At 42.6% G+C, this 72,089-nt stretch overlaps 2 protein-coding genes across 8 annotated transcripts; one reads left to right on the top strand and one right to left on the bottom strand.

Annotated features, from left to right (window-relative positions):
- The first annotated feature begins 17,320 nt into the window (after positions 1-17,320).
- LOC120409696 (GSK-3-binding protein-like) lies at positions 17,321-18,876 on the top strand. The gene has a single exon (XM_039549122.1). The coding sequence runs from the start codon at positions 17,435-17,437 to the stop codon at positions 18,044-18,046; it is 612 nt and encodes a 203-aa protein (XP_039405056.1). The 5' UTR covers positions 17,321-17,434; the 3' UTR covers positions 18,047-18,876.
- A 13,782-nt stretch (positions 18,877-32,658) lies between these two features.
- Positions 32,659-69,967, bottom strand: ESRP1 (epithelial splicing regulatory protein 1). Of its 7 annotated transcripts, none has more exons than XM_019289292.3 (15): positions 69,527-69,967; positions 69,192-69,320; positions 68,228-68,341; positions 65,698-65,812; positions 58,314-58,412; positions 58,160-58,214; positions 56,188-56,298; positions 55,969-56,101; positions 55,840-55,882; positions 54,247-54,548; positions 52,506-52,724; positions 50,335-50,533; positions 48,326-48,494; positions 34,140-34,229; positions 32,659-33,520 (listed from the first exon to the last, which is right to left on the bottom strand). In XM_019289292.3, exons 1-14 carry the CDS (start codon positions 69,656-69,658, stop codon positions 34,145-34,147), a joined length of 1,905 nt encoding a protein of 634 aa, XP_019144837.1. In that variant the 5' UTR covers positions 69,659-69,967; the 3' UTR covers positions 32,659-33,520; positions 34,140-34,144. The 7 variants fall into 7 exon arrangements, with proteins under 7 accessions (XP_019144837.1, XP_019144836.1, XP_019144834.1 ...); XM_019289291.3 differs by lacking the exon at positions 32,659-33,520 and adding an exon at positions 39,237-39,342 and having other exon boundaries at positions 34,143-34,229; XM_019289289.3 differs by lacking the exons at positions 32,659-33,520; positions 34,140-34,229 and adding exons at positions 34,695-38,076; positions 39,237-39,342.
- Positions 69,968-72,089: the final 2,122 nt, after the last annotated feature.

Genomic DNA, 72,089 nt, shown 5'->3' with positions numbered 1-72,089 from the left:
CCCATCACTGTAGCATAATAACAAGCCTTGAAATCTGTCTTTCCTATATCCCCAAATCACTCAATGGAAATGATTTTTATATGCTGACTGTTGGTGTGCATATTAAAGCCATTTCTAGGGAAAAGCTGTAAAACATACACCCGTACGCTGCTCTCTGCACACATGACTGCACAACCAGATTAGGCCACATGGCAGTAAAAGTGCCCCTGCCTGGTGGAACAAGAGCTCCTGCAATTCTTACCACAAGTGCAGCCATGCTGGTACTGGGGCAAGGGTGGGAACAGCTCGAGTGCAGATAAGCCTTTACAGTAAATCAGCTATAACATGGTTTGGCTCCAGGCCCAAGTAATAACTAACCGGTTTTATGTTAATTATTTGCTATCCTTCTACATATAGCAATAGTTACAAGCTTTACTAAGCATAAATGACTGCAGTGCGTAGTTGCCTTTCATAAAGTCTCTACTTTTTTGACATACTGCATCACTTTCTAACTGACAGTTGTGAATTATTCCAGCTTTTCCTTTTGCTCTGGCTTCTTTCTTGCAGCCTCTCATGAAGAATTATTTTAGAGTGTGTTTGTAAGGATGAACAGAGGCAGTCATACATTTGGATATTTCACTTTGTAGTTCCTGTGCATGTTATATGGTAACTCACTCTTACACACTGACTGCAAAACACTCATTCTCTCTTGAGCACCCCAATAAATCTGCTTCAGTCAGAATATGTTCCCATATCTGGAACATAACCATCAAGAAGATGGGTTGAAAAACCACAGAGCCCTCTCTATCCTCCTCTATCCATCTTGACCACAAGTCTTCAGTCCCCAAATCACAATGCAACACTCCATCGGGGAAGCTAACCCAGCTCTTTGTGGGAATGATTGAAAAACTGGTCCAGCTTTGAAAAGTCAGCACATTATTTTCCCACAGGGTTATTTTTTTAAGCTGGTACAGCGAGGGGCCAGCCTGCAGCAGCACTGGCAGGGGCAGAGAGAAATGTCAGAGAAGCAAATACCTGCAGTTATTAGTGCCTTGATGATTCCCTTAGTGGAGTTGTGGTCTGAGACCCATTTCCATCACAAAAAGATCGCAGTAGGAACCCACTGGCTATGATGTATGGTCACTGCCACACAATTCCACCATGGGACTCTCTGTCCCCTTCAAAATCTCAACCACAAAAGCCCTTTACAGAGACCTAAGCGTATAAACTTCTCTGAAGTGCTTGTGGCAGTGTTGCTCTAGGTCTTACCAGCTTGGTCTCCACCGGTAAGAATTTTGATTCTCCATTGCAACTTGTCCATTCCGTCAGGGCTGGTGTACGTCTGGAAGGGTCGCCAGCACGGTTCTACACTACAGGTACGCCAGTCACCCCTGCAAGTGGGACACATCAAGAGACAGCTTTGGCCAGAAGTACAGTATTGCTGGCATGACTTTGGGGTCACTGTAGGTTTTTGTGGATGAAGGCAAAATGCTACTGAACCCCAAACACATACTCCTCCTAAAAGTGGATATACACCTTGCACAAGGATGAACAGCTGACAAGAAACCAAGATAGAAGAGAATTAGGCCCAGGGACATAAGTTTTATTGAATCTGCAGCCTCCCCTGGGAGGTAATTTGTGCAGCCATTAAATAAAGCAAACACTATTGGAATTTCACAAATAAATGATAGGAGGAACCATTTGCCCTTACCTGAGTGGAACACACATTCCTTCAATGATACTGCTACAGTGCAGGGAGATTGAAAAAAAATCTAGTTTTAATTAAAATAAAATTTTATAAATGGAAGGCAAAGGTATCACAAAGTTTCTTCCAGATTACTCCAGAAAGTGCTGCTCTTGATAATGATGGGCAGAGCTCATTGTGGAAAAGTGGAGTTGGGCAATTCAGAGGACATAAAGATAAAAATTGAATGGAAAAGGCTTTAAGTCAGGCTAATAGCTTGGTTAATAAAGTTATGTGCTAACAAATATTAGCATATATGTGGGCCTACAGGGGTGTTGAAGAGTTTGGATAGTGGAGTGATGGTTGACAGCTTTGCTGCTGCCACAATGTACCTGGTTCCCTGCGAGCCTGGGCTCCCCATTAACAGCAGACACTGCTGTAGTATTAGAACATCAGCAAAACAGGAACGGAACAGGACTTTGGAGAAATTATTCCACAATAAACTTTGATTGTTTATCTTTGGAGAAACATGGAGCAGTGGTGAATACTCTGAGTTCTTACAAGTTTCAATGACAGAGCACCTCTCAGGCTATGAAAATAAAACCCCTGGTGCACAAATGGCAGATGACCACTGAGGCACACCAAATACACTTGAAAAATTGCTGTGTCCTGATCCCACCAGCCACTTTGTCATGAGTTTAAAAACTACATACCGGAGCCTTTTGGCAAACTACATCACAAGAAGAAATAGGACAGAGAATCAAGCACATGTTGTGCTGTGGAAAGGGCAGTGCCAAGATCTAGAACTTATATTACCCTACAAATGAAACAAAGACTTTGTAAAAAAAAATATGAAGAGCATTTGGAAAGAGCCCAGTTCTTGCAGCCCTCATTTTTCTGAATGTTTTCATTTGCTTTATTCTATTTGCAGCCTCTAGTTCTCAAGTGTGTCCAATAATGTTTTACCTTAGAGCTTCCCAGCTCTCAAATGCTGGAGCCAGGCACTGGCTACTGCCCAGCTGGCCTCTGCCCTAGTTACACTCAGTAACGCAGCGAGGGCTGTAGTATCAGTCCTATTCAGGGCTAAACTGTGCCACGGACTTTTGATCATTAAAGGAAATGAACTTGGGATGACATTAAAAAAAGTAAATAAGACTTGTGTACAATGACATTAAGATTACAAAGCAGCAGTCTCAAAGGTTGGAAGATGCAGAGTGCAGAGCCGCTGATTCAGTGATGTTCTTTGTCAGGAGTTTAAACGACAGCAAGAGGTGTGAGGCAATGAAGAATAAAATCCTGAGTATTTGGCTTTCAAGGAAATTTGCAAAAAGCACTGTCTCAACAGCCAAGATTTACACGTGTCTTCTGAGAAAGAATGACTTTTGTATGAGAAAGTAATTGTCCCCTGCACTGCTGAGCTAATGATATATAAAATAAGTCTGACAAGTCTAAGTCCCACAGTGACACTAGACAACAGACAAGAAAAAAGGGAATCCAAACAAACCACTGGTGGCCAGAAAACAACTCGAAGCAGATCACTAGCAATAAATCGTAGCATGACATTGAAGCTGGGCTCATCTTACAAAGAGCAAAGAGTAGAGAGAGAATTGCTAAGGGCAGATGGCAGTGCCTTTCCTGGTGATATAAACACAGATGAATGCATATCATTTCAGAGTACTGTATGTGGCTCTGCCTATCTCAACAACATAAATAACTGGAAAGAACTTAAACACATATCTAGAGATTGAGTTCTAATTGTTCTCTGGTTTACAACCGTTGGTTGCATCTAATTGTATTTAATATGGCTATGGCTTCAAATATTCCACATTAAAGAAATTATGAAGTTCAACTGGAAGTGTTTTACCTGCCAAGATCTGAATTTCATGTTATCCTGCAGTAGCTGGTGGCAAAACAAACCTACTGCAGCGTAACAGGAGGTTACGTCCTTTACACGGTTATATTTAATCTCTCCTGATGCTTATCTGAGTTGTAGCCGAGTACAAGGGAAAACAGATTCTACATTCAAATTCTTGTAAGTACAAAGTGTAATGGCAACAGCCATAAGCATAGTGCATAACTCTTGCCTCTGCCTGTCCAAGGAACCAAGGATTTTTTTATATTTTTCATGTAGTCCATCCTTTGTTCAAATATTTTCCACAAAAGTTGTGTGGAAAAATCCATGAAAATCAGGAAGTCTGCCTCTATATAAGAAGTACTAGAAGAAATGTGAGCTTGATCATACTGAACATATGATCACATGCATAAAATTAACAAGCTAAAAACTACAATATATATATTCTTTCTCTTATATAATTTCTGTACAATTCCTTTCGGGATATCTGTAGCAATAAGATCTAAAAAAATTCCAGACAGTAGAGTGACTTGCCAGAAAGGTATGTCCACACCATTATGCATGAATAAAACTTTCATTTCTCTATACTATTTATGGCTACATTTGTTTGTAAACCTTTTAAAATGTTCTTTCCACTTCTTGAGATTTACTTACATCATTTCATACTTCTGTTGCACAAAGCTAACATCTCCAGATGGCAAATATAAACATCAAAGATGGACTGCCACTCAAAGACACGTGGGAAACATTTGCCAAAGCTAAATATGGTCTTAAAAGAATTTCAATATTAGTGTAAGAGTTCTTCTGAATATGCCATTAATAGTTGTGCAATAGATCTAGCTGACACATTGGATGTGGTGAGCTGCACTCAAATACTTTGCTACCCACAAAATGGCACTTACTTCAGGATTGTTCCATACTCAGGAAATAATACAGTAAATCAAAGTAACAAATTACACAAACTATGCTATAAAAAGCAGTACACTTTAAATAACATATAAGAAACATGCACATGTGCACGGTGAAGGAAGAGTCTACAGGATTCAGCTTTTTTGCTGAATAAATATTTGAGAGTTTTACAATTCTTCAGCATTTTTTTTTATGTAATCAGATAACTGCAACTACAAATTTAACCTAATTGTTCTGTGGTTTACAACCATTGGTTGCATCTAATTGTATTTAACATGGCTATGACTTCAAATATTCCACACTACAGAAATTATGAAGTTCAACTGGAGGACTGACATTTTTACATTACAATGGCATCTTTGCTGCTGCAAACAGTAATATATATACAACAAATCTGTTCAGAGGGAAAATGCTTTCCATCATATTTGGCTTTGCCTTATTATCAGAATGAGAAACTATGTGCATGAAGTTCTTAATAATTTTTTTACAAGCAGTATTAGCCTCCTTTGCATACTGGCAGGGGCAGGAGGGGATCTGCTAAAATCCATTACACATTTTGTCTTGGCAGTAATAAGAGAAGGTGTCCCTTGTGAGCTGGGCAATTTAAAAAGCCAAGGATGAAAGAACGAGTTCACTCAAAATAGTGGACAATCAGGTCGAACTTTGACACACTTTCCAAGAAGAAAATGTATTATAAGTAAAATATTTTACAATGTTTTCTCAGACAGGGAAGTCCAAAAAGTTTACTCATCCCTTACACCAGCCACAACAGAGATAGCTCTTTATGGTGACCTTGCCTCTGACACCACTTCTGCAAGTCATATGGTTGCATATAGAATCACACTTTTTTTGGAGACTTGACTGCATGGAAACTCCCAGGGGAACACATAGACTGCCCATGAAGACCACGCCTTCAGGCACTTTGGTTCAAGTCTAAATACAGGCACTCTTAAGGTGTTTTTTATCCCCACCATAACCTATGGTTTGTTGCCAGCATGGAAGAAATTGGATTTATTTTTATTCCTAAGTCATGGTAAAAGCAATGGATTTTGAAGGTCTGTAACATGAGCTAATGATTCTATATTGAACAGATCTGCATGGCTCCATTCTGCAAAGGAGATCTGAGGCACCAGTAAACCTCAGTAACTGCACTGCTGTTGTAGTAGTGTCCTCTCTGCCATGCCTCTCTACGCTGCAAGAATTATGTATAACTATCATGTCATATCCAAGCCCACAATGCCACACCATAATTGCTATGTGTTAATTTGTACCCCCAGCAGATCGCTTTCTGTGCAAAACACTGAATCCACTACTGTAGCTGCCACACAGAGCATCTTCTTTAATTAAAAAGCTCAGAGGAATTGCAGGTGCTGTTAAACTCAAGGAATGTGATCCACTGAGACCACTCCAACTGTAGTTTCATGAGACACTGGCTCCAGCAACCACATGGGTAAAGTTCCTGCTGTATGCCTCCTGCTACTCACTCCTGGTGTTACACCACAGCACACCACCCCTGCTGTTGCGTCAGAAGTTATGTGCCTTGAGCCACAGCCCAGTTTATAGTGTAGCTCGACAGAGATTGATTTCACAGACCCACCTGAGGAGGTGATGAATTTCAGCACAGAGGCAGGAGCAGTCAGCCAGGCCTGGAGCATGGCAGGCACTGTTGGGAAGAGCTTCACTGCCAAAGTCAGTGTACTGGGGAGACTTCACCTGCAAGTTTGTGATTCAGTTATACCAGACTTAATAGCTGAAAGAAGAAGTTCCACTCCCTCTCCTGCCTGCCAGCCATTCTTTCTGCAAGCTCTTTGCTAGGGATGTACGTAAAACCATAAATAATCCAGCGCAGAATGCTAAACTGATACACAAATCAATGCTTCTTTGCAGGCCTAGTTTTCTGCTGTCTGGACCCTCTGATCTGACTGCCTGTGGCTCCAAAGAGCACCAGGGACAGCACAAAGGATGTGTTAGAAACACAGAAAGGGGAAGGGCTTTCAGAGGCAGCTTGGCATTAGGTTGGCTTAGTCAGGTTTGGTCATTATCAAATGCCATCTCCACAATGAGGTGCCATCCAGACTACCCACAAGTTACACAAGTCACCTTACAACACCCCTGTGAAAGCCAGGATACCTCAGCACAGGAAACATTCATGTGGTCACTCCCTTCTGCTTGTCATTTTCGAGGGGTTTCTTATTGAGCAATGCAACCAACTTCTTCTTTTGGTATCTTAGAGGAGTTTTCTTTTGAGATTTTGGGACTGCACCATTCTTTCAGAATTATTTTGTGACGGAAGAGGAATTTAGATTCACATTCTTTTTAAGAAATTATTTCAGTTTAATATCCTACCTACTTCAGTTGCAGAACCTTCAATGAATACAGCACAGAGAGTGAATGATGGCAGCAGTGATAATGAGTGCATATGGGAATCCCAGGAAAACTTCAATCATCATCATTAACGTTTTATTTTCTGCGGTGCAACTCCTACTCTGATGTACCACAATTTGCTGTAGCAGACTGCAATGCCCAGTGCTGATAAGAATCTGCATAAATGTGAAGAGTAGGAAAGCTATGAGGAAGAAAACAATCACTAAGCTGGAACTGCCACGGGTGTTTTCTGTTTTGATATTTTTTAATTATTTTTTTTCTGCTGTGCGGGTGTCTTTCAGATCAGGTGTGATTTTAAAGTAGAAGAAAGGTAGACTCAAGCATGTAGACAGATGGTATCTAGTTTCCCTGGTTCCTGGATTTGTTGCTCATTTATAAGTTTGTGTCTTCATAAACCATGTTGCAACTTCTGGTTTTAGTACTGTTTTGCCCAATTTACTATCTTATTCAAATGAACGTTAAAGGAAAGTAATAAAACCCACCAGGCTGCAACACCAACGAATTTTGGTAAATGCGGTGAAGAGTATTCTTACTGCAGCTTGACATTCAGTAAGAAACACAAACTTAAAGCAGGGACCATTTGGAAATGGATCATGAAGGTAAATTTGTGAAACGTAAGGGAGGGAACTTCTAAAATACATGAACTCATAATGTCAATGGTACATAATCTAAGTGATGACTTCCTAGCTGGAGATGTATTTTATAGGAAAGTTATAGTGAAAGTTAATAATATGAAGTTCTTTATAAAGTGGTTCATTAACTGAAAAGAGGCTTCTTTCTTGGACAAATTGCCTTAGAAATGTTGACCTTTGGGATTTTGTCTTCCTTGCTAAAATAGAATAGTGCAAAGAGAACTACTTTATGCAGTTTAAAATCAATTTTGCAATCAAGGATTCTGTTTATAAGCTCTTTGGGCTCAATTTCACTGCAAAGTTACCTGAGTTGTAAGTTATTCCAGGCATAACTGGAATCCTTTCTACACAGAAAGATATGAAACCCAAGCCTGTGGTTGTTTTTGATTTGAGGCAGCCAGTTTAACAGGAGGATAAAGGCCAATATTGAAGTGTCTGTCTCGTCAGCTACTTTGTACTATGAGGACATTTTTGCACTATTTGAATGATATTACTCTTCCAATGCCTTCCCATTCCTCCTTCCTTATTGACAGAGGGCTCCTGCTCATGCCTGCAACAGAATGAATAGCACCGCCAGCTTGGGGTACTGCTAAGAACCTTTAAGGCTGGCAGAAATCCTGGGGCATGGTTTTATGGTGCGAAGTTTTTTATGGGTAAAAACTACTTTTAGTGTTCCCATTTCAACATCCTTCCTCAGTCCTGCCCTCCTCTGCCCTTGTATTGCTCATTTCTGCTGATCCAATATTTTCAGAGTCCTAAAAAAGATACATTTCCAAAGAACAGCTCAGTGGCTCCTGGTGTGGCACAGCACACCTCTCCTAGCACAGCAATGAGGGCTCCCACATGGGCATGGCAGTGGGCATGCAGGGTCAGAAAACTTAAAGCAATATTGTTACTAAACATGTGGCATCGTGAAGCTGTGACTACTGCAGGAGGCACAAGGGAAGGTATAAAGACACGCTCCAGGGGGCAGAGGCCTCAAATTCCCCTTCATAAACTAGCAAGAGGCTTCAGGCAGCTACTGCAAGAGCACATAGAACACTTCTAAATCCCCAAAAAATGCAGTCAGTGCCCAGGGAGTATTGGGGAGGGCTAGTCATAATTTTCCTGACAAAAAAACCTACTTGAATCCCCACAAACTCGCTCCTTTGAAGTACAGTCACATCTTTCAGCCAAAAGGATGCAATGCAGGAATCAAAATGTCCAGTGGCAATGATAGTTGTCTTGTAGCAGGTGGTGTGGGGAAGAGGAAACACAGAGTGAGACAGGAAAGTTATTGCTATTTGGCTCTAAAGTGTAGAAAAACTTTCTTCATAATTGGCAGGAATTTTGGTTTGCTGCTCTTAGTTTAAGAGATACTATACAGAAGAAAGAGAGGGAATTATTCCAAAGTGTTGAATGTTTTCAAAGGTAGAAGAGCACATCCACTTAAAACAACAGTGGGAGTCCAATAAGAACAAATCAGATCATGCAAAAAAGAAGTGTCTCCCCTAAGGCTTTACCTGTAAATCTTCATCCTACAGGTCTCCACTCAATCTGAGCACAACCCTCCAACCCCAAGCATGAAGGCAAAGCTCTGACTGAGATGGGTGAAAGAGCTTCTCCCCACCACTTCTGCACTACCCAGTTCTCCTGCTTCAGGGGCAACTCAGTCTGCTCCTCTGCAGCTACAGAACTGCCACAAATCAAAGTCTTGCTATAAAGGAAAATTAAAATTTGGCTTAACTGCATGCTTCTGAGTCTGCTCAAAACTACAAAAAACAGTTACTCAGGTACATAAACAACTACCAGAAAGAGAAAGAAAATACTGTCCTACGGATAAGAGAAGTAAATTTGTCACTGACAATGATGAAAAGGCAGAGGTAAACACTTCCTTCACCTCTGTCTGCACCAGCACTGCTGGGCCCCCAGACATGGGGACAAAAATCCAGGCTGATGCATCCACAAATGCATCACCAGCAGAGATCCGGAACTCATTATCCCACTCTGCTCAGTGCTCATCAGGCCACGCTGGAATACTGTGTTCAGTTTTGGTTCCTGCTGTGCAGAAAAGATGTGGACAGGCTGGAGAAGGTCCAGAGAAGAGCCACAAAGATGATCAAAGGACTGTGAAGCCTGCCCCAGGGGCAAAGGCTGAGAGAACTGGGTTTGTTCAACCTTGAGAAGAAGGCTTAGGGGAGACCTCATCACCATGCTCCACTATTTGATGGGTGGCTACAGAGAAGAAGGAGACTCCCTTTTTACAAGGAGTCACATGAAAAAGACAAGGGATAATGGGTACAGGTTACTCCTGGGGAAGTTCCAAGTGCTCACACAAGGAAATTTTTCACAATGAGAACAATCAGCCATTGGAACAATCTCCCCAGGGAAGTTGTGGATTCCCCAATACTCTACACTCCTGCGATTTGGCTGCCAGTGTGCTGGGCCATCTTGTCTAGACTGTGCTTTTACCAAGAAAGGTTGGATGAAATGTTCCTTGAAGTCAGTTCTTTCAAACCTGTGTTCTATGATTCTATAATTTAAAATCATGGCCAGTTTATGTGTGTGCCCTTGGCTGTGAACTGTGGTGGTTCAGCAAGACCCTGGAGAGATGAAAATTGAATAAGGGAGGAACATTCTCCATGTATTGTATCTCCATGTATGTTATTGTGAGCCAAAGACTTTTTTTATACAAAAGTCTTGAGAGACCTACACCAGAAGGAGGTAAGTGACATGACCTGTGATACCTACTCTAAATTATGCATGTATAATAGCACCCAAGGATATAATGAAATCTATTATGATGAACATTATGTGCTGAAAGGTTTGCAACATAAAGGGCTGTTTTTCACTATCCACTGAGGGTGAATTTAGCCCTAAACAAAATATACAGGAAAACACAGTTGCTAATGTGATGGGAATTATTACTGTGTAATAATTTATGGGTGTTGTTTGCTATTGGAAATTCACTGTCTAAATATATAGACTTGATTTTAAAAAGGGAAAATCAGTCTAACCTAATAGATGGTTGGAAGATAAAATAGGCAGATAGAGTAACAAAAAACCACAAGCCCCTCAAAATAAGCCTCTTCTTCACACTCTGACCAGCAGGTCAAGGAAAGTGACTTTGCCCCTCTACTCCACTCCTGTGAGACCCCACCTTGAGTACGGCATCCAGCTCTGGGTCCCCCAACACAAGAAGGATGTAGACCTGTTGAAGCAAGTCCAGAGGAGGGTCACAAAGATGACTGGAGGGCTGGAGTACCTGTCTTGTGAGGACAGGCTAAGAGAGTTGCCTTCCAGTACCCCAAAGGGGCCTACAAGAAGGCAGTGACAGAACAAGGGGGAATGGCTTTAAACTGAAAGAGCATAGGTTTAGATTAGATACTAGGAAGAAATTCTTTACTGCGAGGGTGGTGAGGCACTGGAACAGGTTGCCCAGAGATGTTGTGGATGCCCCATCCCTGGAAGTGTTCAAGGCCAGGATGGATGGAACTCTGAGCAACCAGGTCTAGTGGGAGGTGTTCCTGCCCACAGCAGAGGGTTTGGAATTCAATGATCTTTAAGGTCCGTTCCAACTCACACCATTACATGATTCTATGAAATGTGTTTGGCGATTTAGAAGTTACTGAAGAAAAAAAAGGAAAAGTACTGCAACCACATCAAAAGGACTATTTTAGATGAAAAGGAAAGGGGCATGTGTAGTGGAATCAGGATGTCATGGACATAATTTTTTTTAAAGAGAAGAAGGAAAGGTGTTTCAAGAAGCTAGATCTACCTGTCTTGTTCTGAGGGGCTAATAAGACTTGAGAAAAATGGATATGAAGTTTGTTGGTTTTAAAATCTTTTACTAATCTCTCTCACAGAGAAAAATGGCAGAGATTAAATATCATACTGAGTACCACAAGTGCACACCACAGTGCTCTGCAGGATTAGATTAAGAAGAAAAACTGAGGCATTCATGATGAGATGAGTAACACCACCAAAAGAAAAAAAAAGGTGAGCTGTGGTCAGGGAGCAAAAGAAGGAAATGTGACCACATCTATAAACACAGCAGCTGCTCCAAGAGGTTTCTTACCTGAAGGTTGATCATGCTTCTGTGAGGAGCAAATCCAAGGCCTAAATTGCACAAACAGCACAGTTCAGACTTAAAACAAGAAGGAGTTGTCAGATCTCAGGTGGTGCCTGGTTTTCATTTTTCTTTTTAAGTAACAGTCATCTTTTTCTAATGGTTTAATGTCAAAAGTAAGTTTGAGGGAGGAATTTCAATGAGGAAAGCTGGCAGTCCTGCCCAGGTTCCATTGATTCAGTGGAACTGGCTGCAGTCCTTGTGGGACAAGTGCTCCCTTAATTTTAGACAAGTCTACTTCAAATACAATTAGACAGGAGGCCTTTTTTCGTTTTTGCCCTACATGCTGAGTGAGACACATTACTTGTAATCATTATATATTAGTTTATTGATCATGGCTTTTCAGTATTCACTGTAGATAGGCTTGTTTTAACAGAACTGTCAAGAGATGTCTGGTTAACAATTACCAATTGAAGGTATAGCAACAAGCACAGGGATTTTGTCAGGACATACAGAAATGTGCAGGGTATTTTGACAAAAGGTGAAAGGGCTTTTCTCTTGAATCTGATATTTTTAAGAGATGTTCCTAAAGTCCATTTAATGACATTTTAGGAGTGGTTCAAGATATTGTTTTCATCTCTGCTTCCTATATTTCAATATTTGAAAAGATTGAGCAAATGGAAACTATTCTCAGGAATTGCATATATGGAAAACCTATAAGAGCCCACACGACAGATTACACTGGCTCACTACTTACAATACAGGTTACCATTAAAATGCATTCCAGTTATTAGGAAAGCTGGAAGTGAGTCAATTATTTGAATAAACAAACAAAGACTTGGTTGCCCCGTAGTTTAGTGCATCCCTGAGACGTCTGTAGGCTCCTTTCCCACGCCTCCTGTCTCATTCCTAAACTAGCAGAGGCTGTTGTGCAAGGCAACCTGGCAGCTCCTAATGACCAGGTAGCTCAATGCACTCCCTGGAAGCAATTCCTGCCCACTGTCCACTTCTGCACATTTGTGGCAGGCACAGGGCTTCGACTGCACCTTGTGTGTATCAGAGGAGGAAGAAGAGGTTTTGCAGCTTAGCGAAAGAGAAGGATCAGCTTATCAGGCCAAAGGAATGTTACTGTGGCCCCTCCAAAGGGGCCATGTGTTCTGATTGCTTGGACAAGCTGAAATACAGCAGTTTGGTGTGTCAGACACTAGAAGAAGGTGAGAAGACAGAAGAAGGTGCCAGCCTTTTGCTTTCCCCAAAAGACTGGAGAGGGTTTTTTGTGTCTAAAAGATATAAGAAACAGTGACAACTTCAGCAAAAAGAAGTAATTCAGTCTCACGACTTACAATGTAGTTCCCAGACTTGTTAGGAAGCAGTATCCCTACCTGCAAATTCTTAGGTAATTGAATGAGGACAAACAGAAACAATACATGAAAGAAACAAATCCCAAATATCCATTGGGACAAAGTATGCATATTTCAATTCCTTAAGGGTGAAAGTCTTTATTTTCTAAAACAACTAATGTTTCCTGTTTCCATTAAGGTCTCAGACTGGGCATCCAAAACCGTGTAAAGCTGTTGGCCAACAGGTTTATATTTACCCTGGGAGTCAAGGTAAGATTCATGACACTGCTGCTTATTAAATCTCTTGTTTAAATGTGCTTGGCATTTGCAAGTTATGACACAGTAAATACATTTGTGTCACTTAGCAACCTCAGCTGTTTCTAGAGGAATGTCTTTTGTTCTTGGAAATTTATTATAAATGCAGATTACAAAACAATTATTGGGGAATCTAAACTTGTCTTATTTGGATGGTGTTCTGGCCTTTCCCCATTCTGCATTTGAAGTGTGCACAGGAAATTAATTTACTTTGCACAAGCATCCTTCATTGACACTACTGTTATGAAGAGAAGCTCTGCATATTTAACAAATATGACAGAAGTTTCTGTAGAAAATAAAGGACGTGAGAAACGCCTGGAGGAGAACTGGAAAGGACCTCCTAGTCACTAGGTTCACCCAGTTCAAAGCCATCTTACTGTTTTGTAAACAACACTATAAATACTTTAACATTGTGATGCAATACTACATAGTCTCTATCACAAATTTATCAACCTGATTCATTTCTACACATGCCAAAGCCTGAGATCACAGATCATGCAGCTCCAGCAAAAGGGTTTGAAATGTAAATACCTGCACAAATTAAGTATTATTTATAATTTTCACATTGACTGGGTTACAGGGTCTCCATAACACACTAGAACATGTGCATGATTCTGAACACATACATGTAGTCAAAGGATTGAGATAACACTGGATTGCAGACTTCAAAGGATTTAAGGGTTTTCTTTCTTTGTCTTTAATAGGTTTAAAGCTCAGAATTCACACCCAGTTGTCCATATTGTCAGGATCAGTACAAAAGGTAAGATATACAAACTGACCTTTATATTCTGAAATTAAAATGTATCCTCAGGAAGCACAATAAAATTATGTCAAAATTTTATAGATGGACATATAATTAATATAATTAGTACTTGTTTATGAAACTCAGATTTTGTCCTCTGCTAGGAATACCTGAAAGACAAGTTTTACTAAAAATATATTAAAGACTGTTTTCTAAACATTTGAATGGATAAAGTGAGAATGCAAGTGAACAATAATCACAAAAAAGGACCAATCACTGTTCTCAGCTGTAATGTCTTGCTAATAGAATGACTTAGACATCAAGTTGCCATGAGAATTTTGTCACTCAGAAGGGAAACAGACCATACACAGAAATGCATCCAGAAAAAAAAAAAAAAACAAAACAGCAACGGTCATTGTCAAATTTCTGCTCAGCAAAATACGGTCAAAGGTCAGAAAAACTTTGTCAACAGTTTTGCAACTCCTTTTACTTTTATTTTAAAAAGAACCTCCCCCAATCGTTAATGTTCTGGGCTTTGGGGTTTTGGGGATTTTTTTTAATTGCACTTACTGTGGTAAACTGCTAAAGTAAAAGCAGTACTGCAGAACTCGTCACCAGTGGTAGAAGACCAAGTGTGATAACCAGGCTGTATTCTCCCAATTTAAATGAGAATACAGTGAGTAAGTTTTAGCTTACTTGGGACTTGGGCAAATGACCTGATGGTTACAACCGACGAGGCCCCAGCTTCTTTGGGGCTGACCTGGCAGCCAACTCAGTCACTTATGCTCACAAACTCTGCATCAGGGCACCTATGACAGCCCCTTTATTGCAAAACCCACTGTTGAAGTTGTTCTCATTTCTAAGGAGAGGCACTAGCAAACACCTCTTCATGAACTGCTGTAGTATTTCTGCCAGGAACATCCGATAATGGCTCCAGACATCTTAGACCTGCCCCTGGCATGGACTGGGGTTTAATCCCAGAAAGGTCTCTGGGTGCTGACATACTGAGATCCACTCCGCAGATATAACTATGATGTAAATTCATATTGAGCCCTCTTTGGTACAGTTTTCCCACATAAACAAATCTTTGAGAGAGAACTTCAAATATAGGATACACTGTCTTCTCCAGCATTTTAGTTTTTCTCTCATCATCCAGTGAAAAGAGCAGATAGTACCAAAGTAATGGCTGAGGTTCCTAATTTGTCTAGGAGAACATAATCTGAAACACCCTTCTCCTGAAGGCCCACAAATCTCACTTTGTTCAGCTGGTAAACCTATTAATCCTGATCAGTAGTATTCAGTGTAAACATTTTCAGTGTATTTAGTCCTAAAATCCGCAGCAGATACTCAGTCCATTGTCAACCAGTCATCACTAAAATTTGGCATTTAAAAAGATCTGAGGACATCAGGATTCTGCTAATGACTGCGCTGTGAGCTCCCTATCTGTGGCACTGATCTGCACTATCCTGCAAGCTTTTCCCAGCGCTGCCGTTGGTTAGGGATGCAATGAAGCACGATTTGCGATTATCATTGCTGGGCTCATGAAAGCCCCAGGTGTAGATATAATCACAAGCAGCACTGAGCTTTTGCTGGTATAGCTTATTTTGCTTTTGTGGGAGAAGAAAAGGCTGGAATAAGCTGTACTGGTTTATTGCAGTTTTGCTTGTATAGAATACCAGATTACCTACTCAGAAGTGATCTGAATATAGATCTCCCTTGGAGCTGAAGTAGATCCATCCACTGCATCTATGTAGGCCTGCTTCTATTTATTTTGAATAGATACTGCATAAATAAGGAATAAAGGTGGAAGTGTTGCCTTAAAAATATGGGGGGTGGGGGTGTGCAACAAAATATCACTTTTTCATCATCTGTAGAACAATGCGATCTGAGTTTTAATTGCCAGTTACCAAGAAGGTGTTGAAAATAAGAAAGTATCAGTACCTTCAGTATGCACATGAATAAATAAAAAGCAATTAGGTGGCATGATTTATGTCCAGCTCATATAAATCCAGGCAGGGGATGTAGTAATGTGCTTGGACACATAGGCTGGAGTGACCATTAACATGTGCAGATAGCAGGCATGTTCACAAACACGTGCACTTATGCACAGGGTCTCTTGCTTTATATAGCAAGTGGAAGTAACTCAGGAGAACATGGACAAACAGACCAAAAGACATGCCCTCTCCTTTGCCAACCGCTTACTGATTAATCAAGGGCACAGTGGTGATAGCAGTTATGTGTATGAGCAACTCACACTTTACAGGCTGTTCCCAGCAGAGCCGGCCGCATGCCCTGTCACGTGAATGAACGTGTTCTGGACTATGTCCCCAGAGTTCCTACACCCAGAAAGCCTTATTTAAGGCTCACCATAGAAACTTCAACACCTCCTTAAATGATGCAGTGACGGAAACAAGGGAAGGAACAGGACTGGAACATGAAGAGATAGGGCAGAGCCTTGGTGCAGGTCATGAAGTAAGCTGCAGGCTGAGAGAAACCCCGGCAGAACACCTGCACAGAGTTGCTTCACGTCTGCTAATTCTAGTGATGACAAAAAAGACTCCAAAGGCATTTGTATGTCAAGGAATTAAGCCCCAAACCAACGCGCTGCCGGGTGCGGGCACACAGCAGGCATAGCAATCAGGGCAGAGACGACCGCCGAGGGCGAACCAAGCGGTCAGACCGGGCGCTGCGGTACGAGCGCGCCGCGATCCCAACACGGAACCTTGCGGGCGACTACACTGGCTAATGGGGATCGCAACGCCGCGGCCGCTCCCGAAGAGGCCGGTGCGGGCCGGTCGCGCTCCGCTGGGAAGCGCCAGCTCTCGCTTCCAGGCGCGCGGGGCCGCGGGAGAGCCGCACGCGCGCAACCGCCTGGCGCTCACGGGGGCACCGGCGCGCGCTCGCACCGGCGCCCCGCGGGCCGTTAACGGCGGGGCGGGGGCGGCACCGGCCGGGCGGTCACCGGGCGGTCACGGGGCGGTCACCGGGCGCCGCTCGCCCTCCCCGCGGTCCCCCGTGACCCCTCCAAGTGATCGTCCCGAGGCGACGGGGCGGTGCGGGACCTTCCGCCGCGCCGCGCCGCCCGCCCCGCCCCCTCCTGCCAATCACTGCGGCCCCGCCCCCGAGACCCGAGGTGCGGGGTTTGAAAGCGGGCCGGTCCACGCGGCGCGCAGACGGGGGGGAAGAAGACTGAACAGGGAGCGTCGCGCTCGGTGGTCGCGGGGCGGCCTCGCCCGGCCGGCGGCGCCCGGCGGCGGGAGCCGCCCCCGCGCTATTGGCCGAGCCCTCTCTGCACGGGGCGCCGGCCCCGGGAGCGGCCGGCGAGCGGTTGGTCCGGAGGGCCGTCCCTCCCTCCCCCCCCGGCCGGCGCAGTGGGAGGCGCCCGGGCGCGCGCGTCACCCATTGTTTACAAACCAACGCCAGCGGGCCGAGCTCCAGCCGCGACCGCAGCGCCGGAGCCGCGTGTGCTCGCGCGCGCGCGGGGCGGCGGGCGGGCGGCGGCCCCGGTCCCGCTGCGGCGGCTGCGGCACGGCAGGGACCCGGCAGAGATGCCGTGCCGCCCGGGCGAGCGCTTCCTGCTGCTGGAGCGCCCGGTCGCCGTGGGACAGGCGGGCTCCAAGGAGGTGGACGCGCTGGTGGCCAAGCTGGGCGAGGTGCTGCAGTTGAGCGCCCAGCGGGCGCCGCCGCCGCCCCGCGCCCCCAAGCACCTGGGGCCGGGCAGCGCCCGCGACCGCGCCGCCCCCTACTCGCCGCGGTGCTGCAGCGGCGGCGGGGCCGGCGCCGGGCTGCTGGCGCCGCGGGGACCGGCCCCGCAGCAAGATCACTCGCAGCACGTCGAGCCCCCGCGGCCGGACCGGAGCGGCCAGCAGCGGGTGACCAAGCAGCTGTGCGGACGGGGCTGGCTGCGGAGCGCCGCCCGTCGGAGGAAGCAGCCTCCGCCGGGGCCGGGCGACGGGCCGGCGGAGGAGGAGGACCCACACCGGCTCCTGCAGCAGCTCATCCTTTCCGGCAACCTCATCAAAGAAGCCGTCCGGCGGCTGCAGCTGGCGGCGGCGGCGGCAGCAGCGGCGGCATCCGCGGCCTCCAGCGGCAGCGCCTCGGCGGGGAGCGGCGGCGCGGACGGCGAGGCGGCGGCGGCGGCGGTGCAGCCCCTGCAGTAGCCGGCGGGGACGAGCGGCGGCGGTGACCGGAGCGAAGGAGCGCGGCCGCTGGCGGCGGCGGCGGAGCGGAGCCCCCGCCGGGCGGGCTGCGGCAGCGCGGTGCGGGCTCCGCCAGGATGTAAGTGTGTCCCGGCGGCGGGGCCCCCCTGGCCGGGGCCGGTTGGGGCGGGGAGGGTGCCTGAACCCCTCCGCTCCAAGGTCACCCGCGGCGCGGACCCCGCCGAGCCCCAGCCGGTGAGGCCGCGCACGCCGCCCGCCCCGAGTTGTTGTTGTGTCCCCCCCCCGCCTTCCCCGGGAGCTCCTCCTTCTCCTCCCCCCGCCGGGGCAGCCCGGCCGGGGCCGCGGACCCCCCCGCCGCCGGTCCCCCGCTGCCGCGGGGCTCCTCCGTCTCCCAGGAGCCATTTGCAATAATCCTCGCTGACCCCGGCGGGAGGTGTTTCCTTTCCCCTCCCGGGCTGGTTTGGTTTTTTGTTGGGGGTTTATTTGTTATTATTTTAACGTTTATTGTTATTATTTCTCGTTGTGACTGTATGAAGCAGTTTTTAAAAATGTGAATATCAAAGCTGGAAGGCAGCTGGACTTAAGAAATGAGTGAATGGAGCCTGAGATGCATTGTTCACGCAAGGTAGCCGAAACAAGTTTTTTTCTACCAAAAAGAAAAACCCTGAATCCACCCTTCCCCGACAAACTCAATGGCTCAAGTACAAGATGCAGCTGTTGATTTTAAATATATGCACTTCGTACCGGAGCGTTTGAAATGTGTTCCTGATTTACAGGACTTACTGTCTTAATTAACCTGTCTGTATTGAATAAACGTGGTCTTGTTTTTATTTTTGGGTCTGTGTCTCATTGTTAAGGGGAAATGAATTCTGATTCATGAGAACAAAACTGTGTGGATGATGCCCCGGGAGGCACGTACCCCCTTGATCTTCTTTCAGTTTTAAGATCTCCATTTTACAAGCAAAAAAAAAATTCCCCACAACAATCCGCATAGTCTGATGCAGTGGGACACCGGTTATTAATGCACGGAGATGCAACTGAGCCCCTTTGTTTGCCAGCAGCGTTCATTTGTAAGCCGTGAGACGCCCCTTCGAGCAGCCGAGAATGTGGCTGTTGGAATTTATAAGTCAAATCGTACTGAAACGAAAATTAGGTATTTTGTACTGGGGAAGGAACAGGGCTTGTGTTGGTCACTTGTTTGGGTTGTTTTCGGTTTTTTTTTTTTCTCTCTCTGAGTGTAGAGGGGAAAGAAAGACTCTAGAAAGGAGACAAGACATCTGGGCAGCAATCAAAAAAAAAAATTTTAATTCTGTAAACCCAAACTAGATATTTCAATGGTCGTTAAGTTCCAATACCTATTTTGAATAGTTTCCTTTGTAAAATCCTGTGTTGGGTTTTTAGGAGTCATTGAGCTTCAAGATCAGAACTGAACACATCACACAGACTGGAGCTTAACAATCTCCCAACCCCCACTCAATTTGAGGTAAAAGCTTCTCCTTTGAAGAAGGTAGCAATCCCACATGAAAGAAAATGGAAGATGTTTGCCTTTGTGCAAGAGAGCAATTTGAGTAGCTACGTTTACTTGTGTGATTAGTTCTTTCATGAATACATTAAATCCACAAAATATTTTAGATTTCTTTCTCTGCCACAGCTACTACTAGAAACTGATGCTGAAGGTTTTTATGATGTCTCACTGAATTCCTCATGCACTAGGACCAGTATGTGATGTTATTAGCTTTATCTTGACTATAAGTAGAATGCAGTTTTTCCATATCAAAGCATGTAAAACACAAAAAACGAAGTTCAGCGCATTTTAGAACCTCCTTAATTACTAACATCTGAAGTCCTTTTTCTCATAACTTGGGCTGCTTTTGTGGCATTTTGCACAACTTGGAAAAGATTCGAATCTGCCATTAGTTCCTAACCTCTAGTACAATGACGTAGTGTGTAGGTTATCCTTCAAATGAATTTTTATTTGCAATTTTCTTGTTTCTTTCTTTCTCCAGGAAAAAAAGTTCAATAGTAGATACAAAGAATATAACCACTAGCCACAACTGAAAACCTCGTTATTCTTGTATTTGTCCTTTAGATGCCCAGGGAGGTAGGTATGTACTGTGCAGACACTGAATTTGAACCCTGGGATGGGTAGTTTAATTACTTAAAAAACTGGAGGAAACAAGCTAAAATCTGGACATAGCCAATGGAGCCTGAATGGTTAACTCTAGTTAAAAGTATATGGGTGGGGGTCAGCTGGAATTCTGAAAGCTGTCGAGTTTGACTTGAACTTTTTGCCATTGATAATTATGCATTGATTTTGCATCTCCTTTCCTTCCCCCCGCCCCTCCTCCTCCCCAAATCCTAGCCCCTGTATACTAATGAGAACAGCTAACTTTACAAGTGTCCTTTGTAGTCACTGAAAGCCTCAAGACATTCCTTTTAAGGATTTTACTAGAATAACACTTTTCAATAAAGTGGCAGTTGAAGTGAGGCGTAGAAAAGATGCTAATAAATTTCACTGTGACTGGCTGTTTTTTAAGCTTCCTAAATTACTTCTAAAATAGCTTTTACCTTCTCCTTTGTGCAAGGCTGAGAGATGTATATATGAAAAGGGTTATAGTGAGCTAAGCGTTATGCAGAGTGTGATGATTTGGTAAAAGGAATTTTGGCACTTGTTTCAGATAACTTGCATAACTCACTGACACATCTTCCTCATTATAATGTGAACATCCTAAGCTCATGCCAGCAGCCTTTCTTGTCTCATCTTCCATATAAGTCTTTGTCTTCTTCAAAATATAGAACATGTCACTTCTTCATAAGGGAACAGATCAAACATGGCTCATTTGGTTTTGGAAGACAAATTTTAAAAAATGTTGGACCAATTGAAGTATTGCCAGAAGGTTTCTGTTGATTCGTTGCAAATTCTCCTTTTCTTTGCCTTGTGCTACGCTATGCAAGCATACAAACTGTGATATAAAGTCATCATTTACTTTGTTTCCCAAACAAGATAAAAAGTGTTGACCTGGGAAATAACAATTTTCCTAAGTTTTCTGTGTCTGTGTTTCAGAGGTGGGGTTTCTTTAGTATGTATATTAAGTCTGTGCCAGACTTCAAGTACCAGTTGTTGGTTTCTAGAGAATCAAAACAGAAATACATTTGGCCTTCACAGTATGCTTAAACTTTCTTCATTCATAAGTGAAAATATAGTTTACTTACAGTTTTAAATTTGGACTAAAGTTGTGTTTTCATTATAGGCTTTTAGCTAGGTTTTAGCTCCTTTTTTTTTCCATATTGTGAAGAAAAAAAATTGTTCAAAACACACATTTTACAGTGGATGACATGAGCTGTAGAACCAAAAGTAAACCATTTAGATCTTTGTAACAAATGACATTCCAGTGCATTGGGGAAGAAATTTAATTTCATTATATCTAAAGGGGGTTATATTTTGCGAGTAAACTTGATTTTAAGTAATATTGTAAACAAATACACTGAAGACTCACAGCCTCATCTTTCAGTGTTCCTTTCTGGTGTTGCACTAGCATGGCACTGGGCTGCCACAGTTTTTTCATTTGTAGTCTACATCGCTGCTTAACTCCTCCTGAGTTTTCTCTAGGTGATTGGACAACTGTTTTCCTGACTCTTTGCCCAAAATTCAGCTTTGCATCCTAGTTATATCTTGCTCTCTGTACTCCCATCTTCCCTGAGCTCTTGAAAGTAACTCAATTTAGCCAGAAGTCTGGCAGGTAGAGTGATTTTTGTCTGCTATTTCCCTTGTGTGACCTGTCTCCCTTGTAGCTCACTGTTGTGTATTGTACCAGCACTTAGAATCTGCTATAAAAATTATGTTGGCATGGTACTTGGCATGATAAACATGGTGGGAAAGTAGGGATTCCACCCTAAGTCCTTAAAATGGGGTTTAAAAGAAGCCTTTTAAGCAAATAGCAAGCACATCTCATGGAAGGCATAAGGGAGAAGAAGGATGTGTGCTGGTTAATGCACAATTTAAGTTCTGGTCACCTGGGGCCAGTTCCAGTGTTGGTGACTTCTCCTACATCTCCATCTAAAAAAACATTTCTCATTCCCTCCTAGTCCCTGGCCCCATGATTTTCCTCTCTTCACTGTGCATTCCCTCCCTTGCCAGGCCATTTTTTTCAGCTTGTGGTTGAAGTATTTCACTTTTACATCTTTTGTCCATGTCATATTACTCTTCCCAAGTATTAAGTAGCTTTTTTCTCTTCAGTTGCTTTTTGATGGGTACTTTTGATGTGCTCGTTCACTTGACTTGCAAATATTGTAGCTCAGTCAATTCTTGGTTGCCACGATCTGGTTAACTCCTTATAAACCTTGCAGTGTGAGTTGGAGGGCAAGTTATTAGTGTCCTTCATCTTAGTTTGTACAACATAGGGCAAAAATTGGAGGGGAAATCCTAGCTGCAATGAAATGAACAGATGAAGTTAACATCAAAATTATTTTCAACTTTTGTGGGAATTTTCTCCTGGTTTGGTTTCTTTTCGTTTTGGTTTTTTGTTTGTTTGTTTTGGGGTGTTTGTTTGTTTTGTTTTGTTTTATTATTGTTGTTTGGTTATATTTCTTGTTTTGGTTTTTTTAGAAGTAGCTGGGAAATACCACTTAAAGTGGTACAATGACTACATAAATGCCTTTGGGGGAACACAAAAATTACATCAGCAAACTCATTTCTTGAGTCAATGAGTTTGGTTCACTTTTTCTCTTCCAAAAATTATGTTTTAGCTGTGTGCCTAACCTCAGTCACCTTTGTCAAAGCTGCAGAACTGCCATTATGCAATTTCCTTGGCAAAAGGCAGCTGCTGGAAAAGAACTGGTGCCCATAGAGGAAGGCTGCAGTGTGCCCAAGCTGCATTAGTAAACACTGTAAACTCCACAACAGAGGAAGCTACAGGAAATCAAGCACCATAAATTCAGAGGCGTGCAGCATTAGCTGTTCCTTATGCAATATCCTGTATCTGAATTGTATTATTTTTGCTTCCCATTATATAATATAGTGGTGTCTGGTAGAGTAATACAGCCAGCTAAGGGTGCTCTTCATCACTGCAGGCATTAGGCAGGACATGAGCAATCAAAAGAAATTGTAAAAAACATCTTGTCTCTATGTCCTCCTTGTAATTACTAACTTGGCAGGACTTCATTCATGAAGAGGTTCTAAGGATAGGCTCTAAGATCCTGAGCTATATGAAGAAGTTTAATATGTGCAGTTCCAGCCCCAAGTACATATTTTATAGCAGCAACAATTTCAAAGCTAGGGGGAAAAAAATCTTGCTGGAACTTTGAGCTTGGAAGCCAAGTGGTAAAATCGAGAATAAATGGACCTGCTCTCATTTTCCTCCCATGTAGGTACTTCAGTCCTCATCCAAGGAACTTCACTGCTCCCTGGCACACTATGGGGCTTGTATCACCAGCTGCCCCTCAGGAGGTGATGTCTGATTGATTTTACAGCCCAGAGAAGTTGTAGTCTTCCAGCTCTATGGGATCACTTTCAGGAGCAGCACTGACTTAAATACATTTTTCATTTGGTGGTAAAGGATGAAACAGCACCAGGATGAAAATGTTTTAATTAGAGGAAATGGATCCTGGCTGGCTTAATAGTAAATATTTACTGCTATAAGCATTTTACCATAGGAGACTGGGGCTTATTCTACCCACATCACAACAATTGTCCTAGTTTCAAGGCTTAAATCTACAGAAGCATGGGCTCGCAGTTAAAGTGCAAATTTAGGTTATTAGTGTTCTTAAATCCACATTGCAATGCCTTTTCTTGTTTACAAGACTAACTTAGTGTTCCAGAGGAAACCACACAGGGCTGAAGCAGATGACTGAACGCATGTATGTACATCCCCAGCTTCTCCTGAGAAATGGAAGATGAGTGGGATACGTAATCCTCTCCTGTTGGTATCAGGCAGCACTGGCAGTTGCTGTTCTGGCAATACCTATCTATCAGTGCACGGGTATGCCCCACTGGTGTGATATCTCAGCTCTACGTTGTTTTGGAAGGTAAAAAACCAGACATTTATGTTTTCCATCTTGCTGTTCTGCTCTGTTGTTAGCTTTCACCAGGCTGCTTTGACAGCTGCTTTCCTCCAAAGCCTCCAATGCAAACTCCCTCAGCTGCTGTCAGCTCTGACCTGAACTGTGGCTGGATTCTGAATCACAGGACACAGAAAACTTATTCCCATAAAAAAGGGGTAAGTCAGCCTGGAGTGTGCCAGACTGGTAGCAGGATGGAAATAAGAGACATAAGTTTCCACATCTGCATCTGTATAGATCTCTTCTTCTGTTCTTCTCCCACCTTTTTAATTTTTTCCTTTTAAGAGAGGCCACAGACGTCAAGAACCTCTGGAAATCAAACAGCTTACCTCAGTAGGGGTTTAGAAGTGACTCACAGCCTTGATGTTCACTTTTCCCCTTGTTTTCCTGGAAAGCCTTTATGGCACATTTGGTTCATGGTGATCCTGTTCTCCAATCTGCAGTGAAACAGATGCTTTGGGGCTAAAGAGCAAACATGCTCAGCCTGGGTGCTGTGCATGTGCACACACAAGCATGGATCGGATGTGACTTGCTGAAACAGTACTTGTGTTCAGGGTCAGATGTGCAGATGTTTTATTGACACGAAGAATAAATATAGACTTATAAAATGACGTGCTATTAATTAGATTTAAAATTAAATTTTCAGAAAAAAATAGAGTAAGTACCATGTAAGAATATAGTTTTGCTTTTTGTCTTGTTGTAAAAGTTAAGGCAAATGTGTCTTTAGTGCAATACTGCCTATGTCTTGTGTGTGCATTGCCTTGATAGCTGCTCCTGAACAGGTCTTATCTTAGAAAAAGCAGATCAGACCCTGCCAGAACTACCAAATTATTGTAAGAAATAGAATTTCAAATGGGTTTTGGTTTACCTTCTTCTTCCTGAACAAAACAAAAATCCTTATTGTAAGGTGTATATATCAATGCTGAATAACTCTGAAGGATGTCTTCGTGCAGGAGTGACTTGAAGTTTGCAGCCAGCATAATACAGATCTGCCTTATTATTGCAATGGCTTTAGCTTATCTGTTATTAAAAGTATCAATTATTTTGGCTTCAGTAGTTTTAAACGCGGTTGCAGACACATAGAAGTTGAAATTGTGTTATCCAGGAGGCCCTACTTTTAAGTTCATAAACTTTAGAAAGTTTTAAACTGGGGAGGTGAGGAACCAACACAAGAATGGGAACAACTCTGGGGAAAAATGGTTTTAGACACTCTAGATCAAGGGATCTACACTGAAACCCAAAAGGGTACATAAGCCTCAATTCCCCTTACTAACTCCTAGAGAAAGTGGTTACTAGAACTTTGAGAGCATATTATGGAGCCCCATCATGACAGGAAAGATTCTTAGAGACCCAGCTGGAGAACAAACTTCCTGATGGAAGTAGCCTGGCAAACAGTAGCATGGCAGAGAAAACTAAGACAGGCTTGAGTAGGGTGTGGAAATGTGGACACTGACTGTGGGCAGCACTGACTGTTCCTTCTGTTCTGGCGTGCTGTTGGCCTGGGTCTTGCTAGGGTTTTACCCTTTTGCTGTCACTGATTGACTCTGGGTTTGCGGGTTTGCAGGATAGATGGCAGGACAGACATAGTTTGGGGGCTTGCTCTGCATCAGTAGTACTCAACACCCCAGCACTTGAGATCTGAACCTTTTGTCTATTGCTCCACTTAGAAGCCTCGGCCTCTATGCGGAAGTGGGAGAAGTACAGCACTGCCCAAATCTGATTTCCATAGTTGTGGCTATAAAACAGAACCCGCGTGGTTATTGACTCCTTGGTTGTTGCAAAGTGTTTTTGAAAGCACTGGAGGTGTAGCAGTTACACCTTCCTCTTCAAGTTGCCTTTTTCTTCTTTTCTTTAAGTTCGTTAGTTACTACTGCACCCCAACCCGTATCACAGTGAACGAAATTAAGTATAAGTAGCATCTATTGGCTTGCTGCTCTTTTGACTGTACATTCAACAACGGTGACAAAACTGTCAGTACCAAAGACTTCAGCACTTATGTTGTCATTTATAGCTCACAGCTGAAATTCATGGCCCTGGGTGTTCCTGGAATCAACCTCTTCCCTTGAATAACTGCTGTTACTCAGTTGTTAACACTCACACTGTATTTGGTAATGTCTCTGAGGCACAGCAAAGCTGATTATTTAATTTACCACATCCTTATGTCCTGGATATAAGGATAAACCTCTTCCCCATGAAGACAGCCAGATATTGGAACAGGTTGCTGAGAGGTTGTGGTCTCTATCCTTGGTGGGTTTGATCAGACTGGGTAAAACACTGAGTAACATGGTCTGATTTCAGAGCTGTCCCTGCTTCAGACAAGTTTTTGGGCTGGAGATTTCTTGAGAGAGCCTTCTGACCTGCATTATCCTGTGATCCCACAAAGTTGGCACATTTGCTTGCAGCAAAATATTCCCTTCTAATGCAGTGCATGGAATTCACCCAGTGTTTCCCTAAATCTCAACTAGGAATAAGGAATCCAGGCTATGTGAATGTAGTCCTTAGCAAGCATGTCATTTCAAGGCTTTTCCCTGCCATTCATTCACCCTGATTCACCTTGAGTACTACTCTCATTTAGGGTCCTCTTGTTGAAAAGACCATTTTCCTCAGTTTCTTCTATGTCTAGATTCTGGTATTTCTCACTGAAATCTGTGAGGCTTCAAAAGCAATAACATCCTTCCCCCAGGCACCGATTGCTCATCTGTGACAAGGAGGACATCCACTGTTCAGCTGATACTGCTCAGGCAGAGACACACACTTTCTTCTCCAGAAGTAGAAAAGACAGATGAGAAGGACAGAAAGGATGGTAGAGGTCATCTTTGTGGTTTGGGCATTCTTGTCTTACTTTCCTCCATGGCTCACATCTGGATCATTTGGATCATACCTTGGGACTCAAGAGGAAACGAAACAGTGCAATGTTCATGTGTGCCCAAGGGCAAGGGTTATTCCTAAGAGGCCAAGAAAAAAGACCTTTCCTGGATTTGAAGGACCCCAATCCCCTGTGCTCTTAGGATTGTGTTCATAGATGCAGCTCTTGTCTCAATAAAACCCAGTGCCTTGGGACTTGACAAGAGCTGACAACACCTTCTCTATCAGGAAGCAGTTTCCTGTGAACCAGTGATTTCTCAGAAATTGTATGGGTGCCTGTGTGGGTGTTTCTGATCACTGTGCCTGCACAACAAAACCTCTCCAGTTTTGGTTGTTCAAGATAAAAATTGAATGTGAGGTCAAGTTTCTGTTTGGTACATAGTTAAATTCACATCCTTTACTTCAGATAAGCCATGAGCCTGAGACCACCTCTCAGACATACCTCTGTGTCCTGTACATCTCTGCTCCCCAGTATATACCTCCTATTCTTCTTTTGGCAAGGGCATTAGGAAGTTCAGAAGAAAGCTCACATGTATGATCTTAACAGGGCATGGCCAGCCCAGGCAGTTCAGCTGTCCAGATCTCCTGAAGCTCTCACTTTTGTCTCCAGCAGCATGGCCAAGTTGTTCAGGTTTTCTGAATGGGAGCATCTCTGAACCTCACCTGGAATATTGGTTGGCTAGGTTCAACAGGGATGGCTTCTTAGGAGTAACACCATACTCCCCCAAGGTTTAAGTCAGCTAAGGTCAAATATTAAGGAAAAAAAAAGGGAGGGGGGTGTGTGTGTAGTTTTCTATAGGGGCAGAACATGGTGATATTTTTTAGCAGAGTCAAACATTTGTAACAGATGCACGTACACTCCCAGAGCAGAGTGTATATGGCCAACACATCTCCAAGAGCCAGCTCTGAGGAACTAACCATTCTTTCCCAGTTAAATATCAAAAATGGGGAATGATGGATGATTTAATCAGACTCCTTTGCATAATTTACTCTGGAGTAGATGGTTCACGTTTTTTTCCAAATGTGTCTCAGCATAAGGGCTTTTCTTGATCCTTAATTCTTCTCTGTCTTATCTGAAATGCCATTATTCTCTGTTGCTGTCTGTGGGAGGCGTGACCAGAGTCTCACATGGCAGTGCAGGCAGGAGTACTGCTGCCTGCTCTGAACCACTACAGTCCTCTCCCTTGTCTTCATGCCTGCCTTTCAGAAACTAGAAGAGCTTGTTTGGTTTTTTAAACAAAACTGCTGAACTGTCTCCTGTAATACCCTATTATCCTATCCGGCTGCAGTGTACTGCTTTTGATTTTTGCTTGGCTGGTTTGCTAGCAAACCCCTTTTGCATGTATATGTACTGCACTGCCGTGCCAAGAGGCGAGCAGAGATATGTCTATTCTGCTACGTGTTTGGCAAAAACAAACCAATCCTTTTATCACCAAATGAGATGTCATTATAGCCACCCTCTGGCCTCTCCCTCAGCAAAATGAGGCTATTAAAAAAGGCAGGTCTCTAGCCCGTCCTATTAGAGTTAATGAGGAAAAGTCAGTGAAAGTCAGCGGTGCAGGAGGCTTTCCGCTCCCGAGCTGGCGGCACCGAGCGGGGCTGCTGCGGTGAGTCAGCGCCGGGAGAGCCGCGCCGCCGGCTGCGAGCGCTCCGCGGCTTGGCAGCGCACCGGCTGCGCTGTGCCGCCGCTCGGCGGGGATTCACACCTCGCCCAGGCTGGGGACTTCCTTGCGCGGTTATCCTCGCACCTCCCTCAAGTGCGAAGTAGAGGGAGAGCGCTTACAAACTCCGTCTTTGAGTGTGGGGATTCAGGATCTGCGCCAGCAGCTCGTGTCGGCTTTGAGCCTCCGCTTTCCTGTGTCGTGGGGCTCTGACAGGGCAGATGAGTGCTTCCCATTAGATACTCACAGACGCCAAAAATAGACGCTCCATTACTGCAGCATGCTAGCTGACAGTAATGATAGGGCTCTGCTTACTAGTTCGGTTACATACTGGCAATCTGGCCTCTTTGCATGCTTTATTTATCAGGTATTAATTGCAACTTCCACTTATCACCCCCAACCTAAATCACTGCATTGTCTGTTGCAGTGGTCAGACATTTACTTATTTTTGCTTTTATTATTAGCATGAGAAAACTCAATTACAGGCGAGCAGGCGTGCATACACAGACACACAGTAGTAGGTCTGTGCTGATGTTCTTAAAGATACACATCTGCTGATACTAAAAATAGGTCCTTGTCAGCAGCTTGGTAATTTTAGGCTCAATGAGAATTCATCCCCATGGTAACTGTACAGTTGTTGAATCATTTATTATTTGAGCTTCAAAATCACAACAGTGCTGGCAATTTTCATCCTCTGAACATTTTTAAGGACCTTTTGCAGTGTTGCGATACTCCTTGCTCCACACCATCAATATTTATCAAGCAAACAGCTCCAGCCCTTGAACTGACTACCTGCTTCTCCTTGGATATAGCAGGGCTGGAATACTTGATAGCAGGATGACTGTTTAAACAGGTTTCACTTTTGTGATAACAGCAGCCCCTCGATGTGGCTGTTTGGCCAGGGATGGTACACACAAAGCCCTGCAAACTCCCGATTGGCAAAATGAAAGTTTAAAGTGTCGACCTGAGCCTCGGCCTTTGTCTTGAAAGCCAGAAAACAAGATATCTCAGGTCTCCGTGTTGCAATAGGTTTTGTAGATAAGAGGCTGGTAGTTTTTAACCTCTCAGACAGATGCTGTTGACCCCAAGGCAGTGGGGGGACACACTGCCTGGCTTTGTGGAGATAAAAGCTGTTTGCACTTTCCCTCACTTACAGATAATGCTCATTAGCCATCTTGTGCTAAACCCAAGAGAAAGACCACTAGGCTAGCAAAGAGTAAGGTGAAACTCAGGTTCCCTGAGACCAGGGGTTGCTCAGACTCTGCTGTCATGGAGTCTCCAGAGAGTGGGACCAGGGTAAGCTCTGCAGCCTGGGGTGGGGGGAACAGAGTGAGCGCTGTCAGCTTTGAAACAACAGAAATCAATCAGCAGCAGAAACACTTCCATAGCACACAAATTGTAGTGAAATGGGGTGCCAGAGACTGATTTCAGGGTGGACTAAATCACAGATGCCAGTTCTCTCACCAGCTGCACCCGTGACTTTTGTTGCACTGCTGCTGGCCATTAGATTTACTGAAGTGCACAGTACAGAGAGAGCTGTTACGTTTTAGGTAGAAGAGGTTCAGTCCCTTTTAGTCTGACAAACTGAGATCTGAAAGTCTGACCCAGAAACACAGATGCTATTCCCAGGTGCCAGCAGTTGTAAAGTGATATACTTAACAGAGCTGATTCTCCTGGGTTAAAACATTATAGCTATTATACAACTGCTGCCATATTTTTAGATCAAATGCACTTTAATTGTGTGAGCTTTTAAGAAGCTCTTGGACAAGGCAATCTACAAGGTGCTTTGAAATTGCCTTTCGTCTTATTAGTTCAGTTGAGCTGAACACAACAAAATAAGTATGTGCAGGCACCTTTTACAGCTGCTGTGTAGCTGCCTTCTACCCTAAGCAGCTTTCTGTAAATCTGTCAGTACCCAAAGTGTGTTGTGCATCACCCGGGTGAGATTTGTCAGGTGATCCTGGTGTGCACTGCGGGGAGAGCCAGCGTCTGCCATCAAGGAAAGCTCAGTTTCCCCTCCGGTGCAAGTGTATGATCACCACTGATATCAGTTCGAGTCACCTATGTGCCAAGAGACAGTACAGTGGTTTTCTCATGGACAGGAGCAGGAGAAAGTGGCCCATCCACAAACCAGCCCCCAGCTCTGAAATTGTCTCCTGGACAAGCTGCAACATTCTTTATTCTTTATTCTTTATTCTTGCATCTGGTTGCTCAGTTTGCTCATTTAAGTAAACCAGAAATGTCCTTCCTTCCAGTTGGTTCAGCTGCTATACATTTATCCCAGAGCACACACAGAGACAGATTTGGAAGACACTGCCTCTTTGTATTTCCACCTACCAGGCTCCATCTTCTTGGGCTGGGAAACGCTCTCTGTGGCCACAGCCTCAGCTGGTGGAGGCGATGCCAGGTCTCACTGTGCCACATGACAGGCATGTCAACAGCAGAATTGCTTGCTTGTAGCATCGAAAAAGCTGGTCACAGCTCATAGGTTTTATAATGAGTTGGGAGGGGGGGAAAATCACCTGCACAATAGGCCAGAAGTGGAGTTTATTCTCAAACCCTTTGTGGCCAAGAGCTTGGTTTCAAGCAGTTTTTCCCACTTGCCACACAGTGCTAGGTGGGTGGTTTAATTCTGCCCAGCAGCATGCTGCCCATAAAGATGGGGCAGCTGTGCCAGAGGCTCCCAGCTTTTCCCAAATACTGTTTTCCTCTTTTTTCCTGACAAAGGATGGAGGTCTGAGTAATCAAATATGCTGTTACTGCCCTGAGGTATACAACTAAGCACAGCACCCACTTTTTACATTGTCACTGTTTATTTATTTTTACCTTGTTACACCTTTTTGATCGTGCTTGGAGAGCAGTGGGGGAAAGGACATCCCCAGTGATGTTGTGTGATGCTCCAGTGGCATTGCAGACCAAGGGCTCCCACAGCCCGTGAGCTCCCTGGGTGGTTGTAACCCTGGGTACCCACACAGCCACCACCCGAGGTACCTGCACAGTCAGAGCCCTTCACCAGGCACCAGTGAGGGTGTTTCTGAACCTGCAGAGCAGCTGCAGTTGGTGACCATGCATGGAAAGGGGATGCAGCCTGCCTGAGACTTGGAGATCAGGTCGGGTTTGAAACTTTGGGTGCAGTCTCCTTGAACATGGGCTGCTTTTTAACCTGAAGTCAGAAAGAAGTAATGAACATCTTGTGCCATTCCATACTATGTTTGCAGTTGCTGTCTGAAAAAGGATCAAGGGTTAAAGCTCATGTCTCAACTCTGCCTTACTAGTTTTTCCCATCTGGTTGTAACTGTATTTCAGGGATGGCTCACAAGCAGTGGAGCGCTCTAGTAATGTCACTCTGTCACTTTGTGCTTACTTTGTGATAGATTATAAGTAAGTGACATTTTTTCCATGTAACATCCCTTCCCACTTCACCCAAAGGCAGACTTGCATGGGCTGAAACTTTTTAATAAACAGGTTGCTTTGTTCTGTATTTGGCCTGAATCTTGCACTCCAAGTTACACATCAGTCTTCCAAAAATGCAGGTGAAGCGCTGCTGTGCCTTTTCATGTGGTGAGCGCGTGCCAGATGCTGCTGCTGCCTGTGGAAAGCTGGTACTGCTGGGGAGCTGGCAGCACAGACACCTCTGTAACCTCATACTAGCTTTGATGTAGGGGCTGAGTCTGGACGCTAAGCAAAGCCATGGGTGATCCTTTGTTTCCCGGAAGCCAGAGGAGCAGGTGAGGGACACACGGACAGCATGGACAGAGTCAGCAGCCTCTAGATTGCAGCAGCCCATGCAACTGCCCATGTGCATGGATGGACACAAGACATGGGATTTGGTGTTAGAGATCTCAGAGCAAGCACTCACAAAATCCCATTCTGCTGCCGATGCTTCTTTATACAATGATGGATAGATTCTCTCTGCAGGCACCAACGTGTAGCAGCTCTCTAAGAAGCAAACCAGCCTTGCTGATTAATGTAGGCCATCTTTAATTTTCTCTGCACTCATTTCTGTACATTCCCATTTCATTACTGTGCTATTATGGTGGGCTCTCACTGCTAAGTGCACTTAAATGTGACTGCAGCCATGTGAGAGAGGACTCTCCTCCCTCACATTCTCGCTCTGTCCTTCCCCATCCTGGATCTGGCTGCAGCAGAGTTCACACAGCTTCAGCTCCTGCCCAAACACCCCAAACACCAGCAGCAATTCACAGCTGGGCCTCAGCACTCCCCCTCCAGGCTCCCTGAGTGTGGTGAGCCCAGGTCCATTCTTTTATCACCAGTCAGGCTCACAAATCAGCATGAGATTAGTAACTAATTGCTTGAGCAGACAAGGCTTGTAGTTTTGAGGTCCAAACCACTCCTGCATTTGATTTCTCTTACGTGGTGCAACAAGACTGGGTGGGATAAGCTTCTTCCCCCCGTTCACCCATCATGGGAAGTCTTCATTGAGTGTGGGATGATTTGATGTGCTAGTGCTATCATCAGGGTGAGAGCCTCCAGCTGGCCTGCCATAAATTTCCCCTGAGTCCATTCAGGCTGTTTCATTGCCTGGGATCCTGTGATGCTCTAGTGACAGACCTGTGTTGTTGATGGTTCTCCTTAGTTCTGCACCGCTCATTCCTGGCTTGGCACTGGGGTTCCCTTGTGTGCGTGGTCACCACTGTTGATCCAACTCCAAACTGTGTTAATAGCCAGCTGTAGAGTAATTAAAGATCGCCGCTGCTTCTCTACACCCAAGGATGCCCTGGGACCCTCAGTGCCATGCCCACGACCCAAGGTGGCATGTGGTGACACACGGCTGGGTGCAAGCGTGGCTGGTGAGGAGGGAAGGGATCTTCAAATGGGATTGCTCTTGTACTATGAAGTCATGGCCCCAGGATATGAATAGAGGCATAGCCTGTAGGCAGAAGTGATATCTTTCATTAACTGAAGAGATAAAGTTGAAAAAACGCCCCAAAGATTGGGTATGAGGTAGTATATTTCTGTGTTTCAGGCAGTTTATCATCGGCACTGAGAGCCAGTGAGGGTAGGATTTACTGGAGCTCATGTGGGCTCTTTGCTCAGCTATGGCCACTCAACCAGTCACCTCCCTTGAGCGCAGCCAGGCTGATGTGTGCAGCCACATTTCTCACATGAGTAAATGAAGAAGTGGGATTGGTATTTAATAACTTTTCTCAGTGCAGCCACAGTGCTTTTTCAGCTGTTTTCCAGCTTGGTTCTGTAGGCAGTGCTTTGGCTGTATGTCCTTTCAGCAGGGTTTGCTGCGACTCTGTTACTGCAGTGTCTCAGTGCAGGAGTTCCCAGAGCAGACCAGAACTACATTCCCTGGGGAGATGCACCAAGGAACTGCCACGTGACATGCAACAGCCACAGGAGAACAGTTTTTATGGCCACGCTCCATTCACACCATGAAAACAAATTTTTTTCCTTTGTTTTCTTTAGTACAGCATGACCTTCCATCAGCTTCGCAAACCAAGCAGGGCAGAGGCAGCGAAGGTAGGTGAAAGCAAACTCACCTTGCTTACACTTGCTCTGACAGCCCAGACTTGTTTGCCAGGTAGCCCATCTGTGACCTGTGGTATGTAAAAGGATCACTTGGCTCCTTTCTGGGTGAGGATACAAGAAAGCACAGTTGTTTACATCTCCATTCAAGTGATTAACGATTAAACAACAACAAAACCAGGAGTTAATGTGGCTCCATAAGCTGACCATGCCTGTCTGAGCACAGCTGAAATAACCGGTTGTTTTGAGGGGGTGGCAAGCCCAGCAAACACAGGCTGCTGCCCTGAGCACAGCACCAGAAAGGGACATGGAAATGTCTGGGTGGGAAATGCTGGGGAGAGGACGACACCTGCCCTTTGTTGTCCTCAGCACTTTGACATTTGCCCAGGATGCTTGGTGTTCTAGGTCTCCTTTCATCCCTTTCTCTCCCTCAGTGAGGGGCACAGCCCAAATCTACTCTATTCCCAGCTCCAGAGAGCCCAAGGAGGTGACTCTGGGGAAAGCAGAACAGGACAGAGGGGGGAGCATAGAAAAAGAGAAGAAAGAAAAACTTTCTCCATGTAACACAGTAAATTTAAATATAGTCTTTATGAAAGTGTAATATATATTTTCACATATTTTTTCAGATTAATTCCAGTTACCTTCATATTACAAATTCTTTACACATTCAAACACGAGCAATAGATTCACATCTCAAGTTCAATCAATACTCTTAACCTCAAGAAAGTTACATTGTAGAATTGGACTTTCATCTTTACTGATGGAGTCTCAGGCTTTCCTGCTTAAATAAATAAAGCTGCCTCTAGCTGAGAACCTGCCTAACTGAGATAATGGAGATATTAAGTGATAGCAAAACTGTGAGAGTCACCAACTAATTGTGCAGAAAGAAAACAGAACATACAGATTTCCCCCTTTTGTAGGAAACATATCATTTCTAGTTTATTTGTTTTCTAAAACATACATTATAATGGGGGAATAATATTCTATTCAGCTTTAGGTTAAATGATATTTAACATTGTAATAAATTTAAACAGAGACATATTGAAAAAGAGTATAAAGGATTAGTTCTGAAAATATACAATCCAAAGATTCCTAGACACAAGAGAGCTTGTGAAAAATCTGTATGATCTGAGTTGGGGGCCAAGATGTACAGCTAACTTTATAACATCTGAGGCCAGGGTCCTAAGAAAAAAACAGTATCATCACAAAGATGAACATCTAAAGAGGACATCTTGTCCACATCTGTGCCTGACAGTGGGACCAGTTATACCAGTGCCATCTCTGATGAGTGCTTGGCCAACCAGTCCCAAAAGACTACCAGGGTGGAGACTGTGCAGCCTCCCCAGGGAATGCAGATCAGTATTTAACTACTGCTCATAGGAGAAGGTTTGTTCTGAACCCCTGCTTGTAACTCCATCCCTCTCTCCTGGTCCCATGCACAGTGGGAAGAATTTATTCCTTTTCTCTTCGTAGCCATGTTTTTTAATGTACTGTTCTCATACCTTTCCCCAGCCTCCTTTCACCAAACTAAGCAATGCCCATGCCTTCAGCAGGCCTCTGGGAGCTGTTTGCACAGTCTCTCTGTTCACTCCACAGTTTTTGAGCAAATTGTTGGCCATAAGTTTTTGCTGAAGTTTTACAGTTACACTGTAGAGAATACTTAGAAAAATACAAAGGCATCCCAAACAAGAAGCCCATTTATGCAACCCAACATGAAGTTTGTTTTTGCAAAAGCATTTAATTATTTTTGCATTCAGTTTGTGATTTATATTTCCAAACTTTTTCTGGCCTACTGCTTCCCATCCACTCATTGTCTATCTCTATTTGTACACTTGGGATACTCCTGCAGTTAATAGGCAAAGATTCTATTCCCCCATCACTTCCCTAGTGGCTTATATGGGCTAATTTTCCTTATGCATAACTACTAATTTATAACTGTGCTACATAATTAAAGGCAGAACCATCTTCTCAGAAGGAAAAGTTGGAAATACCATTTAAAAATACTTTGCATCAATTAATTGTGTTCAATGTACTCATGTTTACAGAACAGTGATTTTTAAAGAAAGGCCCTGTCAAATACTTAAGACTGTAACAGTATGAAGTTTTCCAGGATAAAATGTAAATCTAGATTACTATGGCTGTAATGAGTGGGGGAGGATTGCACCCACAAAAAGCAAAAAACAAGGAGGAATAAAGGGGGGGGGAAGGTTGAGGTTTTTTAATTAGATACTAGAAATGAGATTATCACTTGCCTTGTCTGAAGGACTTTTTCTACTTTGTCACCCCACCACCCCCTTTTGTTCTTTCTTCCCTTGTACTTACTTTCAGGGATACCAAGACACTGTTGTGGATTTGGGCTCATGGTAACTGAATACTCCTACAGCACCACCTACCTAAAGTGCTTATATTCCTCAGTTCTGCAATATTTATTTTGAATGCGCCAAAGAACCTGTCCAGTTTGCAACTTTTAGCCTCACATCCCTTTAATTCAGGGTTTTCTTCCCCCTTCCTTCAGTACAAATGAGGACTATAATTGCCATGGAAAGGATGTAGTGATCTACCCCTGTGCCTGAAGCCCAGTCCCAGGGCAGGCAGGGAGACCCACTGCTGCTAGAAGCCATCAGTCATTTAAGAACACGTACATAATCTGATTTCTCTGATAAGAGTGATCACTGTGCTGCTGGGTTACTTGCTCTAGTCCAGAGAGACCAAACTACCAGCCCTGACTGGTAAAGCAGACAAGGCACAGGGTCTTAACTACAGGTCACAATTACTTTTCTTGCATGGAAGACAAACAGCAAGAAGGGTGGGGAGAGCACAAAGTGGAAATATAAAAATAGTACCACAGGAAAGAGGTTAACTGCATTTCTCATTTTCTGAGTAAGCAGTCTAATCAAGTTTGAAAATGCCTACTCTTGTAGGCCTTTTAAAATTTAAATACCTGAGTACATAGGAAAAGCATACAAGATAAGAATCAGAGACAAAGCATTTAACATCCCACACATATTTTTACAAAGTCACAGCATTTTTTTTCCTCAGATAATCCTTTTTACATTCCTAATTATTTCTGCACTGTGTAAAATATGCCTGCATATAAAGTTTACAGTGGCTTCTTCTGCAGAGATTAGACAAATATATACAAGACAAAAGGGGTTTTTTTATTAAAATGTCAAATGCAAAAGTAGAGGTTGTAAAACACTTTAATTAAAAAGAAAATTTTTAAACTGTGTGCAAAATTATGTAAAAAAGACTTTTTTTTGCTATTTCAAAGAATGAAAGATCAGACTTTGTAGGTTCAGGCTTAGCTATTTTTGTGTTAAGAGCAGCTTAATACTTTTTTTTATCAAGCAGAAACCCTCAAGGACTCGCATGATCTCAGCACCTGTGCGCTCAGTGAAGGGCTTAGTGGCCTGTGTGCACATTTCTGAAAATTGTGCATGAACTTTAAAACAGTAAGAGATCCATCTGGTCATTTCTAGAGTTCTGGTGGTTTTTCTCTTGAGCACAATTGCCTTGAGAAGTGGCAAAGCTGGAAACATAATCAAAATCTCCATCTAGGCTCACTGTGTTTGTTCAAAACATCAGAAAGGGTGGAAGAATCTGCATGAAAGTTGTGCAAGTCACTGAACACCATGATAAAAACAAATATTAATTTCTTGATTTCCTAAATATAAAATCTTTACAGAAGAACCAAAAGCTTTAGTTTTCACCTTACACACACAAAATTTCAATGACATTTTCTATTAAAATTAAGAGTGCTTCACTGAGAGTATACCAGAATTTATTCACTATTACATGATTTTTTACCTTTGGAGGTCAAGTTTTGCAATCAAGTCCAACATCACAATGCCATTAATATCTCTCAGTGCCTGCTTTGGCCACTTCTGCCTTCCTGTTTCTGGACCAACACAGGTACTCACACTGCTAAGCTGTAAACTGGCTGAAAACAGACTGAAAGACAAACTCTGTGAGTTTTCCCAGCTGGATCAGCTTCCTGACCTAGTCACTGTATGGCAACACTGTAGATGGATGGGAAACGATGTAGCATAGTTTAGGCCTGGGGCCTACTAAGCATGGCTCAGACTGTCAGTGCAGGGATGGAATTTAGCTTTATCAATCCAGCCAAAGGCCAGCTCATTAGCCAGTGAGCTGAGATGGCCACTTTCACACGTGCAAAAGTAGCATACTTGGAGCAGATGACAGTGAGGTGATGCTGCAGGTAAAGATTTTGCCCAGAAGTACATTAGACCCTGGGCTAAATTGTCTCTGCTAAAAGCAGAGGAAAGTAGAAAAAGTGGACAGTTTTGCTGCTATTTTTCAGAAGGGAAGCTGAAAAAAGGAATATAAGAAAGAAAAGGGCATGCAAGAAATCTTATCACTTCTTTGACAATGTATTTTTCAAAAACTAGAGATTACAGAAGCGTTGTTTGCAAATATATTTCTATATCTTCCTCTGAGACTATGACATAAGTCACACAGTCCAGCCATCAATACAGTGCTTTGCAGTTCAACTTCATTTTTCTGCACAAATGCTTTCAGGGTGACTTCACCCTTTGACTGTTCCTATACAGAAGATCAAGTAAACCAAACCTGAAAGCCTGAAGTGACCTGATCAGAAAGCTCACAAAAAAAAGCACAAGAGAGTAGCTGCCATTATACAAACTATTTCAGTGCTGCAATTTTACATCAGCTTGAAGCTTCGACATTGGATTCTGTAGTTACCTAAGAAAGTGGCTCATTCTGTCTAACCAATGCCTCATCCTAGTGCATTGCTAGGAGACTAACATCATCTCCACAATTTGCTCCACAGAGAGAACTGACTCTGAGAAGCTTCCTGCAGGTTCTCAGTACTGGTATTAAAGCTCGAAGAAGCATGCATTTGAAGCCCTGGGAAACATGCAAAGCACCAGCCCTTAAGATGACTGGAGTAGTCAAAATCCTTTAAATTATGGCTTTGATAGGGTTTTATACATTGCAGTGTGACATTCTGGACATAGCAAAGAGCTAGATTCCCAGGGCAGCAAATGACAAATCATGTTGAATATGGTGGTTATCTGAATCAAACACTATGATACCTCCAAACCCCATCTCCTAGGGTTTGTTATCCTTACCTTCTCTAAGGAAGTCTAACTGCTGGGGCCTTTAAATGCAAATCCATTCTTTGGACACTGTCCTGGCCGCATCATTTGTGTGTACAAGTCCATCCTCTGCTGCATACTACAAACACAAGTTAAGATAGAAGCAATCAGAAGCCAAACTAGTGCAGAAGAGAGCCAGCAGCTGGCTATGCAACCGTAACCTGTCTTAAAATGCTGGGCAGATATCAAAGTCCAGGCTGCCTAATTAGACATTCATAATGCTCCCATTGCTGTGGCATTAAGAGCAATTCAACAAGAGAAACTACACTGGGGTAATCAGCTTTCCCTAACAGCACAGCACATGGGTACACATAGGATCTTGTTGAAGACCACTGTCTCCAAACTCTGGCAGCCCCAACTGACTGATCTCAAGACAGTGTCCCTGGAGACAAACACACCTCCTGCACAGCCACACACTCCCAAAGTCTCTAAAGGAAAAGTTAACAATTCACTAGATAGATTTGCATAGGCCACTTACCCCTAAAGTTGTCCTAACACTGAAGGACATCACTGGCTTCTCCTACTTATTACATAATTTTATGAAAGAAAAAAAAATTAAGAACTTGCTCCTCCAAGGGCTCATACTTCTTGCTCAAAGCTACCTCAATAATTTTGCTTTATCTCCTGAGCATGGCATCAAGCACCTACCCATTTCCATCACCATTCCAATGCTATCCCTTAGAACTGGGATAACATCTCCAAACCACACTAGAGAGGTAGCTCCCAGACCACTTCCACTTCTCCCAGCTCAAGGCTATGAAAATATCATGAGAAAATTTCTACTGAACTCTATTAGTCTTCCCTTTGTGTTCTTACATCAGTGTTTCACTCCTTAGCTAAACTGGTATTTGTGAAGACCAGGCTTAGCCCAAAGGCTACTGTCCCAAGATGCCTTGTGGAAGAGTCCTCCCTCCACATGAGTCCTACAGTGTTAGCCTATATTCCATCTCTCTAAATTAAAGCTCATCTTCTTGAGTGCCTCTGTAGCTTCCAAGTCTAGTAGGCACATTTGCCCCCAAGCATATGTTCTCACCAGTTTTCAGTCTTGCCTGTACTGGAACAAAGAGTTCCCACTATTTGCAAAGCCCTGAGTCATCTTTATGCAGCACAGTATGGAAGGGGATTGTTTCATCACAGCAGATAACAAGCAAATCCAGCAGGCAAGCCATTCCCAGACACAATATATAGATGTTTATAGCCTCCCTTCAGAGAACCCTCCTCAAAGGTGTTTCAGGAGGTAAATGAAATTGACTGAGGTTTAACACTGCTGCTTCTACAGTGACCAGCTGTCCACATCTAGAAAGACAGCTGCTTTTCCTTTTTCCATAGGAACTGCTTAAAATGTTTGTTTATCCCCGCAACTGCATTCCTGGGTACCTTTGTGACAACATCTTCACTGGTGGCTCCACTAGATAGCACAGATAGTCTGGTGCCAAGGACAACACCTGTAATCATTTTTGTCAATTTTGAGCCTATTATCAGAAAAACAGCTGTAGGAAGGTAGGACTTTATGCTGTAGAGTAGCATCTTCATACAAACTTACCACAACACTTCCCACTAATAATTTCCTGCATGTCTTTTCTTTTATATTAATAGTCATACTAATCCCTAAATAACTACTACCACAGTCAATATTTCTTTTGTACTACTCAGATTCTCAAACATAAGATCCAGAGGTCAGCTTATGACACTAATGAAGCTGAAAATAAGTCTTCTCCCACCAATGCACCATTCAGCTTTAGAATTTTTAGCCAGCACATGCTGTCTTCAAACTTATTTTGAATGTAGCTATAGAATAAGGATATGAATCCATGGCAGATATGCCCATCCACAGCTTGGATGCAAGCTCCAGGTCAGTACCTGCCAAATACATCTGGGGATGGAAGTCTCCACAGCTGCCAGCAAGGCAGTATTTGCTTCCATTTACTTGTATTTCATGAACTGTTTAGACACAGCATCTTTTGTGGTCAATGGCAACTGCCAGATGTTAAAGGTTAGTGCCACAAAGGGACAAGCTTGTCTTGATCTAAAGCAATATTAATGCTACAATAATATAATTTCTTCAGGAGTAATAAATAAAATATTTTCTTATGCCTGAAATATTTAATCTGTAGATGCTAGAAGCTTTGATATTCTTTTCCAGGTCTTTCATAGCCTTACTCAAAGGCTAAGGGTGCTACCTGCTCCGACATCCTAAGAGAAGATAACATATGGACTGTTCCCAGCCAATTCTACGTTCGCCCTGCCTGAAGGGTGACAACCTGCTAGAGGAACAGTAGCAAGTGACTCAGAGTGGTTGTGTCTCCAGATGGAAAAAACAGTCAATAGAAGACACATGAAAATGCAGTGAAAAGTGTCCAGGCAGGCATACAAGACAAGTATTCCAGCCTATATTCTCAAATCAAACAAACCTCAGGAACAAATACTTGCATGTTTTACATCAGGCCAGACAGAATTTCTACAGTTGTTCTTAGTAGGTGTATATCACTATAATGGATGCAGTGCAAGAGCTTAAACTCTTTTTATATCCATCTAGTTCTTGAAATCAAATATGATATGAAGCACTGCAAACCTTTTTTCTTTATGAATTGATCCTTCTTCTCAGATCTAATCAACAGGTGGATTGGATTTTTTCCAATCAGTATTTCTGAGATTGTTGTATTCTCCAAAGAATCTCAAAATAAAACACAATTAAGTTTCAGAAATCAGTTTTGGATGCAAGAACAAGTTTCCACATGTTCTGAAGGTTGATGTTGGCATTCAAGCAGCATTTATACACTTCAAGGGATCCCAAACATTCATCACTAAAATAGTATGTGGAAACATTGAGGATCACTGTCTCTCCTGATTTCCTAACAAATTTTTCCATTATACATTTGCTTAACAGAAGCCAATATCCAGAAGGAAGCTGTGGTTTATATTACAAGTGGGTGTGAGTTGGGAGCAGTCAGCATACATAACCAAGCAGGTTTTCAGATCTCTGCCAAGTATCCTGCAGGTCAATCAAGAGAACCACAAACATACCAGCACTATTTGCACGTAGGAACAAGTATGTGCACACACACCATCTAGAGGTTTCAGTTCTCTCCCTGCAGATTTTCTATCCCTATTTTTCCTATGACATTTTTAATCTGTAGTCCTGGAAGATTTTGTTTGTGAAGTATTAAGTATTTTCTGATTTGTGACAACAGTTACTGACAATATCCTTTGATCAAGCTACTGATAAACAGCTTCTATTTATTTCAGGACTGTAAGACAGGTCCTGATTGCAGGTCAGTCTTACGTCATATTCCTTACTCTAATAATCAGAGGAGCACTAGCAGTGAAAGAGAATGTGTCAGACTCATCCACTAGTGTTTCAAGATTAAGTTATTGTCCCTTTGTGCTAGGTCTAGGAAGTTCAGCAGACCCAGAGCATTTCTGCAGCACCCCAAAGTCAGATCCTCAGATTGAAGCCAGCAGGAGGAATGAAAAAGTAAAGGGTGCACACTACCAAGTAACCCTCGGAAAAACCTCAAAAAATTGACAGATGAGCCCAGACTTCAGTGAAAAGCAGATCTTTTCAGAAACTCATAGGGATTTTCAAGTACTCCGTGGGCTGGTACAGGACATGACTATAATGTGCACATATACACAAGCTTGCCACATAATACCTATAATGTTCACTGCTGGAAAGCAGCCCATGGGGAAATGCAGCTTCAATATAAAGCTTTTTTAGAAGGGGTTCATACAAAAATTAGTAGTAAATTTTGTGGTATAACCACCAAAGTTGAAAGTTTCGACATGGTACTTTGCTCAAAAAAACTGACAGGTTATTACCAAAAGTATTTACATAGCCAGAATAATTTTCATGTTCCAAGATTGGAATGTTTATCCACATTTAAAGAAAGAAAGGCTGCATAACTTGACAAGTAGCAGAAGTAGGAGCACTAAACCATCAGGTCACCTGTTAATCCAACTGGAACATTTAGATCCCAATGATTAGTAAATCATGGAGGAATATCACAGATGGTGTCCCCAATAAGAAAGGCCTTTTTCTTTTAATTAAAAAATTAATGTGACTTTTTTTAAATTAAAAAAAAGTTCTCAGCTTTAAGAAGCACTATTCCAAGATCAACCCAGCTCTATACCTGGAAACACCAAAAGCTCCTTCAGTACAAATGCCTTCCCCACATTTAACCAGATAACCTGCTGCCTACTCTGTCTGCCTACTGAAATCAATTCCCCAGCTGTATAAGATCATGGTAGGACAACAACAGTAAGCAAGGGGAATGGATCCAGAAACACTTTCTGCCACAGAAGACTGCAATAGTCTGCCCTGGGTAGTGCTGGGACTTTCAACACACCCCTGTAGAAGGCTGCTTCTGAGTAAAGTGAAGCATCCAGCAATGTCTCTTGGTGCCCTGAATAACATGAGATCACTGAAAATTTTTTTAAAAAGCCACCTGCATGGATGACACACACACCTTCAGGCACAACAGGTGGATCTTCTCTCCCACCACTGAACTATGTTGTAAATAGGCAAAAGGAAAAACTACTCAAACTGATCTCTGCAGCAAGCTTGCACAATGTTGTAGTAACAATCCCTCCTACAAATCCAAATGTTTTACTAGTCAGCAGAGGAACAGTCAGAAGATAACAGTAAGAGCTTCTACCTGAAAATCAAGTCATTGAGTTTGTTAAGGAAACAAAAGGAAGAAGCCTTGCCGGCAGCATTTTGTATGGTGGGCTGAGTAGAACTTGGACATTGCTACCAGCAACAACATTTTAACAGGCTTACCAGCTTTGAAGAAAGGTGAGGTTTGTTTTGTTTGGTTTTTTAATTTAAATAATTTTACTATTCTGGTATCCAGATAGCTGTTGATCAGAGCATTATCATTCTGCTGCTTTTCAGACACTATGGCAGTTTTGCTAATTAAAACCTACAAATGAAGGGATAATGACAGCCTATGGAGGCATGCAACAGTCTTCCCTGCTAATGCACTCCTGCTCCAATGAAATATAGTAGTAGTTAAAGGCATCCCTGATGTTCTAATCCTTGGCAAGCTACATTTACTTAGAAAAGTGAATCATTAAGTGCCCCCCAAACAATCAATCATTCTGGTGAGAAGTTTGTGACATTAACTAAAGAGTTGAGGTTATTTTGACAAATTCATGATGGAGAGCAGCTCAATGGAGTAAGGACAGGGAATGAAGAGTCCCAGATTCTGACACTTGATTTAAAACATTTGAACTCCATTTGCTGGACAGCAATTAAAAGCCACCAGTAGGCTTTGATATCCGGTGAGCCTATCACTGCAGATGTGATTTCATGCAATCCAAGCTGACACACTTAGTATAAAAATAATAATAAAAACAAAATTGCAAGAGCTTAAGAGCTGTGGTCCAGAGTGTTGATATGATGCTGTGAGTACAACTAAAAGAGGTTTTGTTTCTGGCTGCTCCTGTTCTCCATCTGTGACAGAGCTCCCAGGCTAAATACGCATATGGTTGTTTCCTAACCCAGTTCTGTCAAGTGATGCTGGTTAGCCAGACACAGAGATATGTAAACAAAGCTGCTGGCAGCAGCTCTGAATGGTATCACTTCTAAACCAGCCCACTTGTTCCTAAGTTTACCAGTTTTAAACTCCCTGTAACTTAATCATGCTTCCAATAAGGATCTGAGCAACAATCAAGGTTAGAAAAAAGAATCACTTGTTTTACATGATGGTCATTTTGGAGAATCTGATCCTTCACAGAGAAGAAGTGAGACTTTTTTCTAAGCCTGATTATTGCTCAGATTGGTCATTTTACTTTTATACATACATACTTCAGCATGTGTGCATACATAAATATTAATGCTATATGTATGTTGCACATATATATACTTCTACAAGTTGATTAGTTTATAATGAGAAAACCCATACCTAACCCATAGCAGGAAGAGACATAAGCAGACAGATGAGAACACTAAGACATTATCCTGTAATTCCTTGTGCAGCACATGTCAGAATCACACCTTTATCACATAAAGACCTTTTTATCACATAAAGACCTTTTAGCTCAAACCACTCCAATGGAGAGAACTGTACACACTGGCACAACAGGGAGATAACCCCAACCTAGCCACTATCAGACAAGCATACCGGATAAGACCCACGCTCTCAAGCAGTACCTGTATCTCTCAAGAGAAGTCCAGCAAAGGTGTGAACAAACAACTTTACCTACCCACCTTGGTTCAACAGAACAAGAATTTACCATAGGACACAGAACACAAGAACACTCTGCCAGTTATTTAGAGTTCAAGGACTTCCTGAGCCAGGTGTGGTTTCTGTGTATTCACTAACTCACGATGAATTTCCTGCCATGGAATTTATCCAGTTTGTTTGAACCCACATCAGTTTTCAGTTTCCATATCATGTTTTGGCTATAAGTCCTACAATTAAGGAGCTCCTCTTTCCACTATGCTATTTAAAATACTTTTTTAAAAAAGTAAAAAGCATAAAATGTATTACAACATGTATGGATTTTGACAGATACTTTTGAGGCTTTAAAGGCACTGCTTAAAAGCGATAAAAATTGCATTAGAACTCAATAAATACAATAAGATTCAACTTTGTTTTAAAACTTTGCACTGTAGCAACTAGCTTTCAAGTTTTCATATGGTAAGTTTCTATAGGATGCGTTAGCAACTGCCAAGTAGTGCAGTTACTATTTCCAGTATACATACTGCACCTAGTACACCTAGGATTAGATAAAGGAAAACTCCTCCCTCCCATGAATCCTACTGTTCTTTCTTAAAAGCCTGGGACTAGACAGAGAGCAAGACCACTGATCTGCTGTTAGAACATGTTGCCAGATACAATTACAAGCTGAACAGAGATATCAAAGACTGACAGATCCCGAATAACTTGCTCTCCCTCCTTTTCATTAGGAGTTCACTGAAGCTATTTTAATAGTTTAGAAGGCATCCATTTCTTTACACCATTGGTTTCATCACCAAAGCTGTAAGAGCATTAAGACAAGTCTCAGAGTTTCAGGACTTGTGATAAATACTGAAGACCAAAAAAAGTCTCCCTCCCTTCCACCATCTAAGTTGATTATGGTGTGGAAAATAGAGTTGGACTACTGTAATGCAACTTGACCTTGCAAAACACAAGTGGTAGAAGCTTTTGGCAGCAGCTCAAAGAAACTTTCCTTATTTCCTTATAAATATTCACTAGTTAGACTTCTGAACCATTGTCTGATCATTACCTACCAGCTCTATATTGCTTTTCCACGGACGTGCTTTTAAATGCAAAATTTAGTACAGAGGATACCCCATTCTTTCCTGCTGCACATACTTAATTTTTGAATTAAACTTCAGAACCAGAAGACTACATTTAAGAGAGTTTTGATTGCTACTTCAAATGGACCCAATTGTTTTTTTGCATCCTGGACGAAGCCTAGGAACTTGCCTGAAAAGCAGTAATAATTTTTCAGAAGAAAAAAATACAACCCAAAATGTCAGCTACAAAGAATCACTACATCTATTGGCATTTATACAAATTGTCTGTAGATCAAACATTTCCTCTGGATGGAAAAGCAATACCTAAACACCAAATCTCACAACAAAGAAAGAAGCCAACTTGACTCCAGAAATTATTCCTTATTTTCTTTAAAAGGGCAGTATTTGTAATTGGCAGAGAAGCTATGTAATAATGGTTTCCTAAGAACAGTGAACAACTACCAGTTAGACAAGAATATAAAAATTTTATTTTGGGACTTGGGATTGATCAATCTGTGACCAATATACACGCCCATAGCCCAAGCAGCCAGTGATGGGACTCATGTGGGATCTCATTCAGTGAGAAATCTCTAGGCCTGACACTCAGCCTGCAGTGGCCAGCCTGTTCTTATTTTAAGAAGTAAAACATGTCAGTCACTACAGACCATTACCGCTACTATGTTTTCATGAAATACAGAACTGTTATTGAGAAACTTGTTTTATATTGCCAGTGCAAGTTTGGAATTTTATTTTTCTTAATCTTACATTAACAAGGCTGAGTTCAGTAATATTATCATAACCATAAAACAGATATTGAAGGCATTATAGAAAATAACTCACAAGTGAAGGAAACCTTTTAATAAAAAACCACAACAGGCAGTTCACAGACATATAGGTAAAGTAATAAGAAAACCTTTGTTATCTTTACAGGTATTGAAGAGTTCATATTTCTTAACAACTTCCTAAGTAGCTATTTAGTCCCTGCTGCAGAGACAAAATCTTGAGTTGTTTAGCAGATTTCCTAACAGATGAGAAATGGTTTGTGACTTAAAGGGAACATAGCTCTTTCCAAGGCCTTATGACTGCAGAGGGCAAGAGGTATCCAGAGATTTTGTTCTGTAGAAGACAGCTAATATATTTAGAAGAACCAAAAGCCCTTCGTGAGAGGTGTTTATGAGGACAGGAAGAATATATGCCTCTATATGCTTTACATATGCATTCAATACAATACTTATTTATAAAAGTAAACAGTTTTTGCCATAAAGGTCGAAAGTTACTTTGTTAGAAAAGCAAAGAGGCAGCATTTCAGAAGCTGTTAAGGCAGACCCCAGTCCACCCATTCTAAAGAGGGGCCAAGGGCTTCTTTATGGAGATGAGAAGGAGTACTGCACGTATCAATTCCCACTGAGAGCATAACAAAGCAAACTAATAAGTTTAAGAGGAATGTTAAGTGGAACAAAATAAAAAATATCCCACTTAAATGTGTGTCCTAGGTTAAAAAAAAAAAAAAACAAACAACCAAAAACAACCCCCCCCCAAAAAACCCCAAATACATTAACCAAACCCCCTGCCCCCCAAACATTGCTACCTGCAATACTTTAAAACTTGGAAAATCCCTAGTTATCCTGAAATTGTTTCCCTGAACAAGATACCAAACAAGCTGTTCGTGGTATCACAAGTCCTTAGCAGAGCAGACAATGTTCTTTTGTGAGCTTGGTGCATTTGCTGGAAACAATTAAAAAAAAAAAAAAAAAAAAAAAAAAAAAAGGAAAAAAAGAGACTTCTTTGTTGCTGCTTGTGTTCTCCTCTGCTTTACCTGGGGTAATATGCTGTGTAGTTCATGAAGAGCTGAGGCCCAGCAGGATAGTAGGCTGTGGAGGGCTGGAGTGTTCGTGGGTTCAGAAGCATGGATGGCTGATACAGAGCAGCTTCTGTTGGCACAACTGCAGCAGGAGCCGGAAAGGAGTAGGCAGGGGGTGAAAGGCCTACAGGGAGCAAATGGAAAATAGATTAGGACCTCTGAAATTCCAGAGCTAATGAAGACCATACATACAGAACTCCACAGTACATCAAGAACCTTCACAAGCTTCTTATCCTTGTTCACTGCAGAAAATAAATCTGAGCCACCAATGGGAGAGATTGACTACAAAGTGTTGTGCCCAGCCTCCAGCCAAAAGTGAAGTCAAAAATACACAAAAAGCCACCTCTTGCTCTGGGAATAGGGTCTCTTCCTGATACATAGGTCAGTTCACTTGTCTAGGCTCAGACTTTAATGAAGTCTGCATTCAAGAGCTATGAGACTTCTCCTCAGTAAGAAGAAAACTTCCATAATAAAGATCTGTCTAATGTTCAACAAAAGAGAGGATACTTTCATCCTGGTATTCCTTATCCCTTAATTGATCAACAGCAGAGTGAGAAAAGTCATAGCTTTGCAGCTTGAAGTGTTAACATTAAATTTAAAAACGACCAAAACCCAAAAGTGCATTTTGTGCTGTTTCGACAAGATGTTAGGTCCTAAGCAAATTCTCACTAATGAGAGTTCATCCTCCTCTGTTGCCATTCTCTTTCTTTGCTTTCCTCCTCCCCAGTGCCATAGAAGTGAACATAAAGCTTCAGATAAAGTAAGCCTTTAATTTTGCTATTCAGTTACAGTCAGCATCTCACAGTACTGTAAAATGGGACAATGATAGGGCCAAAAGGCCTTATCTGAGGAATACATCACAGGCATTTGTAGTTGGAAATGGGACCATTGACACCTGTGTGTTTCCAAAGTTTGTGACTCTGCCCAAAAACCTGTCCTAGGAGCTCTCAGAAGATTCCAACCCCTCTGGAACAGCCATCACACACAGGATTATCTACTGCTGACCCCTGCTCAAGATACTTTCATTGAAAGAAAAAAACTCTCCCAAGGCTTAGCTGAAGGTCTACTTGCACTCAAAGAAACTACTCCCAGGAATTTTGCTGCTGTATTGGCAACTCTGCCTAGCATGTAGAGGACATTTCTTAAAAAGTCCACCACCAAAAAAAATACACTTGCATAGAGAGACAGAGAGAAAGCTACTACTTGACTACCTTGCCATTTATGATTTTAGAAGCAAAGTATTACTTTTCCCATAGGCTCAGATTCATGTGGCACATATGCTTAGTAAGTTAGCCCTTAAGCTCTTAAAGCATTTCTCCCAAAAGTTTGTGTAGAAGTCAGTGTTCATCCTAGAAGCTCTGAGAATCCAAATTTAAAAGGAAATACAGATTCTGCAATTCTGAGGCAGAAGCCACGTGTATTTTACTCCCACAAAGGCAACCCAAATTCCATATGAACATAAAGCAAAGGAAGAGTTCAGTCAGTTGCAGTTCAAAAGGCAGAACCTGTGATTAAGTCTCAAAGGGAAGCATTACCTATGGTACCTCAAACTAAGTTTTGGATGTGAAAAATGAAGGTCTTTTACTTGACATGTTCACCATGATGAAAAAATATAAGTACAGATCAGTTTAAATGCAAAACAGTTCTTTAAGGTCTAGACAGGGCTTAGAAATTACTTTTCAGAATCATCACTCACATCAACCAATTAAAGTTCCAGGGAGGGGAGGGAAAATTTGCCACTGGAAAAGCAAAAGTAGTTCTTCAGTCACAATAATTCAGAACCAAAGGGAAAAATAATGATTGCAAGTTGCAAGCTGATGATGATTTAAGACAAAAAGACCTATTTTAACACCCCCATCTGACAATGCTTTCCAAGAACCAGGATCAGTCAACAAAGCAGCTCCAATACCTACCCGCACACAGTGTAGAGTAGAGTGTAGTGGCAAGACCCAAGCAAAACTTACATGGTAACTTACATGGTGGTGGGGACAAGCCATTTCGATTTAAAGTGCCCCCCATTAATACAAAGTTCATCTCTTCAGCAGAACATTGAAAGACTTCAACATATCTGTCCTTCATAGTCTTCTTATGACACTTCTGTGCAGCCAGGAAAGCTCGATCTGCAGATTTCATCTGAATGAAAGCATCTCCTGATGGACGTCCCTACAAATAAGGCAAAAGAAATGTTTCTGTAGGTTCCATGAAGGAGCAGCACAGCAATAATCTGTGCTGTTATAAAGCAGTCTCTTCAGTTATAAATACATTCATCTCCAAAGTCAAATACAGTCAGTCATCCTGAGCACTCATCAGCATGTTTAAGCTCTCCTCTCCAAAGTTTTTCCCACTTGTGATAACTGGATTGTATTTATTCACCTGTTTTGATTAAGCTACATTGTAACTTGTTACTTCTAGAACTAAAAAAAAAAAAAAAAAAAAAAAAAGACACCTATGGGAGAGACTAATTTGGGAATACTGTGGTGCTTTAAGACCTGCTCTTACAAATTTACTACAAATGCAGTATTGGAAGATCTAGTCCCCATTTATTACCTGCAATTTTTAAAATTCAAGGATAAATACAGCCAAGTGCTCATTGCTAAACAATTTGTATTAAATTTTATTTTCTGAAGACCAACAGGGGTTGGGATGTTTTTGTAGGGTACTAGCTAGCCTAACACTTGGTGTAAGCTTGCAGAGAAAAAAAAAAAAAAAAAGACATCTTTATATCTGTAAAAGAGTGGGATTCACCACTGGGAGGAGTTATTTTAGCCACATGCAGATGCTGATTTGAAGGAGCCAAAACTAGAGAGAGATCTGAAGCCAGGTCTAATTCAAGTTCTGGGCCAGTTCTTCTCATTTTGGAGGGGACAACAACAACAACTTTATCAGCATCCTCTACACACAGTCATTTATGATAAGAGGGTTGAAACCTGGGAACACGGAGAATGATAAAAATCTAGTAGTCAGGCAAAAGCAGTATTTAGGGAGGGAAAAAAAGTCTGATAGCTTTGGGCAGGGCAAGGGTGGCAGACAGCCCTTAGGGTTATATGCACACATGAATTTCTTCATCCAGGTTCTTTCATTAGTGCTGTCAAGGGCTGATACTACTGTAAATCATTATTTGTGCTTTAATATCCGCACCTTTTCTTAGTCTCTCCCAGCACTGCACATTCATTACAGTTTTTTAGCCTTGGCTAGGTCAAGTCCTCACAGACACAGGAATGTCTTTAGATTGACAGGTACTAAAATAACTACAGTCTCTTTTCCATCCCCATATTCCTGAAACACAGAAGTCCTACTTCGGGATCAGGAAGTATTTTTTAGTTTTGGTTGACATTAAGCCTAAGCTGAAACAATTTTAGAACCATCATTTTTATACAGAAATAATCAGTTTGTTCAGTTGAACCACTCAGAGCATCTCCATAGAGTTAAAGGACTCCTCCCCCTGAAGTCACAAGAATACAAAGATAAAGATCGCAAGAATGCACAGTCCTTTCTCTAAAGGTTTTGGTAGAAACTGCTTCCAGAAAACAATGGCAAAGATGTGACCCTTCATACACATCAATGAGCTGTTAATCTTGGTGCTTAGCTGTGACTGTTTAGAGAAAGCAACAACACAGGAAACCTAAGCTTCAGTTTCTGACTTTTGACATGGGAATTCCTGTCTCTAGGAGGCTGCAGGCACATTTGTCCTCAGATTTACTTGCAGCACATTGTTCAGCAAAGCAGGGACATACCACTTCTTTGAGAGCTAACATTGCCCACACTTGTGTTTTGAAGGCACTCCTCATCTGGTGCAAGAGGAATCATGCATGCTGTTGAGCAAGACTCTTCAGTTCAAGCCTGGGGTCAGGACCACTGGCTGCTGTTCTGGGGGCACCAACCCCTCCAAGACTATGGCTTAGCTTTCAGCACATGGGTCTCAGTGAAAGAAACCACTCTACAGCAAATGCAGCAGCTGACACAGCAGGGTTCAAGTCATCTATTGCCAGTACACTTTTAGAAGAGAGCTGGAGGCCCATTAACACCATTAGTGCTAATCCCAAAGGTGCTTCCCTACAGATATCATAATCGGGACTGTACTCATCTATATATATAAGCATTTGGCAGAGCAGCTAGAAACGTGTGGCCTACCAACCTGGTGGTTTAGTACCATGTGAACTCCATGGGTGCGAATATCTGTAGAAAACTCTCCCAGGAACTCCAGAATGTCCTCTATAGTAGCAGCATAGGGAAGACCACGCAAACGTATGCAGTCTCTGATGTTAGTGGGAGGCACAAATTGTTGCGGTAATACTGGAAGAATTGGAGGTGTTGGGAGAGGAATGAGAGGTGTGGAAGAGTACCTGTTCAGCACCTGTGCAAAACAAAAACAGATTACAGAAGCCTCCTTACTCATTCTTCAACTTAGAAGGAGTAAATGTAACCCCAGTGCCACCTGTTTTCACTCTGGGCATATTTTAAGAAACAAATGAGCTAGATCCAAATATTAACTGTAAAATATCTGAATTCTAAGCACTGTGTTGTGGTTTAAGCTCAGAATCTAGCACACTTTTATAGTCATTCTATGATAAATAGTCATTCTATTGCTTTAAAAACCCTTCGGATTTTTTTCTTGAAAAACAGTTTTGTTTTGGGAAACTTACTTGAACAGATAATGCAACACTCTGTAGAGATCTTAGAACATGAAACCTGTATATCTACAGTATTTTTATTGTGAAACTATCCTAAAACATTCTACCATCTACAGAGTCACGATGACACTTCTACCCAAAAATATCTCCTCTGCAAAACTTTAGTAGAGTTTGGGAACTAGAAGCACATTTCACTACCACACATCCCTAACCATGCCTGCCATAGTCCATTCAAGAAACATTAGAAGAAGAAGTACCTGTGACAGCTACACTTTGAGATTTCTTGTTAATAACAAGAACTGCAAAAACCCTGTCCAGTGAAAAGTTCCTTGAATATTCAGTCACTACTCCTGAACTTTCTCTGAGAAAGATTAATATTTATTTGCATTTATACAGCTATCAGAAGGTTTTACTAAACAAACATATGAGAGTACTTGAGAAAAATGCAATGACAAGAGTGAGCACTGCAGCTCTGCCTTATCAGTAGTGTCACCTTTTAAACAAGGCATTAAAATCTCTACGTATTGGGGAGAACAGAGCTGCAACGTTTCTTGGTTACAATGACATGGCTATGATTTGCATCATACATGATACCTTTTAGAATCATGTCTAGAAGTTACTTACTTCAACTGAATCTCTGCAAATCTTTTTTGCAGACTTAAACAGTCCTCTCAGCTCTACTTCCTTTCCCTGACAGCTTAGCTGCAATTAATGGTTCACCAAGCCCTGTTAAGTCAGACTCTTCAGGCTTAGTTTCAAAGTTCTGCTAGGTAGCCTGTGCTTGCAGGAGATGGCAGAGATCTGCCCTTAAAGACAATTGGTAGAATTCTTCAGATACATTACACTGGAGAGGACAACTACATCAAAAGGCTTTGCTTTTTTGTGTCAATGACTAAAGACCAATCTTTTAGATCAAGATTTGTTGCTAAACAGTCCTTCTGAATAGATCATCATTGGACTTAGTCATATCCAGAATATGTAGTGTAAAGCACTAGACCCACATCAACATTTTACAAAGCTACCAGAAGCCAAAACCCCAAAGATTTGTATATGATTGAGAACATCCCTATACCACAAGATCTTACATTTCTAGGGAGCAAAGTCTCATGGAAATTCAGACAGTACTCATTCCAGCAAGAGTCAAGACTGAGAAAATAAAAAGTTTTCAAGTCATGGCCAAGCATTATTTGCTTCCTCTACTGACAACATAGAAGTTTGGACTACATTTGAAAGGTTTACACCTACCTGCTGAACTTCTGCTGCAGTGCTCCGGAAGAGTTCAATGTACCTTTTCCCCAGCAAATCCTTGTGCTTTTTCAGTGCATTTTGTGCATATTCCTCACAAGCAAACAAGACAAAGGCATCCCCTGTTGGCCTGCTGTCAGGGTAAGTGACAAACAGGACTCCCTCCTTTCCTCCTGTTACAGGGCAGTGCTGGCCAAAGAAAGTCAGCACTTCTTCTGTTGTTACATTGAAAGGAAGACCTCGCATCCTGACAATCACTTGGTTTTCTTTAGACAAGAACTGTGCAACCTCATTGGAAGTACCTTTAACAAGAAAAGGTACAGAAGCACTTCAGTCCAGGCAACCATGTAAAATCATGAGCATAGCTACATCCTCTCCACAGGCAGTTTTTGGGCAGGTAGAACAATTTTTGCCTCTAAAGCCAGGAAAGATGACCCTCTGATAAACTAGATATATTGTATAGGACGTATCCCATTAAAGTATAATATTGTTTCTCCATCATTTAGATGAGATTAATCTTTATTCAAATGAAAAATAGGAAGTACTTGTAACATTCAAAGCTCAAGAAAAGCAGTCTGTCAATCTCTTGTGTGAGCAGTACCTGTGCTACTGTGCCCCTTGTCTTTCTAACTTCAGAATACTCTTGGCATGCTCTGAAACCACAACATATGGCAACTAAGTACCCAGATAATTGCGCTGCGAAGGAAAGTTGGAAGGGCATGTTGAAGACAGCTCAGGGTTTTCATCCTACCCCGACAGAACTGTCAAAGTCTGCCAATTCTACTTTCTGTACCTTTAGAAGACCAGTGATGCTCATAACACTGCCTTATTCAAAGGCAGCTGCCAACAATTCATATCTTAATACAGTCCTTTCACTTACAGCTCTCTTATTCTGCAAGGTTTGGTTGTACCAGGCACACACCATCCTTCACAAATGTCACTATGCAATGTCTTTACTTTGAATGGTGTAACTACTACCAAGCCTATCAGTTAGCTATGTAGGTGACAGCTTAACAGCCTCTCCCACTCTGAAGCCTCAACCTCAGATAGCCAGTTTAAATTTTGCAGCCTTTCAATTATCAGCAAATATTTCAAGATTCCTCTTAAATAAGCATTTCCCCTAAAGCCTCCCCATTAAGTCTGAGGCAAAGATTTGATTCGAAGAAAATCAGTTCTATAAATCCCTTGTATTTACACTGTGATATGTTTGTTTTGATGTGCAAGCCTCCACAGCAAGAACAGTGACATTGTTTCGAAAAGTACTTTGGTTTCATTTTTTCAGCAATCAATAACATTTAGATTCCCACCATTATGAAGATCACCTAACAAATTACATTCATATACAAGGTCACTTTGCCCAATCAAATCCTGATTGACAGGCCGCTTGAAAAAAGCAAGAATGTGGAAGAGAGGTGGACAGATAAATCATGGAACATCTTGGACTGCTGCTAGCAGAATACATAGTAATCAGTACACCACCCAACTGCTTGTTCAAAGACAGAAAAAAGGGCCACATTCAACAGGAACAGTTTGCAGCCAAAAGTTAGAGATGCTGATGGAACAAACCATCCCTTTTGATCCCCTAAAAATTACCTCCTGCAATTTTAAGGAAGTCTTCACCTGTTGCCTTGTATACCTAAAGGAAAAAAAAAAGGAACATGATTGGTATGCAATTTGCATTCCTTTTGAGAAGAGGATTTCAAAGCCCATCATGTCACGCACCTCTATGTATCGATTCCCCATGTGATGCTTGTGCCTTTGTAGCGCTAGATCTCTATGCTCTTCGCTTACGAACCTCACAAGAGCCTCCCCATTCCTCCTACCTTGGGCATTGAGACAGAGTGCAGCACCTCCTCTGCAAGATTTAAATCAAGAGATGAAACTCCATGACCTACACAGCTGAAGAGCTACAAATGTACAAGTAAGTTCTTAGCTACTAACTTGGCAATATTTAGACCTTTGAAGAACCTCGCTATGTCCTGGTCAGATGACTGCCATGGCAATCCTCTTGCTCGGATAACAGCATTGTCATCCACAAGTTCCATCTTGCTGCTGCAGGCACAGAAAGAAGAAGTAATGCAGAGACATCTGCCTCTAGTATCTGCCACACACTACCCTGTCTGCTTGTCATTTGTACTCCAGGCACAGGCTTCTGTCCCTGCTCCATGTCTGCTGGATGACCCTGCCAAGGCAGTGAGGCCCAAGTGCCACCACTATCCAAAGACACACAGCAACTGAAAGCCACTCTACAAGTCTCTCCAAGGGAAAGTTTGCTTTGTTAAGCAGCCCCTTTCCAAGTTCCCCTTTCCTGCTTTACCACATTTGCTCTTTGAGCTGTCATTTCTTTAATCATATTCCCAGTTTACTTTCCTCTCTTGACATCATTTGGGCTTATCCATTATCTGAAGAGGGTTACAGGTATAAAAATCAAGTACTTGCTGTTCTAATCTAGCTAGGTAGAAATTGAAGCAGAGCAATTAGATGTAAGAGATGAGTGCTTATTTCTACTATGACAGTGTGTAAGAACCAGTCACAAGCCAAGACCAAATCTGTGCAGGGCTGTACTCAGCACACACAGGACTCTGGCCCGAAGAGCCTTAACGTTGCAGGTTCGGGCCATCACTGTGCTACTAATATAGCTAAAGGCTACATTGGCTGCTTAGCATGGGAATAGCTTAGCCACAGAAAGCCAGGTTTAACTGGTCATTACCACAGTCTTTTGTTCTCTTATTTCTTGAAAGTGACAAGTACAACAAAACATTCACAGCTACCTAAGCCTGCCTTTCTGGCTATTTCAAGAGCAGCTTTTTTTTTGCATGGAAGAGCTTATATGATTGATTAAGTAGATGAAGTGTTGTTCAGCAGTAGAGGACTCCTCACACAAAAGGGCTATGGTATGCCTGAATGGTCATGTTTCTCACTCACATTTTAATTTCTCAGGTGGCCTTTCTGTAGTTGTCTGTCTCAAACTGTTCCCCCTTGCCTCCTAGTTCTGTACTTCTCATTTTCTAAAATAAAATGTGAATCTTCCACCTCATCCCAGAATTTTGTTAGTGAAAAGGAAAAAGCTTAGAACAATGCTGAACATAGCCCCAGAGCTAATCTCTCTGGAAAGTTCTGCCAATGTTGCATTTTTTCTTACTTCTTTTGCTTCAAAAGTATAAGCATCATCTACCATTATGACAGATCCTTAATCTGAAAGAGGGAAGTAAGTGTTTGTGCAAGATGGGAATATAAACAAGGTCAGTTTAACACCATTATCTTGTGATATTGCACAGGGATCATCAAGAAAACCACTGAGAAAAATCTGAGAAAGTTTATACCTAGAAAAAGAACAGTTAAATTTAAAAAAAAACCCAAAACTAAGCAGACAACAAAAGCAGATAAAGCTTTATGTTTAAAACATATTTGGGAATAAGAATCACCACAGTTTAAACAACTGAGTGGTAGCACTGTATTTCTGGCACAATATCTTTATGAAAGTGTTTCTTCACTACTAAAAAAAAATAATAAAAAAAGTGTATATGCAGTACCTGTGTAGTAAATTGCAGGAAGAGTGCAAGAATTAGTAACTAATAGGGTTATTTCTGAAACATTGCTTACATTCTTTGTTAATAGCACAACACACTCAGCACCCATTATAAGCACTTATTAGCAGAACACAGAACTATCAGCAGCTAACAGGCAACACTGAAGCCTAACAAGAAAACATGCTTGTACCTGATCATAGATTCCTTTCCCACTTCAAGGATCTAATCAATTCCCATGGCAGTGGGAAGGTAAATAAAAATAATGGTAACAGCTATTTTCAGGTTAGGAATAGAGAGAAGTACAGCTTATCTAAACAGTAACTTTAAACAAAAGGTAGTGGGGGTTAAAACATGTGCAACAAGAAGAGGGAGGAAGTACTTACCAAGGCCCACTTTCAAATTTGTAGTTCACTCTTTCTGGATCTGAAAATCGGTGATCTATGAAATACAGCACAAGTTATTTCCTATTTTGTCAACATACAGGACAGGCAACAAAACCAAAGGAACAGAGAAAACACGTTCATCACAATCACTTACTGTGTGGTTCAGATAATAATGTTAAAATAATATTCCCCATATCTTCAACTTGAGAGGCTCCATAGGGAAACGCTGGACTGTTCTTGTCAAGATTTAAATCTTTATGCTGGAGTTAAGTCAATCATCACCAAACAGATTTCTAATTGGTTTCCTGCTAGGGCAACACACTTTCATGTTATCCTTGATGGTATGTTGCTTCTCAGGGGAAGATTTAATCCATTTTCCTGCTGGGATACATTAGCTGCTCTGCCTTGGCCTCTAGCTACTGCCACCTGTGGGAGTGTGAGGTCACTCCAGAAAGTGTCTGTGAGCATGGCACCCCACAATAAGGACATATATAATTCATGGACAAATTAAATACATGTTTGACAGATACACTTCTGCATGTGTAAGAGACCAAAGCCCTGTCCTGTTTAATTAACATTCTCTTTAATTTTTAGGGACAAATTTGGGGAAGGAGAAGCAATCAATCAACTAAAAGCTCCAGAAATAGAGGGATATACCACATGCTTTTCAACCAAGTAAGTGCCAAAGTAGAATCAGTATCATACCACTTCAACAAAATTAATTAATGACACCTCATCTAAATGTTGCCTATTAGAAGTTATAACCCAAGTTTTGTGCCGTTGCACAGAAGCATTTTGAGAACCTGGTTAGAGTACACCACTCATGTATTTTGTCAAGAGGTAAAACAGAGCCCCACAACCCACAGATTCAGTCTGAAGGATTTTGGAAATGACTGCAATATAGAGCAGGAAGCCTCCTATCCTAGAAAGACAGGCCATAGAAAGACCAAAAATCCCCCCACATTCATAAAGGGAGGCTGATTTAAGTTGCATACACCATCATTTTTCAGACAACTTTAAACAGAGTTGACTATGGTATTTCCTGCTTTCCATCATATTTGCCCCTCTCCAACACCAGGCTACAGGACTGTAAGATTACTTGCAACCCTACTCCATTATTTATGAAGCAAATTTTTAAAAAGGTCTTTTTCACTCATTTTCTTTGAGGACTGAAGGGTAAAAAAACATAATCAAGAACAGAACAAGAAATAAGGAAATCTGGGAATAAACATTGCATTTTTACTTGCCTTATCAGTTTGCATCAAGACTTCAGAGCAAAAATGAGAGATTCTTAAACAAGACCCATCCATACAGGAAGGTGCAGTAATACAACACATTGAAAACAGTCAAGTGCACCAATTATTTGCCCACATTCCCCCCAGACCACATTAACACATTTCAAATGCTCCAGTCTGCACTATATGATGCTCAAAAGTTGCTTCACAGTCCAAGATAACTTTCCTCTTAAGACGAAACCTGGTTTCTCCACCTAGAGCTGAGCAACATTTGAGTTGTCAGATGCCTAAATGAAGTGCAGGAAACAGAAGAGTTTCTGTTAGAAACAAACACCTCACAGCAGCTTTGTTGTATCATCATCAGGTGAGCCAGCACGAATTTCTCTGTGAGCTAAAGTCTTCCCTATTATTTGTAGGATGATTGCAAGTCAGTTCTACAAAAAAAAATTTTTTTAAATTGTTTAACAGTTGTCTTGTTGAAAGATGAAAAATAACTCCAATTGAATTAATGCATTCCTCTTCCACAGCAAGGAAAGCTGCTGTGCCAACACAATACACTTGAAGCTAATTTGATTTTGAGGTTTTGTTAGTTTTAAGTGTGCATGGAAGTATGGAATGTGAGAGGATGATGCTTAGTCTTAGAAGAACATTTGAAGCTTAAGTGTATTATGATAGTTCAAAAAACAGAATACTTAAACCAGTGATTCCTCCCCTCCAACTGCTTGACTATAAATAGCTTGCTAGTCACTGCCTTTACCCTCCCCCTCCTGGTACCTTCTTTGGGATAAAGTACTAGGAACATTAAATAGTTTTCTTAAAAACCAAGCCAAAAATCCTGAGCAACCCCAAAGCATGGTTTAAGAGATTACAACTATTTGTGACAACAAAAAATTTCTTCATCACAGTCTCTCCTAAGCTTTAAACTCAAGCTCACCTCCTCCTCCTCTGCCCCTGGGAAAGGGGGGTTGGAAAGAAAAATAACCCACAAACAGCCTCCCTCACAGAGAGGGTGCCTAAGCAGCACCACACAGATGTTTCTGGGCACCTTGTGTATCAGAGTAGAGTAGTGCTTCTCCTCCCTTTCCTGACACCATTCCCCCTGTAGCATCTAGCAGCTCTGCACTGGGCTTGTGCAGAGCCTCTGCTGTTCATACAGGGAACCAGAAGCTGTTTATGGTGCTGGTGTTGGAACCCTGGTCTTTCCTGACCAATTTTTATGAAGATTTTGGAAATGTGTTTCCTCTGTCAAAAATCAAGAGAAATTGGGCAGGAGTTTCAATAGCTATTCCAGCAGGGGACATGCATACACATGTGCTTGGCTGTTAAGACTGTGCTGTCAGAACTGAAAAGACATTTCAATATTTCCTTTGTGCTGAGCCAAAGATCCCTACAAGTGATCAGCATTCAGACAGGGGAATGCAGCAGTGTGAAAGGGCTAGGAATCTGAAGAGAGGCCATCACACAAGGAAAACAAACAACTACCCCACCCCACAATAATTTTCTTTGGTGAAAATGTTTTCTGAAGACACTGATCCATGGGAGAAATAGTTCCTAAAAATGCTCTAGTGCTAAGAGAAGCTAGTACCAGTTGTCAGACACAGGGAGTCAGTTGTGCCAAACTCTAGAGTAATACAAACACAGAGGAGGGGAAGAAGAAAGTAATCAATATTTTTGCAGGCATAACCTCACACCTTCACCTGTGATTAGTTAAAAGCTTTTAGGCAAGATTGGAGAAGAAAACTGATAGTTTTCTGCACATGTAAAGAGCATGTTAATACTACTAAGTGAAAATCTGTACTCTAATGAACTAGATTGACTACACAGAGGTAGACTCCTATGGACAGGGGCACTAGAAATTATGGTACTTGGGAAAAAATATTAATGAAATAGTCTATAACACTCACCACTTGTTCTATAATGGGATAGGAGACCACACATGTGTCTCTGTACATTTATATTAAGAAGATGCCTCTCCTGGCAACTGGAGAAAGACAATTGCAGTGGATAATCCAATTTCACATTTAAAGAAGTGTTAGAAACCAGACCTGGCTGTCTAAAGCTACTACATGCAGTAGCATCTACATGTATGTTCTTAATTAAACAACAGATAGTCCCAAATAAGGCAGGATGGGAAACAAGGAACTACCTAACCTTGGTGTGCAGTTATTGTACCACCTCCTGCAACACTCAGCAAATTAAAGGGAGCAGGAAGGAAGACATTCTATATTAGGGTTGCCTCTCTAATACGGGAGAAATTTCTAAATCATTTCCTCAGATTCGTGACCACAGCTTCACTCACTGCCAGTGCCCTCCAAGACTCATTCCTTCCCACTGTCTCTTAACTCCTTTCTTATTGAATGACTAACTTAACCTGAGATGACATGAAACAGCATTGCCATTTTGCGCTACACTGATCCTTTCCCCTTTGCTCTGTTTCTTATTTAAGTTCCTTCAGACAGAAGATTACATCTTTCTACATAATGCTTTGCATAAAGATAATATAATATTACCCAGTTCCTGAGTACTATCACAGGAGATACAAATAGCAAATCCAAGATTCTCAGCTAATACCCAAATACGGGCTTTTTATTGCCAGAGTTAAGCACTATTGGTAATAATTGTGCTCCATGTTATTGTTTCCAAGACACCCAGGTAAAAAAAACAAAAACAAATCAAACAATTAAGCCCCAACAAACCAAATTTCAGTACCACAATATCCAGCACATCAAACAAGCTGTTCTGAAGTGTCTCTGAGTTTCTACTGACAACACTGACAGATACTCCTAGTAAGAAGTTATTCTCACAAATCCAGTTCAGAAGTGAGTGGAGCAAACCAGATACTGGAGGAAGCAAGAGCTACTTGCCATTTAATGGCTTCTGCACACCCAATCTCGAGGCAAAGGATGAGTCTTCTGCAAATCTAATACGAATAGTCATGCAAGCTTTATTCACTCCACCCTGAAGGCACTCACAAGGTGAAAACTGGCTCAGCAAGCTTTGCAAATCAAGAAGTGCAGCAAGTATGGGAGGTAGAGGGTGCAAGAACAACCCTGCTCCTTTTGTATGCTTACACATAAAAAAAAAAAAAAAAAAAAAAAAAAAAAAAAAAAAAAAAAAAAAAAATCAACAGACCCAAGTTCTTTTCTCTGCTGGAACATGATCCCTTCTCTCAAGTTTTGTTACTCAAAATTTCTCATAATTGTCCTGCTGTCATTACACTTACACAATTCTGACAAAGTCTGCCAGAAAACTGTCTCATACACAAGAACTGTTTTGACACCATGAGTTAGGCAGCAGTAGCGCTCAGAGATAATTACAACTAGTCTCAGTTCTGCCTTGGTCCCTTGAATTTCACAGTATCTTAAACATTGCTTTACCTTGAACTAAAAGAAATCAGCGGCTGTTTGTACATGAAATGTATAACTTCTTGCGGGGGTTGGGAGTAAAGATTTGTAAAGCTTTCACCTGAGCTCTTGGGTTTGGCATGGTTTCATTGCTGCACACAAATTTCAAGCAGCCTCCTGAGAGAGTAAGTCCACAGTACATTCTAAAGGAAGAATAACCCAGCGAGTTATTCAGTCTATCTCTATGCTCTTTTTCAAGATTGTGCTTGCCTTGTCTGCAGGAAATACATAGCCAAGCACCAACAATCCAGTGTGCTGTATACTGAAATATATGTCTGGAATTGACTGTGCAGTAGGAAGTCATCTCCCCTGACAGCTGGGAACAGTAATATACATTCCCCATTTGTCTGTAATTTGTTGTTTAATCAAAAGTGACCCATCAAAACAAAAGCTTTTGAAGACTTTAATAACTTAAATGACTGTAGATTAATAGCCAGCTTTCTCCTAACTATTTCATATCATAAAAGTTTCCTCTTACTCATCACAACCAGCTTACGCACAGAAAAATGGAGAGGTAAGTACATGAAGGGATGTGCCCAAAAGTCATTCTACTCCTGCTTCTACCAGTCTGTAAAGGCAGGTCTCTTGAACACATAATCAGCACCTTAGCGCCATACTTAAACATTCTGTCCTCATCAAATGCTAATGTATCTGGCACAGTATAGTTTCTGTGGCCGAAATCATGGAAGACTCCCCTCATACACCCTCTTTAGCTATAAGGCCAAGAAACTGCACTTTCTACAAGAATAAAAAGAGCTTGGTGAGATTCTATGACCTAATATGCAGCTTCATTTCAACCTACTGCACTTGTTTCTGATTTGGTTTTGTGTCCCTCACCCCAGCATACCCACACATGAAGGAAAAAAACTGAACAACTCTGCACACAACTTTTGGAAATAGTCTTTAGACTCAGCACCTGTTTAAGCAGTCTTTTTATCCCAAACATCACATACATGCCCATGGTCTCCAGGTGCAAATAACCTGTACAGCTTCTGACACAGAGGAGATGAAGTTGATACATTTCAGCAAGTGAGGAGAAAGAAAATTATCATATTTGTCAATGAAAGAAGAACAAAAATTGTTTTACCCTTTTTGGTCTCCACATTCTCAGCTCCCACACAATAATATAGAGACAGTTGATTTCAGCCATGTTGCATAAACATAGCAAGTCTACAAATAAGAGCCTCAGCAGTTACAAAACAAGATAACCCACAAAAATTAATATAAGACCAGAATGCAGTTAGGTTTATATACCTTAAAAAGCATGTCTTATCCAGACCTCAGACTCAAGCTGAGTGCATTTGGATAGACTGACTAGGAACCTCCAGGAACTTGGAGAAAACATTATTGGCAACTGCCAAAACTACTCTCAGGCAGCATGACTCTAGGGACTTCCTGACAGTCAGGTAACACAGGGTGGTCTGCCCCCCTCTCCCAGCAGGCGGGGAGCACACAGTCCATCACCATGCCTTAGCTGACCAGTGACGCTCCAGGTAGCTACAGCCATACAACTCCTTCCACAGTGGAAGGACATAACCCAAATAGTCACATAAGGAGAAACCAAGGGCAACTCTCTGAAACAGCTGAAGTCATTCATTGTCTTTAATTTCACCAGATCGTGTCAAAGCATTCCCTAAACAAGGTATTAAGTTTTTAACCATAACTTTAAGAAGTCTCCATCATCCAGTTTCTATGCACCACAACATTTCATTTCTATGTAAAGATTCAGATTCCTACTCTAAGTGTACTGCTTTCCATCAAAGTAGGGAGAGAAGTAATTTTTACCCCTTCACTAGCAGAGATTAATCTTAATTTGCAGATAACAAAGCAGAGCAGAATGGTTAAACACAAAAAACCACCCCACATGTGTATTTTATGCCCCTGACAGGTACAAAGACCAGGGAATACTAGTCCTGCAGTGAAAGGCCAAAATAATTCTGAAGCCGCAGACATCAGCTCTTAATGGCAACTACTCTATGGACACAATAAGCAAGTCAGAGGAAAAGTTAATAAAGACAATAGCAGCAACATCAACCACCAATAACAAACCTCTCAAATTCCTTTATTCCTCCTTGATACCCAAATTTCGTGACCACTACTTCAATAGCTCAGTAATTCTGTGTCCAAGAACATGTTTGGGATGAGGACCGAAGCATGCAGCAAGAGGGGAGACTGCCAGGGAAGGAAGGAAGAAGGCACGGCCAAATCACAGCTTCAGCTTTCAAGCTCAGACTAGGAAAGAGCCAGACAGGATGGGGTTACAGACCATTTCAGACTATTCAGAAGGTAATTTTAGACATCCCTATCACTGAAAATGGAAACATACTACTGGCTGCATCTTGGTGCCAGCCAAGCCTCACCCTGTGAGGTGCAGCATGTGCACCTTCTAGGAGACTGAATACCACATGTGCCAACAGCATCCCTGCCTTAGGTTCATTCCTGTGTTACAGATTCACTACAAGGTCACTTCAAGAATAACCATTTCCTCTCATGAAAATTAAGGTGGTCTCCCAACATTTGCTCCTGCCTAAAAATAAAATAAAAATCTAACTGATGCAATGAAACTCAAACCTCAAACTTTTATATTACAATTCACAACAGCAATTTGAAAAAATGTGCTGGTTACACTAAACTGTGAAGTTTAAAGAGAGACAACTATAAAGGTAGTAAAGAAAACATACAGAAGTCAAGAAGAAATACAGGATTTTCTCCATGGCAGCATTCACCCTCATACATTTTTATCTTTATCTTTGTGAGAAAACTCAGTACAGCTCCGAGTTACTCATTAAAGTTATACCACCCCTAAACATGTGTTGCAAGCATTACTCATGCACCTCTGTCCTAAAATTCAGCCAAGGCTATAACAGCAGCAGAGATACAGTCACTGTTAAAAGGATACATTCTGTCATGGCTGCAACATCGAGTTTGCTAACTTCAGGTGAGCCAGGGCAACACTTCTTGAACTCTTTCCGCAAGTCAAAAAACGAGTAGAAGCATTCAGGCAGTAAAATATTCTGTAAAAGGAACAAAGTAACCACTGTCAGTGTGAGTTTAATCTACTTTGTGTCTAGATACCGAGCTTTCTAACAATTTCTGTAGAATAGCTAGGAAGCACAAAACGCCTTTGCTGAGAGAAACTCACATAGCTCTTCTTAGCCAGATAAGTATGTTCATAAACTTTTTTGCCTAAACAGCTTTCTCTTTATATTGTTTAATAAGAGAAATATGTTTTTGCACTGCCAGAGAAACATTTGCCATTATTAGTAGCGCTTCAAATCCAATACATATGTAGCAGAGCAAATACCTCCTATTGCAACATTTATCATCAACTCTTGATTGCAATTTTAACTGTATAAAGCCAGAGGGTAGTCAGTTCAGTCTGTAAAACCAACCAAACTTTGCAAGACTAGCAGATATTTTAATTTATAGAAAAGGCTGTTTTCAGAGAATAGTCACACTTCAAATATTTATTCCCAACAAACAAAAAACAACAAAAAAAATCTGACTGTGCAGATGAGGGCTTGGCATGGTGCAGAGCTTGTCAGCCTATGCATGGTAACTGCTTTAACTGCAGCATATAAAGCCAGAAGCAAATTATGTAGCCCACCAGGAGTCAATGAAACCCTTCTTGCCTCACCACTACATCTACCACATGCTTTTAATTTTTGGGGGAGTGGAAAGGAGAAGACATGGAAAAGTCTTGGGGGTAGCTGTTGAAACCAGTGCAAGCTATTCACCCCAGACAGAATACTTCATATTCCTTTTGGCTGTTTGCTGCCTGCAAGACATGTAAGGCCCTTCTGGGATATAAGAACTACTTAGCATTGGCATTATAACAGATAGCAGGCTGTGTGAAAGCCCATTTAGGGAGCCCAAAGAAGGAAGTGTAGGCTCTAAAACAAGTTCTGCTTTGAAAACATTACAGCTTATCTTAGCATATGGACAGGTGTATTAAGCAAACGATATTCTTTAAAGACTTATGAAAATGCAGATGGGCTTGCCAACATTTCCTGCTCTAGTTTTAGCATGATTTTCTTCCTTGATGTGAAATGAAGTTCCATACTTCATTTATGTTCTTTTGGAATGGCTGATGTTAATTCATTCTCTGAATACCAGGAGTTGCTAGATGGGTTCAGAATGGATATCTTAGGCAGAAATCACTAGGCTTTTGAAAAGATATATATTTCTATCTGGATTTTAGTGATCCCACACTCTGATCCCTGCATTAGGGTATTCATTAAAAAACTTTTACAAGTCTCATAAGCATCTGGTCTACTTAATCTACAGGCAGCACAGAACGAATGTCAAATGGACAATTCTTAACAAAACAGCAACAGAAGATTTTGATGAACACTTGATTCCTGTCTGTGATCTTGTGATGATACAGATAAAGGGTCCCTAACATCAAACCAGCTTAAATAATTGTAAGATGTGCTCCTTCTTTTATCCACATAGTTTAAATGGATGACAAGTTTTACTTTATTAGCCAAGAAGAAAGTCTTAATCTGTTTCCATGTTTTCTCATAATATATATCATAGAAGACAAGTTACATATGTAAGAACTGTCCCTTCACTGTGAATCATGCTCACTGGTTCTCTTCTAAGCCTTCAAAGCCATAAATACTTAAAGCACAAACAAGTATTACAACCAAGCTCATTCAGTATCACTTTTGGAACAGCACCAACTTGCAGCAGTGTCCCTTCAAAGATGAAGCAGCAAATTGCACAGAAGTCAGATACAATGAGAGGAGCAGAACAGCTCAGTTACAGAGCAATGCATTTTCATACCAAACCACAAAATGAGGTGTTATTAATATTGAGCCAGTTATTTCAGAACTAGAGAGACTCACATGTTGCTGCAACCCTATCACTAACAAAAAGCAGGCAGGACTTCACAACACTGTTAGTGATTTGGCAACTCTGAAGCTGTAGAAAACTCTAGACTATGGGACTAATCATCACTCATAGCCTGCCTGAAACTACTGTTCAGCTCCTTACAAATACAAGCACCGCCCTCGGAGCATCAGCTGAATACATAAAGATTGAAAGTTGCTGTAGCTAAGCATGAATGTAAAATTTCAAAAGACAGTTTATGATTAAGGTGGTTAATTATTTAGCAACAATCCCAAATCCCATCTGTTAACCCTATAAGAGCTACAAGTACTGTCAATACATTGCTCCTTTCTCAAACATTTAAGAGCATCTTCCTTCTGATTTAACTTAAAAAGGCATCTCAAGGCTACATAAGGACAGGGCACTGCATATGCCTTCCACACAGACAGGCTCTTTAGCCTGGTAAGCACATTAACATATGAGTGATATTTGTGCTATGGTTGTGTGGAGGTATGCTCATACTAAAGAGAAGTTGATTTGTTTTGCAAGAAATTGTAAAAAACACATTAAGAGTCAAACAAGCTACAACTACATACCTTTTTGGAAGCTTCAGGGTGAAGAACCTGCCTAATGTGCAACTGTCCATCAGTACAGAAACAGAAAGAAGTACCCACACCAATGTTCAGCTCATTGCTCACGGACTGATTAAACTGTTGGCAGGAACAAGACATACATGTTACAAAGATCAGAGTGGCTCCACTAGGCAGTGTCATCAGTTGATAACATGTTACTCCTGGGCAGCCGGAATATGGAGCTGGAATTCCTTTCCATACAAGCCTACTCCTTCACTTCTGTAGATTTGTTTCTTACTAACTAAGAACATATTAACTTCCATGATAAATATCTTCGGAAGGAAACCACCCCTTTTCCCCCTTCTAATGAGATATGGCTACACAGACAGCCCACATCACAGAAAAAAATCCTTTTCAATACTTGCAAGAGCACTGCAATGAGACAGAGCTGATTGCAGAGAGCTGAGGCAGTAGTGGGGCAGAAGAGCTTTTCAGACTGGGCACTTAAGCATGTCAAAAAGAAGACATGCTTTCATCCCTACCCTTATTGGGAATCACACACACCTGCTCATTACTCTAGAGGATTCAGCATCATCACCTTCCCAGGACTGATGAGCACAAGTCTTAACAGGGCCTGCCACCGCCTAGCCTTTTCAGGGGACACCTAAGGCTGGCTTCTTCCAACACTTCCCACCTCCAGCTGGGACTCATTCAGGGTCCAGCCTGGCAGGAGAGCAGAGCAGGGAAATAGCTGACCCTAAACTTCCTCTCTTGGGTTTCAGTTCCTCCCAAGGCAAATAAGCAAAAGGCAAGGGAGAAATGCCCACAAAGCCCTACACATATAGGCTTCCTGACCCACACATGTGGTGCTCCTGTGCCAGGCTCCTCTGCTCTGATGGTGGGGATAAGCAGAGGATGATACCACCTCTACCCCATGGGGGAACTCCCAAAGGAAACCAGCACTTAGCAGCCAGTTATGGGGTGTCACCTGTCTCAGTGCCTGCTCCAGCGGTGGAGCCAGTGCCAGGCTCTCCACATCCACTTGGGTGATGTCCTGGCACTCAGCCGTCAGCTCTGTGTGGTCAGGCCGGACCAGCACGTCATGCAGGCGCCCCAGCTCCAGAGAAAGCAGAGGAGGGGGTGAGTCAGCTCTCCCGGCTAGAGATCCCCACCTGCAGCACCAGCCCCTACCCTCCACCAGAGCTTGCTCCAGCCTGGGGCACCCGTTACCAGCCCAGCACCGAGACCGCCCTGCCCGCATCCAGCATGGCAGGCGCCAAGGGGAGCAGCAGGTCGGGGTGCTCCCCCGTCGGGTGAAAGTACCTCCTTACTCCTCAGGTCGACCACTTTCCACAGGAGTTGGAGCAGCTCTCGCTCGTCTGAGCCCAACCTTGCCCCGTTGGTGCCCGCCGTGGTCACGAAGAGAATCACCAGGTAGTCGGGAGACGCCGTCATGGTGCCACCGAGCCAGCAGAAAGGATCAAAAGGAGAGAAAGAAAAAGGAGGAATGAAAGGAGGGGGGTGGGGGGGAAAGAGAAGAAGCCGGAAACTTTTCTTGCCCCAGACGCTTCCAAGCGAGACCCAAGCGGCAGACCCCCCACCTGCAACCTCACTCCCCAAGGACCCGGCGTGGGGGAGGCGCACGGCTCCCCCCTTTTCCCCCGAGGTGGGTGGCAGCCGTTCCCACACCAGCTGCAGCCCTGGGAAGGGCGCAATGGCTGCGAGCTTTTCTGCGCGGGGCCGCGGCACCACCTGCCCACCCCCGGCCCACGTGGTGCAGGTAACACACACCTGGCGCCGCCGCCCATTGGCCCCGCCGGGCGGGGACGTGGCAGCGCGGCGGGGGCGGCAGCCGGAGCGGGGGGCCGGGATTGCGGACGGGTCGCGGGGCGCGGCGGTGGAGGAGCAGCCCCGGGCCCTTGAGGAGCCTCAGCGTGCCCTGACGGCGGCCCGGACCTTGCCGGGCTGCGGCTTCCGCCGTCGAGGCGCGCTGCACCGGGAAGGTGCAACTCCTCAGCGACGGGGCGGGGGCGCCCGGTCCTGCCGGGACCTGCCGCAGAGGGCAGCTCGGCTCTGCGTCCGCGGGCAGCCCTGTCCCCCGGACGGAAGGCGAGGGGAGATGGCCACGCCGCTCGTGACAGCCCCGGCGGGTCTCCCGCTTTGGTCGGGAGCCGCCGGGGCCGAGTGTGGTGCCTGGGAGCGCTGTGGCGGCGTGAGGGCCGGCTGCCCCCGGGAGCTGCTGCTGCCGAGGCAGACCAGAGGCTCAGGGCGGTGAAGCCTTTTCCTCTGTCGTCCTGAAGGCAGCGGCATCGCAGCTTCTGTACGGCTCTGGCACGGCGGATCAAGTCGTGTGTGTTAACAGCTGGCTGGTTTGGCCGTCGCAGCCTTCCCTCGATGAGCTGGTGATTTTGGCCCTTGTGACAACCTCTCGTTTCACGGTGAAATCTCTATTTTAAAATCTCTATTTTAAATGCATAATGCTCAGACACTTTTTTTTTTTTTTTTTTTTTTTTTTTTTTTTTTTTTTTTTTGGTGACAAATCACAGAAAGCAGGGTGAACAACACTAACTTTCTGCAGGGAAATCCTGTAATACACTTGATTCTTTAAGACCTCAGTTGTTAATTTACAACTTCATTGAGATGCTGCTTCTTGAAATTTTTACTGAGATCACAGAATCATGGAATATAATGAGTTAGAGGGGACCCATCAGGATCACTGAATCCAACTCCTGGCCCTGTGCAGGACAACCCAAGAGTCACACCATGTGCCTAAGAGCATTGTCCAAGTGCCTCTTGAACTCATGAAGGCTTGGTACTGTGACCACTTCCCTAAGGAGCCTGTTCCAGTGCCCAGTGACCCTCTGGGTGAAAAATCTTTTCTTGGTATCTAACATAAACCTCTCCTGACTCAGCTTCATGCTGTTTCCTCAAGTTCTGTCACTGGTCACAAGACTGAAGAGATCTGTACTTGCCCCTTGTGAGGATGTTGAGGACAGTAATGAGGTCTTGCCTCAGTCTCCTCCTGTACTCCTAATAAGGTTTCTCCTCAAGGCCTTTCGCCATCCTCATGGCCCTCCTTTGGACACTCTCTAAAGAGGTTTGTATCTTTCTTTTATTGCGGTGACCAAAACTTCACACAGTACCCAAGGTGAGGCCGCCCCAGTGCAGAGCAGAGCGGGACAATCCCCTCCCTTGCCCAGCTGGCGATGCTGTGCCTGATGCACCCCAGGACAGGGCTGACAGCCTCCTGGCTGACAGGGCACTGCTGACTCACATTCAGCTTGCCATCGACCAGGACCCCCAGGTCCCTTTCTGTGCTCTCGATTCCCAGTCTGTTTGTACATCCAGGGTTGCCCCATCCCAGATGCAGAATCCGGCACCTGCCTTTGTTAAAATTCTGTGCTGGTTTGGCCAAATCTAGAAACATATGCTCTGAGAGAAGGCAGGTCACAACCATCCCTCCCCACCAGGTTCGGGAAAAATAAATTTTCCTTGAAGGAAAGTGAAAGAGATAAAAACTATTTATTTAACAAACACACGGGAAAAGGATAATAATGCTAAATAATAAAACCTCCCGCTCTGCTGAGAGAAACCTGGGAAAATTTCAGAGTCCTTCCGTAGATCTCTCTCTCCCTCCTTGGAGATGGGATGGGGTGGTGGGCCCACCTCCAGGGCCAAGGCCTCGGTGGAAAGTCCTCCAAATGTATTCTGATGTTGAAACAGTCCAGCAGAGAGAACAGGAAAAAAAATGAAGTCCCAGGAAAAACAAAAGTTCAACTCTCCAGAGGAAAAGGAGCTGAGGAAAAAAAAAACTGCCGAAAGCTGGCTGGAAAGAAGAGCAAGCCGGGTGCTTCCCTTCCCTCTCCCTCTCCTGCCGCACTGAAAA

Source organism: Corvus cornix, chromosome 2 (genome assembly GCF_000738735.6).
Source record: "Corvus cornix cornix isolate S_Up_H32 chromosome 2, ASM73873v5, whole genome shotgun sequence".
Taxonomy (NCBI): Eukaryota; Metazoa; Chordata; class Aves; order Passeriformes; family Corvidae; genus Corvus; species Corvus cornix.
The sequence above is the reverse complement of the archived record's forward strand: the minus strand, read 5'-3'. Positions and strand labels throughout refer to the sequence as shown.

Bases quoted from the DNA above. Each gene is read 5' to 3' on its own strand.
- LOC120409696 (XM_039549122.1), top strand. From the start codon at position 17,435: ATGCCGTGCCGCCCGGGCGAGCGCTTCCTGCTGCTGGAGCGCCCGGTC.
- ESRP1 (XM_019289291.3), bottom strand. From the start codon at position 69,658: ATGACGGCGTCTCCCGACTACCTGGTGATTCTCTTCGTGACCACGGCG. The intron at 68,342-69,191 runs GTGACACCCCAT...TCCTGCCAACAG, and splicing joins TGGAGCAGGCACTGAGACAG to TTTAATCAGTCCGTGAGCAA. The intron at 65,813-68,227 runs GTATGTAGTTGT...TTCCTTTTACAG, and splicing joins ACCCTGAAGCTTCCAAAAAG to AATATTTTACTGCCTGAATG.